The sequence below is a fragment of the Monomorium pharaonis genome, chromosome 1 (assembly GCF_013373865.1).
Source record: "Monomorium pharaonis isolate MP-MQ-018 chromosome 1, ASM1337386v2, whole genome shotgun sequence".
Taxonomy (NCBI): Eukaryota; Metazoa; Arthropoda; class Insecta; order Hymenoptera; family Formicidae; genus Monomorium; species Monomorium pharaonis.
Genome location: NC_050467.1, coordinates 8,567,622 through 8,639,710, shown reverse-complemented (window position 1 = coordinate 8,639,710; position 72,089 = coordinate 8,567,622). Strand labels below are relative to the sequence as shown.

At 35.4% G+C, this 72,089-nt stretch overlaps 3 protein-coding genes and 2 long non-coding RNA genes across 13 annotated transcripts in view; 1 reads left to right on the top strand and 4 right to left on the bottom strand.

The window, feature by feature from the left end:
• Positions 1-36,699, top strand: part of LOC105831246 (protein phosphatase 1L) — a 264,636-nt gene extending 227,937 nt beyond the window's left edge. For all 8 annotated transcript variants that reach the window (XM_012671246.3, XM_028192039.2, XM_036292225.1 and 5 more), the window contains one exon: positions 36,305-36,699. In XM_012671246.3, the coding sequence (XP_012526700.1) occupies positions 36,305-36,392 (88 nt within the window). In that variant the 3' untranslated portion in view covers positions 36,393-36,699. The remainder of the gene's footprint in view (positions 1-36,304) is intronic.
• On the bottom strand, positions 21,372-23,355 carry LOC118647406. Its single transcript, XR_004964684.1, has 3 exons — positions 22,665-23,355; positions 21,679-21,838; positions 21,372-21,560 (listed from the first exon to the last, which is right to left on the bottom strand). It is a non-coding gene; the product is annotated as an uncharacterized LOC118647406 (long non-coding RNA).
• Positions 23,851-26,729, bottom strand: LOC118647398. The gene is made up of 5 exons (XM_036292232.1): positions 25,529-26,729; positions 24,941-25,292; positions 24,656-24,777; positions 24,372-24,564; positions 23,851-24,296 (listed from the first exon to the last, which is right to left on the bottom strand). Exons 2-5 carry the CDS (start codon positions 25,290-25,292, stop codon positions 24,232-24,234), a joined length of 732 nt encoding a protein of 243 aa, XP_036148125.1. The 5' UTR covers positions 25,529-26,729; the 3' UTR covers positions 23,851-24,231.
• A 16,844-nt stretch (positions 36,700-53,543) lies between the features above and the next one.
• On the bottom strand, positions 53,544-56,100 carry LOC118648874. Its single transcript, XR_004965471.1, has 3 exons — positions 55,220-56,100; positions 54,854-54,939; positions 53,544-54,597 (listed from the first exon to the last, which is right to left on the bottom strand). It is a non-coding gene; the product is annotated as an uncharacterized LOC118648874 (long non-coding RNA).
• A 5,074-nt stretch (positions 56,101-61,174) lies between these two features.
• LOC105831763 lies at positions 61,175-68,864 on the bottom strand. Of its 2 annotated transcripts, XM_036287065.1 has the most exons (5): positions 68,801-68,864; positions 68,418-68,561; positions 67,085-67,312; positions 65,446-66,882; positions 61,175-61,549 (listed from the first exon to the last, which is right to left on the bottom strand). In XM_036287065.1, the coding sequence occupies exons 2-4, from the start codon at positions 68,554-68,556 to the stop codon at positions 65,786-65,788; spliced, it is 1,464 nt and encodes a 487-aa protein (XP_036142958.1). In that variant the 5' UTR covers positions 68,557-68,561; positions 68,801-68,864; the 3' UTR covers positions 61,175-61,549; positions 65,446-65,785. The 2 variants fall into 2 exon arrangements, with proteins under 2 accessions (XP_036142958.1, XP_012527595.1); XM_012672141.3 differs by lacking the exon at positions 68,801-68,864 and having other exon boundaries at positions 68,418-68,600.
• Positions 68,865-72,089: the final 3,225 nt, after the last annotated feature.

Genomic DNA, 72,089 nt, shown 5'->3' with positions numbered 1-72,089 from the left:
TAGCTAACTCTCTGCAGAAATTTTTAGATAGAGACAAACATGTTGAATTTATCAACAAATACATCCTTAATCAGTTTAAGGATTGTAAAAAATTTCTACGAGAAAATGTCTTGATTACGAAAGCAGATAAAGGACAAGTGATTGTTATTTTAGACAAGAATAAATATACCGAAAAAATGAGACACATACTTAAAGATGAATCGAATTACGAAAAAGTAAATAAAGATCTGATTAAAAAGTTAACTTTAAAAATGAATCAATTAGTAAAAACTTAACGTGACAAAGACATTATCGACGAACAGACGTATAAATCTCTAAACTGTACTAACGGAAATCTCCCACGGATTGCCAAAGATACACAAAGAAGGTTTTCCACTACGCATTATAATCTTAGCTATAGATAGCTCGGTATATAATATCGCGCGTTACTTACATGACATTTTACAACAGTCCATGTTCACATGTGAATAATAGCTGGACCTTTTGTTACGTTAATAAAGAATGTTAGTATAGACAACGCGAGCAATTATTAGTTTCACTTGATGTCACATTATTATTCAATAACATACCAAAAGAACTAGTTATAAACGCTATCGAGAAACGATGAGTTGAGATTGCGCGGTTCAATAAATTAGAATTACCGCAATTTTTACATACCGTGGAATTGGTGGTAAGTTCCACAAGTTTCAAATTTGATGGGGAATTTTACAAATTTTTGGCAGCCCTATGATACCTCCATTATCGCCAATCTTGGCGGATATCGTTATGGATGACCTTGAGATCAGCTGTTTAGAAAAGTTCAAATTTAACATTCCGTTTTTTTAATAGATATATTGATGATGTCATCACTGTTTTGCCTAAGAATGAAATTAATAATGTGTTGTCCATTTTCAATAGTTATCATTTGCGTATTAAGTTTACATACGAAATGGAAAAAAATGAACGTATTGCGTTCTTGGATACTTGGATTATCAGGGAAAATAAAAAATTAATAACAAATTGGTATTGTAAGCCTGGACGTTTTCTGAACGTTACGTAAATTTTTATTCGAGTCACTCGTTACGTTATAAAACGAACACCATAATAAATGTTGTTGACAGAACGATTCTGTTATCAGATTAACAATTCCACAATGTGAATTTATCCTTGGTGAAGAGTATTCTTCTAAAAAACAATTGCTTCCCTGACGGGTTAATTGATAAGTTTGTTAATAGACGCAAAAAAGAATTAATGAATTATACTACTATCGAGATAAATAATGTGACGACTGAGGGCAAGGGTTTTGACGTTAGAAGATGTATATCCTTACGAGTCCCATTTGCCCACGTCAATATTGGCCACGGTCCCGATTAACCATTTGGGGCGGATTGGCCACGTTAATAATGGCCACGCGTAATATTGTCTACGTTGTCACGTTCTGATTTTATGTCCGTTTTGGGTCAATACATTTAAGTAATTTACCCGGGGATGGACAAGTTTGTGAGAAATATTAATCTTCACCGAAAAGATAGCGAATTTTATAAGTTTGATATCTAGGATCTTTTTTCTTTATATTTTTGAAATGAGGAAAGTTAATTTTAAAATCAATGTTATGATAAGTTTATATTTGTTTAGTTCTTTAGGCTTTTGGGAAAGTTGAATCAAGAGTTTATCTAATTCATAAATAAATTTCAGTGGATCACGATTAAAGATTATCGCTTGATTAATTTGATATCTTAGTTTTTTAATTCTTACACGCCTACCACCCTTTTTGGGCATTTAACATTAGAGTTATGTTTAAATTAATAACACTCAGTTGCCACACCTGAGGAAGAGTCAGGATTCAGGTCTGTTGCCACACAAATGTCAGCGACAGGGCCCGAAAGATCTGCCTCGATGCTCTCGGCAGCGACAGAGTTTGAATTGAATCTGTTGCCACTCAAAGGCAGCGACAGAGTTTAGTTTTGACCTGTTGCCACTCAAAGGCAGCGACAGAGATTGAAAGGAAAACTAAATGAACTTGAGAAGTATTTAACTAAATTACCTTTAATTCCAAAATCTACTTCGAAACAACAAACTGAGCCTGAATTCTAGGATTGGTCCGCTAAGGACTTCGATTTAAAATCGCTCAAGTTAAGGGGATCCGGGAGTGACAGAGTTACCGACATTTTTTTGGGAACTTGGATTTTCGAATTGGAGTAACAGAATGCAAAATCCTTTTACAGGATTAAAGTACGCACAAAAATGAAGGGGGCGACGTACGATTTGTTCTGATAAATAAAAAAAAATTGTTATTTATTAGTCACCTAACGACAATATTAGCTTCATACAAAAAAACTATATAGTTTATATGTATAAAATAATCACGTCGCCCCCTAGAAAAAACTCTCAGGAATAATATCGTGCAATTAGAAATAAGATTAGAATCCTAGAAAAAAAGATTCGCATTCCGCAAATTGGAAAATGAAAAAACGAAAATTTGGGTTATGTACACGTAAAAAGTCGATAAGTAGAGCAATATGAGAAAAATTTTTTTCGTTTTCAATATAAAATCCAATTTATAGATTAATATTAATATGTGTACTTTAATTCTGGAAAAGGATTTCTAAATCTATACAAGAAATACATATAAAATCTCATTAATGATGTGCACGAATGACTCTACCTTATCGACCTCGATCAAATTTCAAAGGCACTCCTGGATCCCCTTAAAGATCCCAGACTAATTGAATAACTGTCGCACTAACCCGAGTAGTATCGCAATTGACTTAGACTTTTACAAGGCTTACTAAAGACTTAAGACTTAAGATTCAAGACTAAAGACTAACGCTGAGCATTTAGTTCGTTTATTTATACTTAATTTCCCTCTACTTAAGCCGCATTTTTTCCCCTACGCAAACTTATTTTCTTGTGGAGAAGGAAGGTTTTGTCTCAGGGTGTAACCCTATGCTCAATCGATTTTGATTCCGATATCGACTTGCACTTGATAATGCCAGCAACCGAATAAGAAATCAATACTGAAGAAATTAATGCTCATGTATTCTATTATTTAAATTTAGTTTTAAGGTAATTATTACAATTTAGTTTAAATGTTCCCGCGTACGTTACACTTTCCCCCTTAAGTCATACGTAGTACTTTATTACTACGTATGAGCTTTATCTTTAAAACATGATATTCATAATAAATAATAATAATAATAATAATAATAACTTTGGTCGGAAGATTTATATGTATCGCTTGTTTGTTAGTGAATTTCGATATATCGCATGGTGTCTCGTTGCTAGGAAACATTTTATCATTTAAAGTTAATTGTAAAACGGCTTCATGTTATCTTTTTCTTTAATTTATCTACTAATTTTTATTAATTTAATGTTGATTCGAATTATTTTAATTATTAGAGCAAGATTAATGAATTGATTATCTAGTTAGATGTTTTGTATACGTTCGCTTAATCTCTCTTCGTATGGAGAGACGAACACTGAGAGAGAGTCAGAAGGAGAAAGAAAGAGACACGCTTCCTAGTTATTACATCGTGCGACATGGAGGGGCGATTGGACTCTTCGCGTAGGAGGAAGGTATTCTCCCGAGGTGCAATCTAACACCTTGTTCGGTATGCTATTTCTTATCTTTGCCCGCTTAATACTTTAGGCTTTTTTTTTTAAATGATTAATTTGTTTATGTACCTTCCCCCTTTTAGTCATACGTGGTATTTAAATTACCACGTATGAGTGTTTTACATTTATAAAGGATTAATAATAGTTACATTTGATATAAGTTTAATTATTTATATTTAAATATTCCAGATTATTATAATGTTATAAAAATTGATTATTTATATATAAATGTTGATTAATAATTAAAAGTAATGGTTAGTAATGATAATAATAATAATAATAATAATAATAATAATAATAATACTTGTTAATTAATTATCAAATTGTTCATATCCGTACGCTACTGCCTCATCTATTTCCTCTTTTTTGTTCATATATACCTTTATACATTCTTTACACTCTCTAGCTGGTTTAACATATATTAATTCTTTAGAACACTCGAAGCATTCCATTACAGATTCCCATGCATCCTCTTTTACTAATTGCGTTCTATAGCCGTGACAGTTCTCTCTTTTCAAACTGAATCCGAATCTTCCTGGATGGTAACAACGCAAACACAGTCGTCGCCATGGATGTTCTTCTTCTATGTAGCATCTTTCCTCAGTTCGCATACAGATACTCCTCAGAAAGTTTTTGTAAACATTTGGATAGTCGATGGGGCGCACTCCATCGATTTCCATTTTTATATTGATTGGTGGTCTCATCTTTAAGATTTATAATTTTTATTTATGTTAGATTTAATGTCTTAATGTTAGATTTTAAAATATATATTTTTACCTTTTTGCTTCTTCTTAAATATCAAATTAAAAACTTAATTGAGTTGTCTGTACGTTTCTATGGTCGATTTCGCACTGAAACTGTTCACAAGGGTTCTCTGCTTCTGTTCTCTTATCTATCAACACTTTAGTTTTCGTCTTTCTCTCTTCGTTCGCTAACAGTTGAGGTTTTAAATTTTATCGTAAATGATTATACTTGTTTGGTTTATATGTATATACTGATAATGATAATAATGATTTTATAACTACGTAATAATAACTAGTAGTATAATAATAATTATTAAGTATAGTTCATATTGTTCGAATTTTTCAAAACTTAATATATCCACCGATACCGCATCATTTATCTCTATTTTATTTTCAAGGAAAACTTCTATACATCTTCTACATTCGCCGGCTGGTTTTGTGTCCATTATTTGTCTTGGGCACCGAAAACATTGCGTAATTGTTTCAAAGCTTTCGTTTTCTGATAGTCTTGATTTAAATCCATGAGAGCGTTGACTCCGCAGATGCATTCTTAGTCTTGATGGTCTGTAGCATCTCAGGCATACACGTCTCCATGGGAATTCCTCTTCGACGAAGCACCTTTCCCTGGGTGTTATGCAGGTGCTTCTTAGTAAATGATGGTACCTTACCGGGTAATCAAATGGGTCTACTCCATCAATTTCTTGAATATCGGTGACAATTTTTGCAGGAACGGGTGGAGCCATCCTTGAAATTTAAAATTCACGTAATCTTTTGTTGTTTAAAATTGTTAATTGAATTTACCTTTTATATTAAATTATTTTCTCTATTTAAATTTTTAATGGCGTGTCTTATTGTGCGGTTGAACTTACACTGAATTATTTTGCGATCGTTTCTTTCCGATTCTCTTATCTATTGACATCTTATTCCTATCTGTTTAATTCGCGTGTCTTCTTTCGTTACAGGTAGAGGCTTAAATTCCATTTATTAATTCAATAAGTACAATAAGCGGTTATTTAAAAATGTATTGAATGATCTATTTGAAAATTAATCTTTTAGTAAATGTTATTTAAAAAAATTTTTCCACTTATTGTTCTTTTAAAAATTTTATAAATTATTTATAAATTATAACGATGGGTATAATTTTGATACTTCGTTGTGGATTATCTTTTCTTTTTCACTTTCAATATGATAACTTGCAATTTGTTTATGTTGAATGTTGTAAGTGTTTATTTTTGCGTTTTCTTTTTCAAGTTTAGGTGTTTGATCTTCTTTAAATTCTTCAGAGTTTTGATTTTCTTCCTTTGATTCTTCATTCTTGTTTCCTCTTGATTTTTCTTCATTTCCTATTTTGGCCAGATGTAATAATAAATTTGTCACTGAGTCCTATAATGCTCCAATAAGATGAATTGACCATCCATAGATTGTATGTAATGCATATCCATGAATGACAGTGTCTATGATAAGTTTAACTGTTCTGATAAAGAAGTATATTCCAATTACTCCTGCGTTTGCGTTTCCGACTGATAAAAATGTTCCCCAGATTTTCTTCCATGTACTTTCTGTTATTTTTTCTAAAGAATTTTCGTCCAAAAGGTGCGATAGTGATATTCCTTGAGATAACGTTGGTTCTCCTTTTACGCCGCGTGCCATTGTATTTAATATACTGTTCTTTTCCGCCGAAAACATAATGTGATCTCTTAAATTTTCAAGTTCATTATTAGTATAAATGCCGCTCACTGCCAGAGCTCCTGGATCATTATATTGCCATGTTGGTTTTGACATTGGTTTTAAAGTTTGTGGTGTCTTGCTGAATTCTATTGCTGGAGTTATTTGATACCATCCGTCATTTAGATAATATGTTGCTGGGATTACTCTATTGCAAGTAATCTGAGTTCCGGTTTTAAAGAGTATATGAGTTTTTGGGGCCCAAAAATATGTTTCATTTCCTCTTAATACTGGTAATTGTTGATAGCACTCTTTTGTTTCTCGAATTTTTACTTCCACTGGCGTACACTTAATTATGTGCACTACCTCTCCTGAGATTACTGCCATATATCCTGGTCCCTTCATAATTTGATATGCAAAATTATCCGGTGATTGTATTGCCAAGCTTAATGCATTTTTCATTATTTGTCGTTCCAAATTACAACTTTGTTTTAAAATGTCTGTGTATAATTGATTAATTTGTGTACGAATGTGTCTTTCAACATAAACAAATTTTGAATTTACATATGCAAAGATGTCTAAATTTTCTACTGAAATTTGGCGTTTATTTGTTACAATTTCTCCATTTTTAATTTCAAAGATTAAGAGTTTTGGGTATTCCGTTTTAACAAATGTATATCCACAAAGAAGTTCTTCGCCAGTTTGTTTTAATGCAAATATTATTTCTTGCGTTGACAAGGAATAAATTATTTCTAATTTTTCATCTACTTGACTGACCATTTTATTTGCTTTTCCTTCAAATAAAACGTCATAATGATTAAATTTACAATGATCATTTTTTATGGTTTCCCAAAATGTATATCTACCTTCAATATCTATGCAATTTCTATCCGAATATTGATAAATTGTTCCTGACTTTAAATGATTTTTATTTGCTTCAATATTTACTGATGCTTGATAGGAATTTAAAGTAATTGTTATTATTCCTTGTACGACTACATTTTGCCAAGTTCCATAAGGATCTGAATACTGTGTCCCATAACATAGTCCGTTTGAATTTTTGATTTCCGGATCCCGCGAAAGTTATTGGTCGCGAAGCTGTTTGATTTACTCTTAATCCATTAATAACCCAGCTAGCAAAATGACGCAAACTTTGCGCGAAGTTTGCCGCAAACTCAAGCAAACCTTTGCAACAAAATTACAACAAGGTGTGTCTGCATTAAGCTTAGCTTTTGCTGGCAAGGCTTGTTGTAAATAGTATGACGCATATTTTATGCAAATAACAGGGTAAAATTTACTAGTAAAGCATAACAACAAATTTGCAGCAAGAACAAGGCAAACCTTGCTGTACACAATATGATAGCAAATTTGTGGCAAGAATAGAGCAAACCTTGCTGTACATAGCATGATAGCAAATTTGTGGCAAAAACAAGGCAAACCTTGCTATGCACAATATAATAGCAAATTTGTGGCAAGAACAGGACAAATATTGTCAAAATTTGGATCAACAAAAATGATTATTAGACTGAAATATTAGACTGATTAGTCCAATATCAAATGTGAATGGTGCAATCGTACTTGGTTCTCTGTTCTCGATGAGCCCCTTTTATTAATCCAGTAGGTAAATCTTTTTCACGAGAAATGCGCCATCTCGAGATAGATAGTAAAGTCAGAAATAAAGTTTAAAACCCGATAATGCAACCCTATTATTTGCATAAAATGTGCGTCATACTATTTGCGACAAGCCTTGCCAACAAAAACTAAGCTGTTTACGGACACACCTTGTCGCAATTTTGTTGCGAAAGTATGCTCGGCAAGTTTTATTTTGTTCTTGCTACTAATTTGCCGTTATTCTGTGCTTAACAAAATTTCCTGTTTCTGCCATAAATTTATTGTCATGTCGTGTAGCAAGGTTTGCTCTGTTATTTGCTTAAATTTTGCATTTTATCGTGTCGGAACAAATCTTGTAATTTCTATACGTAATATTTATGTACAAGTCTTTCTCTGTTATTTGCAGCATCGTGTGATGAAAATTTTTGCCGTAAATTTGCTCGAAACTTTTAGAAAACAAAGCAACAGACAATTACTTGTCATAAAATTGTTGTCAAAATTGAAACAATCCTTGCTGTAAAGCTTTCACGATATGTGATTTTAACAGGCCTGGCTAGCTGGGAATATAGTTTACGTTTATTACAAGTGTTCCTGTGTTATGCATTCCTTTACATTGATCTAAAGTAGTTTCTAAAATATATTCTGCCTGCGCATTTGATACTGTTGAAATATGTGAATTCATTCCGTAATAATAAATTGTTCTTGAAATTACAATTTTACATTGTATAATGTTTGTTGTTTCGAATTTTGACAATTGTAACAATTGAATTTTCGTTTCTTGTACATGGGGTTTGATTACAGGAATTTCACAATCTTCTAGATCCAATAATGAAATTGTTGTCACGTTGAGGTTGGTCGTTGCGCAGTCATATCCAATAATTCCTTTGGCTCCTTGAATGTTGCAAATCCAAATGATTGTTAACCAAATTATTATCTTCATGTTCAGGCCTATAAGATTAAGGATTTATTTAATTTTTCGCAATTTATTTGGATGAACAATTTTAAATTTTCCCTTATTTTGAATTTTAATATTTCCGTTAGGTAAAATATCTATTACAAAATGTGGTCCTGAATATTGATCTCCTAATTTTCCTTTTTTAGGTTCTCTTAAAAGGAAAACCTCGTCATTTATTTGAAAGGTTTGAGGATTAATTTTCCTATCATAATAATGTTTTGTTTTTATTTTTGATTCAATTAAACATTTTCTTGCTAATTCTTGCAAATCATGTATATTTGTTATTAATTGAGATAAATAATAATCATATTGTTCTTTTCTTATATCTTCTATTATTTCACTGGATGGTTGTCTGGCTATTTTGCCAAATACCAACTCATAAGGAGTATATCCAGTCGATTCATGAGTACTTGTATTATATGAAAATGTTGCATATTCTAGTAGTTCATCCCATTCTGTAAATTTATTTACGTATTGCTTTAAATATTCTATTAATATTAAATGTGACCTTTCTAAAGCTCCGTTAGCTTGTGGATAAAAGGCCGTTGTTTTAAGTTGTTTTATTTTGAATTGTTTTGCAAATCTTTTCATTAAATTACTCGTTGAAAATTTCTTCCTTGGTCTGTTAAAATTGTTTTAGGGGCTCCGAAAATACATATAAAATATTTTAAAATTGCATCAGCAACTTTAATTGCAGTAATTGATTTAAGAGGTATTGCAAGAGAAAATTTTGTTAAATGATCTTGTATTGTTAAAATATATAAATTTCCTTTTGAAGTTTCTGGTAATGGTCCTACTATATCTGTTGAAATTTTTTCAAAAGAAGAATAAGGAGTATTTGTTATTATCATTGGCTGTTTAGTTTTAATTCTTACTAATTTTTTGATTTGACATTGTAAACATTGATTAATATAATTTCTAATATCATCTTTAATATTATTCCAATAAAAATTTTGTCTTATTCGATTATAAGTTTTAGTTATTCCCTTATGACCTCCTATTTTGGATGAACGTGCTTCTTCAATAATGTCTTTCCTATCATTAATTTCTGGTACTTTAACTAAGCCATGACAAATTATTATTTTGATTGGAATTCCGAGAATTGATTCCCGTATAAAACTTAAGATTTCGTCCCATAAGAAATTATCTAACTCTTTTGTTTTGGCTATATTTACTATTTTGATTGAGTTTTCTTTAATTACTTGACGAAGTTTATTTGTAAATTCTAATAAAATTTCTTTTGTTATCCTTTCTTTATTATTTTCTTTACAAATAAAAATTAAATGTATTTTGTTTCCCTTTTTAAAAATTTCAAAATCACCTACTTTCTTTTCTTTTATTTTAGGTATTAAACTTTGTTTTTGAAGTTGTTTTGAGCCCTCATCACAAGGTTTTCCATCCGCGGTTAAAAAGTATAAATAATTTTCTTTTCTCATGTAAATTTGATCACGACTGTTTATTATACTATGTCTCTGTCCACGCGTTATTATTTGTCTTTCAATATTATCTGTCCCCTCGTCCAAATTGATTTCATTATATGTTTCATCGATGTCTTTATCACTAAGGTCGTCGTCACTGTCTTCGTCACGGTCACTGACTTCGTCGTTGTTATCTTCTTCTATTCCTTCTTCTTCTCTTTCGTTAATTTCCCCACTCTAAATTTTTTCATCCTCGTCTCCTGTTAAATTGTTTATTATTTGTAAAAGATTAGGTGGTATTATTATTTGTGAAGTGTTAAAATTATTGTTGCTACAGTTTCTTAAAGGTATTGTTTCTGTTTCTAGTGTTTCTTGAATTTCATTCTCAATGTTTTCTGTTTCTGAATGAGTATTATTTGTTTCTGAATGAGTGTTATTTGTTTCTATGATCGGTAAGGTGTTGTTTGTTTGATTTGTTGGATAATTATGTATTTGTGCTTGAATTGTGTGTTTAATTGAAGATGGCTCTTCTAACTCCCTGCGAGTAAAAGGTACACTTTCTCCTTGTGATTTTTCAAATTTCCTAGTTTGTATTCTTGAAACAATTGGTTCCGGTTCTTCTACCATAATTCCCCTTCTTGGTGAAGCTGGTAAAGGTTTAGGATTTACATTTCTTTGTCTTGCTTCATCATCTTCTGGACATTCTTCTATTAAGTCATAAAAAGGATTTATTGGATATATTTTTGTCGTGGGGTTTCTAGATAAAGCGTCAGCATTTTCATTAATTTTTCCAGGCTTATAAATTATTTCATAATTGTATTCTGCCAATTTTATTCTCCATCTTGCTAAACGCGAGGTTGGGTCTTTAATTTTATTAATCCAAATTAACGGTTTATGATCTGTTACTAATTGAAACTTTTTTCCATAAAGATAAGGTCTAAAATGTTGCACAGCGTATACTATTGCTAAAAGTTCCTTTTCTATTGTTGAATAATTCTTCTCGGCGTCATTTAATACTCGCGAGGCGTAACTAATCGGTTGATCTTTCCCTATCTATCCTTGACTTAAAATTGCTCCGATTACAGTTCCGGATTCATCGGTTGTTAAAAGAAAAGGTTTTGTAAAATCTGGATATTGTAATATTGGTTCCTGACAAAGTGCATTTCTTAGTATATCAAAACTTTCTTTTTCTTTTTCTCCCCAAATAAAAGCAGAATCCTTTTTTAATAAATTAGTTAAAGGTTTGGCTATTTTTGAAAATCCTTTAATAAATCTACGATAGTATCCCGCTAAACCCAGAAATTGTTTAACATTTTTTGGAGTTTTAGGAATTGGAAAATTTTGCACTGCTTCTATCTTTTTAGGATCTGGTCGGACTCCATTTTCTCCTATTACATGTCCTAAATAAGTTACTTCCTTTCTCAAAAATTCACATTTATCTGGTTGTAATTTTAAATTTGCTTCACGTAATCGAGACATTAATTTTTCAAATTTAATTGCATGTTCTGTTAATGAACTTGAATATAATACTATGTCGTCTAGATATACAAACATTTCATTTCCTTGAATTCCTGTTAAAACTAAATCCATTAATCTTTGAAAAGTTGCAGGAGCATTTTTAAGTCCAAAAGGCATGCTATCAAATTCGTAATGACCATGGGGGGTTGTAAATGCTGTTTTATGACTATCTTCCGGATGCATTTTAATCTGATGAAAACCTGATGCAAGGTCAAATATCGAAAAATATTTCGCGCCTCCCAGCTGATCTAATATCTCCGTTATGTTTGGTAGTGGGTACGCGTCACCTACTGTCTTATCATTTAGGTCACGGAAATCTAATACCATTCTCCATCTCTTATTCCCCTTTGAGTCTGCCTTCTTGGGCACTATCCATACAGGCGTATTATACGGTGACTTCGATGGCTTAATTATATTTTGTTCCAATAAGTCATTAACTTGTTTATTAATTTCATCTTTATCAACAACTGGATATCTATATTGTCGCGTATTAATTGGAATGTCATTAATTGTTGGAATTCTATGTTTTAGGACATTTGTATGTTCAAGTTTTTCTTCAGGTAAATGGAAACGATCTGCGTACTTTTCTATTAAATCTTCAACATGCTCTCTCTCTTCTGAATTTAAATGTTCTAGTCTTAGCGCATTAATTATTTTCTCCTTTCTGCTTTCTGATTTAATATTAAAACAAGGTTTTGAATTAGAATTCGATTTTAAATTTGAATTACCTAAGTAATTCGAGTTTGTATCAGAGTTTGAATTCGATTTTGGATTTGAATTACCTAAGTAATTCGAGTTTATATTTGAATTAGGAATTTGATCGATTTCAAACTCATATATTTTAACTTCAGGAATATAAACTTTTTCTTCTTCTTCATTTGTATTAATAACTCGTAAGTATGCTTTATTATCTTTAACTGAGACTCCGTTTCGCTCTGTGTCCGTTTGTTACTGTGTCCGTTTGTTACTGTGTCCGTTTGTTACTGTGTCCGTTTGTTACTGTGTCCGTTTGTTACTGTGTCCGTTTATTACTGTGTCCGTTTGTTACTGTGTCCGTTTCACTCAGCCTGCTGTGTCCGTTTATTACTGTGCGCATCTGGGACGCTCCCGCTTGTATACCTGCGCGACACTGACTCACTTTCTATCCTATAACTTCTGAAATACGAGTTTGACTTTAAAATTTCACGAATATATTCTTGAGTAGTTTTACTATTGATTAAGGCAACAAAAATTTTTTCGAAAATTTTGACCTCAAATCAGAATCTCCCCTTATTTTTTACTTACCTTGTAACGAAAAATAGAATGTTACTCGTGCGGATCGGGTATTTCCAACGAGTGCGTTTACTCCTCGCATTTGTTGGAAATAGTCGAGTTTCTGCACTTGTAACACAAATGTCTATTTCAAATCTGAAGAATTTTTTTATCATAGGCTGACAAAATACCGGTGTATCTCCTTAACGTAATTTATGTTTATAATAGACCATTACAAGATTTTGAAAATATTATAGACGATGTGGAAAATAGTATAAACCATGTCTTGTCTTACTGGACAGATGAAGAAGAAGAATTCTCAAACTCTAAGCAATTATTATCAGAAGATGTTTAGAAATCATAATCGTATGTTTAATCGTTTAAAAAATTTTAAAGAATCTAGAAAAATATATAAATAAAAAACCTTAAAAATGTAGAAGTTTCAGTAAATATTATTAAAAAATAAAATTTTTTAAGAAAATTCTTTGAAGACATTATTAACTTTTTTTTTTAAATGATATTCATAAGTGATCTCGTATAAGATATTCTTCAAAAGAGCCCTTTATGATGTCTTTATACTAGATTAATGAGATTTGGCGACACCATTGAAAACTATAATTATCGTGATATCGATTGAATTATCTGACGACACATTAAGCTTGAAGAAATCCTCACCTTTTTATTGTGACTTAATTAAAGATTATACTGTAGAAATACATATTAAAAATTATGCATAGGAACAAGTAACTTATATAACATATATTATAAGGCTATGTGATATTCATTGCCAATATTAAAATTCTATATTATACACGCGGACCGAATGCCTTATCTGAAATTGCGTTCTGATTTTTATATTGATTATACTGTAGAAATATATATTAAAAATTGTGCATAGGAACAAGTAACTTATATAACTTATATATTATAAGGCTATGTAATATTCACTGCCAATTAGTGATGTAACAAATGTTCGCATTCGCATTCGCGAATATTCGCTGATTTCAAAGTATTCGCATTCGCATTCGCATTCGCAGAAAATATGTGAATGTTTTGCGAATATTACTTTAGTAAAAGTTGGTCTCTTTAGAGGAAAAAATAAAATAAAATAATGTAAAAAAACTAGACAATTGAATAATTTTCTTTTATTAAAATTGGCCATCCTTAGGGATTTACATTGTAAACGACGTAAACAATGACTGCGTTTCGGCAAAACACTGCTACTGTAGCGCTACGGTCTTACGCGCGAGCCAACTGGCTGCACCAAACCGATAGGTTCGTGCAAGTCAATATTCGCATTCGCATTCGCATTCGCATTCGCATTCGCATTCGCGAATATCTAAAATCGCACATTTGTTACATCACTACTGCCAATATTAAAATTCTATATTATACACGCGAACAGAAATGCCTTATCTGAAATTGCGTTCTGATTTTTATATAGTATTCATTACATACACTATAGAAATCCAGGAATATAACTAATTTTAGATAGCCAGGTATTTCTGGCCGCAAATGTACTTTCTGAACGTTCAAGGAGTCAAATTATAGTAATCTCTTAGATATCATTTATACGATGTCTTTTTTCCTCTAAAATCTCCTCTAAAATTAGATTTATTGTCATCATTATTTTTAAAATGGCATTGTTGAATATCTAACTCTCAAACCTGAGTATTAAAGAACTCTTAATAATGATATTTTGTTTGCTGAGGTATATTAAAAAAAATTAAATCTCTACAATCATCACAACTTTGATATGGTGTGGAAACTTAAGCAACCAGTAGTGATTATTGTTATAGACATAGCAATAATCAATTCATTTTTTTAGGTACCATAATGATACATTTAGACTAAAAGTTAATTTTTGCTTTATGGATCGAGTTTTTTCTTACATAATGACTATTTTTTACATTCCTAATAATCATATTCACTTTTTCTAAATACAACACTTGGTTTAATTATAATTGACAATCTTTCCATTCGTGATCGCTAGTGATTCAGTGTTGTATTAAATATCGCGATTTTGATAATTTAGTACCGTTTTTGATATGGATCTTTTACTACCCATAATTAAGCAATCATTTTTGTAATGTCGCTAGTCAAGAATTTCAACGGGATGATAAATCCTCACTGACGAATAGCCTTATCTTTTTGTGACGATTTTAATGAAACTTATTATACTTGTAGAGCAGGTAAAAATAATAGACATATTTTATATATCGGCTGCGATTTTAAATGTGAAAACTATCCTTCATATTTATGAGTATAAATAATTAATTCGTTACATTTAAGTTTACAGTATAGAATTATTTTTTAATTTTGAAGATGATAAAACTTTAAAACAATCTGACTTTCGAACGCGAATAAACTCGTCGGCGGTCCAGAATCGAAAGAGGTTCGAGCGAGAGGAAAAAAGATTGACTACAACGATCGGCTTTCTTTTTGAAAGAAAAACGAATACGATATTTTATTTTGTAATACGGAGTTCTTATTATACAATTAACGCAAATATTTAGACGTATACAATTTTACTGATGGAAAACACGTTGATATTTGATACAAAAAGCACTAATCGCGGTATAACAAATAATATGCAGAATATGCGAACGCGGTATGCGGGATTACGCCGGGGCGACCGCGGCCGTGGCGTTGATTTGTGAGGCGCGAAAATGCGTGACGCGATATTAAAGAAAGGAGGGTGGTTGCGGTGTGATTGTCGAGAACTCTTGGCGAAAGCTAAGACACTTGACCTTTTTTCCAACTGTCTGTTGCTAGTCAGGATTTCGAAGGTAAGGAATCGGCTTGCCAAGAACATTTGGGTAGGGACTAAGACACTTGACGCCCTTAATTGGTGCCGCTGCAGGAGCGGATGGCGGTCGGCAGCCGAGAACGCTCGATAGAGGCGAAGACACTTCGCCCCGGTGCTGAAGCCGGTTTCTCATAGATCAGAAAAACGGAACAGTTGTTTAGAGTGGAGTGAGCTTTCTTGACCGGATTCGCCTTTTTATATATATCCATTTTCAGCTAAATTCGTAGTTTCTCGGGATCTAGAGTCTCGGGACCAGAAGTCTCGCGAGTGGTCCCTCACCGGCTAGGATTCGTACGGCGCGTGCGCGCTGTCTTAACTTGTGCGAGGTCTCGGTATGGTGCGGGATTTTAGCCTCAACTACAATGCTGCGTTTCGTTCGTGATAAAATTTATGAAACACCAAGCGTCTTTGTTGGACGGCTGTCAAATATCCGCGACGGCTAGTGATCGGGACAATACGGCTAGGGGGGTTGTATTGTTACAACTTTTTGTGTTACTGGAAGCAAATTTAATGCAAAAATTATAAAGTTTAAGATTTATTCTAGAATTTTAAAATACTGAATTTAACATGGCGATTTGATAAATTAAAATATTTTTAATAAAATATTATTAAGGAGCATATAAACCAACGCAAGGTATTCATGCTAAATTATTTACAAGATAATTACATACATGTTTCAAACTTGTTATTGAATTATATTCAATGTCGTTAGAAATTTTTGTTGTTGCAATAATTTTATATTAATTTAGGGATTACATGAAATGTTCCGAATCTTTCATGTATGAGAGTGTCTTATAAGATCCTCAGTACAATATGGAATTTCTTTTGTTGTAATTGATAGAAATATGTGTTAGTGAATGTCTCATAGAAACTATTCTAAACATCCTATAATCAGAACGTTCAACAATTGTATTGCTACTACAAACCTGAGATGTAACGTGCAGAGTGAAATATTCATATGCCATTCTTTGCCGAATCTAAGAATTAATAACATGAAAATGGCAAGAGTTTATTCTAATTTGCGCTCCCAGCTTCACATTTTTTAAGACAATACTATATCAGATTATTTTAGTCAGGTGATTTATTTTTCTTGCAAATATCCACTTTTGTACCATAAATATTTAAAGAAATTTATAACTAAAAATTTGTTAAGGCTATAATGTATAATATAATATTCTTGTATTAGTTCAAGTTCAGATAAAATAACAACAAATCATGTAAAAACATGGTTTATAAATGATATACTACTGTGATAAAAAACAAGGTAAATTTGTTTATAAAATGAAAAATCTTTATTTATTCTTCCAAATCAATGTTATCGCCTTCAAAGTACTCCCCGTCCGACAGAATGCACTTATGCCAACGTTTTTTCCAATCCTTGAAACTGTCAGAGAAATCTTGAGGCGAATAGCTTCACGCAAACGACGTATAACACTCAAATAATATTCCTTGTTAACTGTTTGACCTGGCGGAAGAAATTCATAATGCACAACACCGCGATAATCGAAGAAAACTGTCAACATGACCTTGATTTTTGAGCGACTTTGGCGCGGTTTTTTTGTTCTTGGTTCACTTTTTGCACGATATTCACTCGATTGGTCGATTATTTCCGAGTCGTATGCATAGATTCAAGTCTTATCTCCCGTAATGATGCGTTTCATGACGTCCTGGTAGTCAAAAATCATTATTTTACAGATGTCAACGCGACGTTTTTTTTTTCCAAAAAATTGAGTGTTTTTTAAATCAATTTGGACCAACAGGACGAGATTTGACGCGTTTCCCGTAGGAAAAAATTATGCAAAAATTACTGCACAAATAATTGCATATTTTTGTGCATAAATTTCTGCATTTTTTACAGATTTTTGTACAAAGTTTTTGCCTTCAGAATTTTTCTGTAGAAAATTTTGCAGAATTTTATGTAATTTTTTCTGAATGCAAAAAGCTTCAGAAAACATTCATAAAATTATGCAAAATATTCTGTAGAAAAATTCTGAAGGCAAAAACTTTGTATAAAAATTTGTAAACTGCGAAAATTTATGCACAAAAATATGCAATTTTTTGTGTAGTAATTTTTTGCATAATTTTTTTCTACGGGTTGAGGCATAAAACATCTTAAAATGGTTTAGGTTGATCCAAATGAAATGCCCGCAGCATCAGCAAGGTCTTTAATTGTCAATAGACGATTTTCGAGCACCAAATCTTTGATTTCCTTGACATAGCTTTCATCGGTAGATGTTAATAGTCGTTCGGGCGCTGTTCGTCTTGAACTCGTTTCTCGGCTTTCTTTCAAGTCTTTGTACCACGTGTAAACATTTTTTTGTGACATAGCCTTATCAAAGGCCTTCTGCAACACCCTCAACGTTTCCGCGGCAGAATATTCATTCCGCAAACAAAATTCAATGCAAATTCTTTGATCAACAAAATCAGACATAGTAAAAATCGAAAAACTCACTTTTGTATGTTTACAAAAACACGTGTAGCTCTGCAGCAATTGAATATATTGACATGAAACTCTGCACAGATGTCAAAGACAGTACTACCAACCCACAAAAAAATAATTTCATGATTTTATAGTACACACTAAGTTTAAATAAAAAATTCCCCGTATTTTTTTATCATAGTAATATCTACTTAATTGCTAATAATAGTATACATAGAATCAGAATTTAAGAACATAAAATAATAAAAAACAATGAAATTGAAACAATGGAAAAAATTATTTAAAAATATAAAAATTTTTAAAAATCCTATAGAAATAACAAGAAAGAATTAATTTCTTAATATCTTCGGTTTCAGGATTTGAAAGAATCTTATTAAACATTTTTTATGTGTGTGTTATGTAATGAAGGAAAGTCGGTTTGTTAACCACAAGTGCAAAGAGTAGACGCATGAGCTGTAAGTCAGTGCGTACGTACATCTGTACGAGTGCAAAAGACTCACGTCCGTGTTGTATACTATATTTTTTGTTATCTGTGCGTTAATTTGTGATCCCGTTCCTGATAGCACAGGACGTCCCCCAGACAGCACATGTAGATTATGAGAACGATAGTAGGATATTGCGAAAGTATATTGCAATATTCGTATAATATTGGAAATACGTCTGTGATATGCCGAGTATATACTTATAATGTACTATGTCCGCATTGCCTTATCCCATAGAATTTCGCTGGCAGTTTGTAAAAATATACCGAATATATCTCAAGAATGTTATACGTATGTCTAAAGTATATCTTCAGTATATTCACAATATGTCTACAGTATGTTCGCATTATATGGGCTCATGCATAATGAGAGAAATAAGGAACACGGAATTAAACATATGGCATTAGCAAGAAGAAAGAAGAAGAGGAATTAATCATTTCGCACATCAGGAAGCTATCGTGAGAAATGAAATATAATATCTGTTGAATACGCTGGCCCTTATGGAAAAAAACACTCTAATTTTGAGTATTACACTCAAAATTGAGTGTTAATACTCGATTTTGGGAGTTTACTTTCAAATTTAGGTGTATACGCTCAAATCTTAAGTATTTACACTAAAGATTTATACTCGAACATTGAGTGTGTACACCTAATGATTGAGTGTTCATACCAAAGTTTGGATTTAAATACTGAATATTTGAAATATACTCTAAACATTTGGATATGACACTCAATAAATGAGTGAAGTATACTTTCAACATAAAGTGTGAACACTGAAACGTTGGGGATGTACACTCAACATCTATCGGTTGAAGGAAAACACTTAATATTGAGTGTGCACTCTCAAACATTGGATTAGAAAATGTTAAATAAAAATAAAAGAAAGTTCAACCGAGATTAAAATTAATCTGCATTGGTAGAAATGGACATAAAACGAATATCTAAAATAAACATTCAACTATAGAGTATTCAGCTGGCTTTGAGTATTACTTTTAACTTGGATGTTTGTCATCTAATTGAGTGTTAATTTCAATGTTATTCTTAAATTTAGGATTAACATTGAAATTAACACTCAGTTAGATGGCGAACGTTCAAGTTAAGAGTAATAACACTCTAATTAAAAGTAAATTAAAGAGCGAACACTCAAGTTTAGTGTTTACACTGAATTGAATGTTTACCCCTTGTCCCAAATTATATTCAACTTAAGTATTTTTTAAGTGTTATTTTTAGTGTTTTTTCTGTAAGGGGGGGTAGGTTGGGAAATTATGCTCAGATAATTGTAGGTTATAACTATAAATTGTAGGTTAACCTAAATAATATATATATGTGTATTCCCATATAGACAAAAAGATGTCTTTTAGATTTCTAAAAGACATCTTGCGATTTCTTGCGATATCTTGCATTTTTTACGAAAAGATATCTTTTCGCGATCTAAAAGATGTCTTGTGCAACAGTTTGAGATATCTTTTAGATATCTGGCGATGTCTAAAAGACATCTTATAGACACTTAAAGATGTCATAAAGACATCTTAAAGACATCTAAAAGACATCTTGAAGAAATCTAATAGACATCTTGAAGAAATCTAAAAGACATCTTAAACAATACTTAAAGATATCTAAAAGATTTCTTTTAGAAATCTGAAAGACCTATATAAGATATCTTATAAATGTCTTTTATATATCTTGAAGACCAGTTTTAGAATTCCTTTTAGATATCTATATTTTTATATATTTATTAATATTACAAATAAATTTTAAAACACATTTTAAATTATAATTTAGCATACATTCTGAAAAATATAAAATTTTACTTTGGTAACAATGCACATACAACATTTTAATTTTAAACATACGCATACAACATTTTAATTTTAAATATACGCATACATTTTTATTTTAAACATACGCATACAACATTTTAATTTTAAACATACGCATACAACATTTTAATTTTAAACATACGCATACAACATTTTAATTTTAATGTTACAATGGTAAACAATAGCATTTACAGTTGTTTATATTTCACATTGGATTACTTGACCAATGGTGCTGAGATCATCTGCTCTCAAGGACAGATTTAGCATTGTTTGACATTCTCGATCAAGCTTCGAGTAATGGATGCTGGTACTGTCCCCGGAAAAAGTTTGACCAGTGCATACTCTCCCCTAGAAAATACTGTCGTGCGGACTCTATCTTCTTCCGAGGACAGTCCCAGCACCCATTGCTCGAAGCTCGAACGAGAACATCGAACAATGCGGACTCTGCCCTCAAAAGTAGATAGTCCCAGCACCCATTGATCGAAGATTAATCTTCTTTAAGGGACAGTACCAGCATCCATTACTTGCAGCTTGATCGAGAATGTCGAACAATGCCAAATCTGTCGAACACAAATAAACTTACTCTGGATCCTCATGCAGACAACGGCGTTTTGACACCGAGCGCTAATTGGTGAAAAATGGGTGATGGCGGTAATATTTACCACCACCACCCGTTTTTCACCAATTAGCGCTCGGTGTCAAAGCACCGGTGTCTGCATGAGGATCCAGCCTTAGGCTTATAGCAGTAATAGCGGATCTATCGCTTAAATTAAGGCACTATAAAAGTGAGTATTCTCACGTCCGCTATTTTCCTTCTAACTAGCAGGAAAAATTAGGTATGTTTTGTATATATATATATATACGTCAATAATCTTTGGAAGCACCAAACTTTATGCGACAATGAAACGAAGACACGATATTTATGATCTTGAGACTGTAAAGATTATTGCAATGTATTATATATATAAAACATTATGCTAGTTACTTGCTAGTTTAAAGAAAAATGGCGGACGTGAGATACCTACTTTTTTAGTGTTCTACTTAAATATTTGCGATATGTATGTATGTATGTATGTATATATGTATATATACATACATACGTACATACATACATACACATATTCTATGATGCAGATTTTTTAAATCTATATTTCATCTTGTCACCTGCGTGTTGCAACCAATTTTTGATATGTTTTATGATTTCTGCTATTGTATATTTTGTGGATCCTTTTCCCCTTGCACGGCTCACAGCTCCTACAAATAGAAACATATATTTTTATTAATACACAAATATAATTTGAAAGACTGACTTCCGTTTGTACAAACATATTAGTACTATCTATTATCTATAATTATAAAAACTTACACTTACCAATTATTATATTAGCAAAAGAGGAATTCTCGATCGCTAACGTGTTTTTTGCACCCGTCCAAGACAATTTATGGCCAACCTCAAATGTTATACAGGTTGTGAGTATATTTGAAACCATTTTTTGAGCAGTGTGTCCACCAATGTTCTTTATCCTCTTGTCCTGCAAAAATTGTATATAGAATATTACTATTTATTACCTATTTATTATTCATTAGTTACGTATACTATTATAATGTATATATGAATCAATGAAATTTAAAGCGTATAGTATGCAATATGTAAAGTACAAGTATGGAGTCTTGTTTAAGACTCATTCATATTTACACTTTATATATTGCATGCTATACACGGTGTAGTCTATGGAGTCTATATGTTAAGAATTTAGAGTGCCCCCCCCACACACATACTTTTAAAATAATGTATCTTTCAGAAATCTCAGAATCGCAATGTATATAATATGTCAAAATATACATTTATTAGGTTAATAAAAAGATAATATTCGGTAAATATTGAAGTTTTGTTAATAAGACACTGTGTTTGTAAAACATTACTATAATAATTTCATGTGTGCAGTCCTTACAACACACATTTGTTGCAATTTAGTAAGTATAAACACATTTTCAATGACTATTTCAAAAATAGTAAAAGTTGCCATTACTTTTGCATATAAACCTAATAAATATCTTTATGTAAACTTTACATTGTAAAGTATAGCTACACTTTCGATCGTATAATTTTAATTTAAAAAATACATGTATATATAATACAAGATAAGTAAAAAAGTAAAAAAAATAAAGTAAAAAATAATTTAGTTATGCAGCAAAAGCATTCTTTTCATGTATAAATTATAGAACGTTATTTTTATTGTTTAGTTAAAAACTGCATTTATAGTTAATATTATTCCCACATATCACTCAGAAGCAAATTCACGCGCAGAGCTATTCATCATTAATTATTAAATTACATATAAATGAAAAATTACTTACAAAGCATTTACGAATTTATTCATTACCCAGATAGCACAAGGACATCCAGTGTATGTTCAGTGGATATCCGCTTCTGGACATTTGGACATCCATTAAGAGTCCAAATAAGGTCCGTCGGACATTTGATGGACGTCCATAGGATATACGTTTGGCACAACTTTGTACGTTCATAGAAAGTCCTTTAATGGACATCCATGGGATATAAGTTTGTCACAATTTCGGACATTCATAGAAAGTCCGAAATAAACCAAATTTTGGACCTATTATGGTTTGATTATTTCTTTTGGGCCTTTTTCAATTAAAGAGCTTGCTGTAATAGTGGGTTAATCCAAATTTTGTAAAAATCATCGACATAAAGCATGGACTGCGCATTTCCTGCAAAAAGCTCTTGAAAAGTGTCCGGCAGAAAAACAAAGAGGAAACATGGTCCGGGTCAATTTCTTTCTCTGTCTAGCGCCTATTATGCTACTGGTTAGACAGAGCCCTAATTTACACCGAGCACTTGGTACGCGTATCAAGTAATGAATTTAAGCTGATCAGCCAATGATTAAACACATTCACTAGTTATTTACTATTTGATACGCGTACCAAGTGCTCGGTGTAAAAATCAGAGACAACGCTTGACTCAGACCAATTGCTGTATCTCTCTTTTGGTCGGAAAAAGAAACGAAAAAGAAACCGAAAAAAAAAAGAAAAAGAAACGAAAATAAAAAAGAAACAATAATATATTATAACAAACATTTAAAAAAATACCAATAATTAATAATGTTAATAATAAATAAAAAAATAATACATATTATTTCATATTACATATTTCATATTCTATCTAAAAGTAGAACAATTAAAATAAACCTTTTAAAAATTAAAAATAATATAATTTATTATTATTTATAAATTAATGTTAATTAGAAATATTGTAAATAATACATATATATATATATATATAATTTACAATATTTCTTTTAGATTACATAATAAAAATAATAAAGATAAATTATATAAAAGTAAGATCCAAGTGCGGACATAAATCAGATATTGAGCATAGGACGTTCTGAATAGAACATCCGTTTTAATTCCAATAATGGATATCCTATGAATGTCCATTTTATGTCCATGGACATGTGGACCTGAATTGGACTTAACATGGACGTCCTTGGAACATCCAGTGCTATTTGGGTTATTTTTCAACATATCATTAAATTGGACGTATTCTTCTATGGTTACCAAGGGAAATTCAGGCATTAAACCATAAGAAATTTCTTCATTTCCACCATTCGGGAATTTATCTCTTAAAATTGCAAGTATTTCTTGGACTTTTGCTCTGTTCTTTGCAGTTTCGCGTTTAAAATCTTCGGAAAGAGAATCAATTTTCTTCTGTAAAAAAACTAAAACAAAGACAAACATTCAAGTAGTAAATACAAAGTTAAAGTTTACAATAAAATAATTCTCTATAAGTGATAAATTAATATATTATACATTACATATTATAAAACTATAATACTAATATATACAACTAAAAAAATTATATTTTGATATATTCTCTAATAACATACTTCAAACGAAAATTTTACTTACTTAAAGTTGCAAAAATAGTTGCATTATTTATGTCATCGTCCGTACTAATAACATAACCTGTAATACAAAAATATATTAAAAAATTTATTTATTAAAAAAGTTTTTATACTGTCTATAATACAAAATACTTACCTTTATCATTGTTTGAATTTTCAGGCACAGAAGAATAAATTACGTCCACTTCTTCTCCTTCTCCTTCTTCTTCTTCTCCTTCTCCTTCACTTTTACTGTGATAAACTTGAATAGAAAATGGATGCTCCTTTAAAACTGGTGGAATTTTGGAAGTAGATGGCACATTTCTAGTTATATAGGATTCATTCCTTTTCTAAATAATAAAAAATTGATACAAAAGTATATATAATATGTTCTAAATTCTACAGTGTATCTTCATGTACAAATAAATAATTAATATTCACCAGGTTTTTCGTTTTAGTTTCTAAATTTATTATGGGTGATCCGTTTTTATTAGACATGTCACTTTCGTTTTGTTCTTTGTAATTATGTGGAGGAGTAGGAATTCTTTTATATTTCTTGCTCGCTGTAACATTAAAAATATTATTTTTAATAAATGTATAACGTAAATATTAATTTATTTACTATTTTTACTTGTTGCTTTCTAACATATTTGATTAAATATTTTATTATTAACAATAACAGTATTATGTATATAATATTTACTATATATGATGTTTTGTACTTACGGTGTTTAATCTTATTATCATCTGTATCGTCATAAAATTTCTTCTTAATTATTTGCCGTTTTAAAGGCAATATTTGCTCCAAATTATTCAAAGCAGCTAATTGAACATCATCCGAAGATGATATATTAGTGCAAGACTTTTCTACTTCTCGAGCTTTATCATATGTATCATAAGGTCCCAAAAGTGTACGGTAACTTGACGTTTTCCAATCACTACCAGGATTAATTTTTTTCTTTATTGCTTTTGTCATATTACATGTAGATGGTGGATGTTTGAATGTATTGTCAGAAATGTTCAACCAACAATGAGGAACAATTTGACAGTATTTGTCCCAAAATATAACGTAATACATCTAAAACAATAAACATCAATTAAATAGTAACTGTTTAAATAATAATAAATAAAAGCAGCAATTTATATATAATTGTTTTAAAGAAGTTTTATTGTAATTAAACTTTTTATTAATAATATTTTATTTGATTAAATTATTAAATAAGTTATTAAAATTTCTTTCTACAAATTTTCAATTCATGTGATATCGTTAATATAATATTTGAGCAATTCCCAAAATGTTTTTAAAAAACTCACTTTAGTCAGTAGTGTGTAAAATTGGTATCATACAATATATTTGTTTGTAAGGTAAACGTATTGCTTTGGCACTTATTTGGCTGACTGGATATATTCCTACATCAGACCATTCATCTCCGACATGGATTCCTAAATGTCGTGAATCACATGGATATGAAGAAATATTGCTTGAATTTTTAAATATTTTTCCCAGTATAACTGTTTCTCCATTCTTTTTGCCAATATATTTAATCTTAAGAACATTTTTATTTATATAACAATAAGAATCCGCTTCTTTTTCGGAAGACAGTGTAAAGTTTTTAAACGTTGCTTCTCGATGAGACTGTTCACATCCAAACTGTAATTCTTCGTTTTTGGGTTTTTTAAGAATGGGATATTCTTCAAGTTCATACCTCATATTTATTTTACTTTTTGATTTTTCAGTCAATCGTCTGTGCAATTGCTGCAATGGTTGTGCACTTTTTCTGAGCATTTTTTTCATTTCTTGAAAATAATTTTCAAATGGAAAGGCGCTGAACATATCCAGACATTCATAATTCTTAACATCTTCGTGCAAATGAATCAAGTTATGTACATTGTACGTTACGTACTTTTCAGAATATAAAATTTTAAATGTTTGTACAAAATATACTAATAATTCATGCGCATATGCATTATTGTTCTTATAATCGATAGGATTGCAAAGAATAGAAATTGCACAGTGTAGAGCATAAAAATTTCTCAAGTAATTAATTGGTAAATATGACCACATAGTTATTAAACCTGTATATAAGAGATCTAAATTCAATCTAAATTCCGTCGCTTTCCAGCGATCTAATTCATCTAAACCTCTCGGTTTTCTAAAAAATTCAATGGGTATGTGTGATACTAACGTTTTCAAGTCTGCAGATAATTGATCTATTTCAGATGCACGCAATTTAATGTTTTTTACTCCTCGGATCCATAAATTCAAAAGTTTTTTCATGACACCGAGACAAACAAGGTGCATATAATCCAAGGGAAATTGAGTAATCATTTTCAATCCTATACTTTCGAAAGGTGAATTATTCAAATGATGATCTTCATTATGTCGTAGTAAAAACTTTTCATCCGTGCGTAATGGAGCACTTTCATTAAGAAATAACATTCGATTATCTCTCCATTCACCTTCTTCTTCACATTTATCGCAACCATAATATCCTGTATGTATCCGTTTAAAGTATAATATGTTAATTACCATTGTAAAGTAAAGTTTTATATTCTCCAGAATATAATATATTAAATTATTATTTAAAATGTGTTTTGTTTGTAAATATTAATTAATAAATATATATAAAAAATTTATTATATAAAAAGATAAATAATAAATATAAAAAAATATTATTTATAATATAAGTTATCAAAAAGGAATTCTAAAACTGGTCTTAAAGATATATATAAAAGACGTCTAAAAGATATCTTTTAAAAGAGATCATTTAGATATCTTTGGCATGTCTAATTCAAAAATTTTTAAGACATCTTTTAAAATGTCTTTTAAATGTCTTTTAGATGTCTTTTAGAAATTCTATGAAGATATCTTAACAAAATCTTTTCAGATGTCTTTTAGATATCTTTTAGAAATGTCTTGAAGACATCTTGAGCAAGATGTCTTCGACTTCTACAAGATATTATTGTTTACTGGGTTATTATAGTTTACGTTACTATATTATATCTTATGTGCATACCAGAGTTATCTGGGCGTAATTCCTGAGAAAACCACGTTGTCCGTGAGTTCGTGTTCGCACGTTCACACCCTGCATTTTACCACGTGTCTGCGTCACACGGCAGATGAAAATGCGTAACGTTACAGATCACAGATAGTGTTAACATGATTCACTTTCGATATTACGCGGATATTTTGGAAATATGTGATAGATATACATGAGATATATCATAGGATATTCTACGGACGTTTTGAGTATATTAGATATAATCTCAGTACATTCAGTAAGAGTTGCGAAGTTCAGTTGCTATATTTTAAGTTTATTTTGAGGATATACCAAAATGACATTTTACTGAGACGTTATATGAATGTTTTACGTATATTCGGTACGATCACAGTACATTCCGTATGAGAGTAGAATATTCGCACGATATCTGGTGCTGTCTGGGTCCTCAGAATCATCCTGAATATGTCCCGGGATGTCCTGGGATTTTGTCAGGATATAATAGTTGTATTATTGTAAATATTTTATATAAATATTTTATGTATAAATTGGACTTCTAAAGTAAGTTTAGAATGTTAGGGTTTGTATTCTGTAATAGTATTAATTATGAATTAAAATTTTACTTACGTCTTGAGGACATCCTTGGAATGTTCTGAGGATATATGTATTCTAGCTAAAAATGCTATTCTTAAAATATTGTATAAAGAGTTTCATTAACTACAGAATGTCTGAAGATAAACTTAAATATGATAACTGTATAAATACCAGACATTTTAGATAGCACAGAATGTTCTGAGAATATGATATCCTGAAAGTCCTTAGGACATCTTAAGTCAGTCCTCAGGACATCCTATGACAATTCTCAGGACATTCTAAAATAGTCCTTAGGACATCATACAAAAAATCCTCAGGACATCCCATGAAAGTCCTTAAGACATCTTAAGACAGTATTCAGGAACATCCTAGATGTATATTAATTTTTGAAAAAGACGATAAAATATAGCAAGTGAGCAATCTTTGAATACCGTATTTCTAGAATGCATTGTAAAATCAAATGTGTAAAATGTACCTCGTTCATGTATGTATAATTTGTTTCTCTGTGTAAAACTAACAATAAAATTCCACACAGCATCAAATCCCAGACAGCACGTGTAGATTATGAGAACGATAATAGGATATTGCGAAAGTATATTGCAATATTCGTATAATATTAGAGATACGTCTGTGATATGGCGAGTATATACTAATAACGTACTATGTCCGCGTTGCCTTATCCCATAGAATTTTGCTGGCAGTTTATGAGAATATACCGAATATATCTTAAGAATGTTATACGTATGTCTAAAGTATATCTTCAGTATATTTACAATATGTCTACAGTATGTTCACATTATATGGGCTCATGCATAATGAGAGGAATAAGGAACAAGGAATTAAACATACAGAATTAGCAAGAAGAAATAAGAAGAGGAATTAATCATTTCGCACATCAGGAAGCTATCGCAAAAAATGAAGCGTAATATCTGTTGAATACGCTGGGGTGCTTTGGGAAATTATGTTCAGATAATTGTAGGTTATAACCTAAATAATATATGTATATATACAATATATATATATATTATTATAGTTTACGTTACTATATTATATCTTATGTACATACCAGAGTTATCTGGGCGTAATTCCTGAGAAAACCACGTTGTCCGTGAGTTCGTGTTCGCATGTTCACACCCTACACTTCACCACGTGTCTGCATCACACGGCAGACGAAAATGCGTAACGTTACAGATCATAGATAGCGTTGACATGATTCACTTTCGATATTACGCGGATATTTTGGAAATATGTGATAGATATACATGAGATATATCATAGGATATTTTACGGATGTTTTGAGTATATTAGATATAATCTCAGTATATTCAGTAGGAGTTGCGAAGTTCAGTCGCTATATTCTAAGTTTATCTTGAGGATATATCAAAATGACATTCTACTGAGACGTTATATGAATGTTTTACGTATATTCGGTATGATCACAGTACATTACGTATGAGAGTATAATATTCGTACGATATCTGGTGCTGTCTGGGATCAACTGTTAGTCGACTATCGGCAAAAGTAGTCTAAAGTCAACTTCAAAGTCAGATTGAATGTCTACACTTATTGAAACAATGTGGCATATTAACAATACTAAAAAATTATAAAAGATGACATTAAAAATTTTTATTTTATTTTATACAAACGGAGCAAAAACAGGTTTTTTAATAAGTTATTCCACATGCTATTTCGCGCGCATATGTAAAAATGAGTAAAAAAAACTGTAACTTTATAATTATTTATAAAAATATAAGTTAACTATATATGTTTCATCCTTCTGACAACATCTATTGTAATGATCTATAACAAATATGTATGCATAAACAAGTACTCATGGATTATCACGAAGCATTAGGATGCGTATGTCTTCGAAGTCGAGCAACGTCGACGATCCCTTACGGAAAAAACACTCCAATTTTGAGAGTTTACACTTAAAATTGAGTGTTAATACTCGATTTTGGGAGTTTACTCCCAAATTTAGATGTATACGCTCAAATCTTGAGTATTTACACTAAAGATTGAGTGTTTGTACTCGAACATTGAGTGTGTACACCCAATGATTGAATACTAAAGTTTGGATTTAAATACTGAATATTTAAAAGTATTACTCTCAACATTTGGATATAACACACAATAAATTAGTGTATACTTCCAACATAAAGTGTGAACACTGAAACGTTGGGGATGTACACTCAACATCTATCGGTTGAAGGTATACACTTAATATTGAGTGTGCACTCTCAAACATTGGATTAGAAAATATTAAATAAAAACAAAAGCAAAAAAAGTAAGTTCAACCGAGATTAAAATTAATCTTTGATAGAAATGGACATAAAATAAATATCTAAAATAAATATTCAACTAGAGTGTTTAGCTGGCTTTAAGTATTAATTTGAGTATTACTTTCAACTTGGATGTTTGCCATCTAATTGAGTGTTAATTTCAGTGTGATTCTTAAATTTAGGATTACATTGAAATTAACACTAAATTAGATGGCGAGCATTCAAGTTGAGAGTAATAACACTCTAATTAAAAGTAAATTAAAGAGCGAACATTCAAGTTGAGTATTTACACTGAATTGAGTGTTTAACCCTTGTCCCAAATTATACTCAACTTGAGTATTTTTTTAAGTGTTATTTTTAGTGTTTTTTCCGTAAGGGATGGTTGACACTTGGATGGGTGACCGTTTTCTCGGGTACAGAGATTAAACATACAATACTTTAACAGATACCACTGTGGCTTGGCTGAAACAAGTATAGTTTTCTTCCTCTTACAAAATTACCGTAGAAATAATTAGAACTTTTTATTTTTTCTTAAAATTTATTTTAATTCTCAAAAACTCTTAAAAATACATAGAAATATTCAAAAATTTTCTAAATTAATCAGAATTTTTTACTTTTTAAATTTTTCTGAAAAACGTTTCAATTCTTATAAAAAATCGGAATATTTAACAGAAATCCTAAAAAAAAATCTAAAAAATTCTGATAAAAAGTGGTCATTGTTTGCTATTCCTGAGGATGTCCTGAGGAAATCCCATGGTATCCTCAGGACGTCTGGTGGACTGTCCTTAGGAGATCCTGAGGACTAAAAAGTGGCGTTCGTTTGTTATTCATCTGGATGTCCTAAGGACATCCCGGGATAAAATCAGGACGTCCTCAGGATATTCACGAAGTCCGTCTTGGACGCCTGAGGACTACCTGAGGACGTGTGCTATCTGAGTTGAGTGTCTTGGGTTTTCGCAAATTGTTAGCCAAAGTTAGTTGTTAGCCAAAGTTAGATTAGTGAAAACGATGAAGCGTCGGTTAATTCTATGAGTTACTATATACGTGTCGCAAGATAACGCGCATGCAAGTGCTAAAATAATAGAGAGCGTCTCAGATGCGCACAGTAATAAACGGACACAGCAGGCTGAGTGAAACGGACACAGTAACAAACGGACACAGTGTGAAATGGACACAGACCAAATGCGCACAGACCAAATGCGCACAGATCAAATGCACACAGACCAAATGCGCACAGACCAAATGGACACAGTAACAAACGGACACAATGCGAAACGGACACAGACCAAATGCGCACAGACCAAACGGACACAATAATAAACGGACACAGTAACAAACGGATACAGACCAAATGCACACAAATCAAATGCGCACGGACCAAATGCGCACGAACTTACCACATGGGTTGCGACTTTTCAGGGCACCCCTACCGACGGGGTGGGTGCGGGAGGGGGGGAAGCCTTCCCCCGTGCGTGCGTGCGTGCGTGCGTGTGCAAAGCATTCTCTGCACAACATGGGTTTGCGATTGTGTCCGTTTTGCACTGTGCGCATTTGGTTTGTGTCCATTTCGCACTGTGTCCGTTTGGTCTGAGTCCGTTTCAGCTTGCTGTGTTCGTTTATTACTGTGCGCATCTGGGACTCATTCAAATAATAAAACGTGTTGAAAAAGTCAAGCTGATATGTTTTTTGCCATGATTCACGCCATCTATTAGAGGATAAGAACTGTGCAACAATGTTAAAGTGTTGTAATCGACAACTTTATCCAAAAAAAGTGACATGAAAGGGACTACTTTTGCTACACAAAAAAGTATTTTACGTTTTTCTTGAAACTACTGAAGCGAAAAAATTTTTTGAACTTTATGATTTGCTAGTCTTTCAAATGACAAAATTTAGACATATTATGAGCGATTCTAAAGAAGGACAAAAAGGATTATAATCTTTTTATGAGAAGATATCACTTTTGTTATTTATATTTAAGTGAAGAATGGTTAATATTAACATAAACCGAAAAAACTGATTTGAAACTAAGAAAGATTCCGTTTATCTTTTTTGATTAAGAAAATTACAGAAAAATATTAGACAAAGATATTAAAACTAAAGAAATAATTAGGAATGCATTATATATTTTTTTAATATAATGAAAAATAACAGATTGTTTTATATTTAAATGTAATACAAAAAAATTTGATGGCCATTTTCTACTTGCATAAAAAATTATTTTAATAAGAAGTAAAAATGTACTAAGAATAAAAATGCATTAATAGAAATGAATGATAATAATAATAATAATAATAATAACAATAATAATAAATAGAATACATTAATAGAATAATAGATATATAGAAATAATAACATAATATGCATTTTATATAAGTATTTTAATATTCAAGGTAATTTAAGTTTACATATACTAAATATAAAATCTTAATAAAATTTTGCCTGAATTATCTCGAATTCTTATGTACAAAATAATAACAAACTAAATAAACTATGAAAGTATATTATTTAATAAAATATATGTTTATAAATTACACTAGTCAGAGAAATTAAGGGATTTTTTTTAAATCCCAAATTTTTAGGTGATTTTCAAAAGGCTGTAACTTGGAGAAAAATGGTCGTAGAGAAAAATTAAAAAAAAAATTAAAGCTTCAAGCTTCTAGTTTTCAGATCTTGAGTTCGAAATTTTTTAATATCAGCAGTTTTTGAGTAATCAATAAGAAAACGATCGGAAAAAATTTTTCCAAATTTTTTCTTGCCTTTAAAAAGGTCCATGGACTTCCATAAATTTCTTCCAGTGATCCCATCATAAAGCTCTTTTAGATAATTTAATTCTTTTTAATTTCACTTTTTTTTTTAGCCCTGTACGATGATTTTTCGCTGAATTATCGTCATTTAAAACAAAAAAGTCATTTTTAACTTTGCAAATAATGGATAGACTAAGGATATTGACGGTAACTTTTCAACCTCAAAATATCCCAAAGAAACTCTAAAATTTTCAAAGCGCTGCGATTTTTTTTTCATTGTGCTCGGAATAATTGAACTTGTCGTTTTGCCAAAAATCAATTTAAGGATGACTTTTTCACTTTTTATTCATTTTTTTATGTTGAAAATGTTTTTTTTTAGCAATAATCGATATTTTCTTTATCAGAAAATGTTAATTATTGTTTAAAAAAAATTTTTTTTTCTCAAATTCATTTTTAATCATATTCATAATGCTCCACATTTGTAAAAAAAATTTGTTTGATTTTTTTTGATCGCTGTAACTGCTTTAGTTTTAAACGTCAATTTAAAAATTAATTGAAAAAAGTTGATATACAGTAGAAGCTCCGCAGCCACGGTCTCGGGGGTTTGCGTCGTGGCATTGAATGAAATTGTGGCACTGCGAAGTAACCCTACTCTATCGACAGAGTGGGAGAGAGTGGCGTGCACGACGTGAGCAGGCTGCGCGGCGCTGATGCGCGGTAGTGCGGTAGGACGCGTAGTGGGGGAATAGATTTCCCCTTCGATGAGACAATGAGGCATTGAGAGGAAACGCAATAAATCGGAGAGTGGCAATGCGGAGCTTCTACTGTACCCCCAATGGATCGCTGTATTTCATCTTGAATTTTTACTGAGTTCTTCAGAGTCCAAATCGTTTTCACAAGCTTTCATTAAAACAAAAACAGTTTTTTTTTTTAAACTAATCCAAAACTCCTTTCGGGATATTCGAATCCTTCTTTGATGTTAAAAAAAATTTTTTCTTCGATATGCCGCGGCGATATTTATCTGCAACTGATGTTGCTCGCGTTGTTACTCTTCTTCAAGAGGGTAATAATCAAGTTCAAGTTGCAGCTACTATGGGAGTGAGCCAATCGGTTGTTAGTCGTGCTTCTACGCGATTTAACGAGACCCAAAGCTACGAGCGATGTCCGGGTCAAGGTAGACGACGGATCACTACCGAGCGCGATGACCGGGCTATCGTTCAATGGGCTCGTCGAGAACCTACTGTGCATGCACGTACGATTGCTCATCAATTTTTAAATCGTCGACAACGTCCTTCTCAACAACACATTTCAGTCTCAACGGTTCGAAGTCGCTTTCGAGAGCAAGGACTACATGCTCGATGCCCAAACCGCTATGCTTCATCTAGACATCGTCGAGCCCGATTAGCCTACGCGCATTACTATCGGCATTGGGGTCGTAGACAGTGGGCCACTGTATTATTCACGGATGAATCCCGATTTTGTCTTCATGGCAATGACAGACGATCTCTCGTTTAGCGCCGCCGTGGGGAATGTAATTGTGATAATTGCACGCGGCCAGTCGCGGCTTTTAATGGCGGTTCAGTAATGGTATGGGCAGGCGTATCCATGAATAGCAGAACTCCTTTGGTAATCATTCCTGGAACCTTGACTGCCGAAACGTACGTCACTGAAATCCTGCAACCACACGTCCTGCCCATGCTTAGACGCATGGATAATCGTTTCATCCTCATGTAGGATAATGCTCGTCCTCATACCGCAAAGCGTACGAGAAATTTTCTTGACGCCAACAACGTGGTAACTCTCAACCACCCACCTATGAGTCCCGACTTAAACCCCATTAAGCATGTTTGGGACATGCTCGGGCGTCGATTGCGACGAGACTACCCGCGATTACAAAATCTCCGTCAATTGACTCAAGCGCTTTTGCAAACTTGGCGAGAAATTCCGCAACGAGACATCCAGCGGTGCATAAATATGCGAGACCGCTTAGAATCGGTGATTAGCAACAGAGGCGGCAATACGCGATTTTAAATTGTGATCTGCAGCATACACACACACACACATACACAATTTAAGGGTATTTAATGAGTTTGGAGTCGTTTAAATACTGCGGAAGTGACGAGCCGTAGAGTCTCATTACCTTAAAAAACACACGAACACACACACACACACACACACACACACACACACACACACACACACACAATACCGTAAATCCACCGTGCAACCTCCACGTGGTACGCTAATAACGCTAAATAACGCTAATGCCGGTGGTAAAAAAACAGTGCCGGGAAAAAATCAAACGAATTTTTTTTGACGATTGTAGAGTATTGTGGATACGGTTAAAAAAATTGAGAAAAATTTTTTTTAATTAAAAAAAATTTTTTTTTACAATAATTAACACTTTCTAGTAAAGAAAATACGGATTATTGCTAAAAAACACATTTTCAACATAAAACAATGAATAAAAAGTGAAAAAGTCATCCTTAAGTTGATTTTTAGCATAAACGACAAATACAATTATTCCGAGCACAACAAAAAAAAAAATCGCAGCGCTTTGACATTTTTAGGGTTTCTTTGGGATACTTTGAGGTTGAAAAGTTACCGTCAATATCCTTAGTCTATCCATTATTTGCAAAGTTATACCAAGTTATGCGAATGTCCCTATTCGCTGAATTATGCAATTTTTTACCTCTTTTTAATTAACTTTCTCGTACTAAAAAAAATTTTTTTAACAAAAACCAATAACTAGGTCTTGTAGAGAATACTTTGCAGTAGAGAATAGTTTTTAGAACCCTCTTTTCATTTTTTGTACGATCATTATTTCCCGAGTTATGGATTACGAAAGTCAATAATGACTTTTTTGCTTTGTATGACGATAACTCAGTGAAAAATCATCATACAGGCCTCAAAAAAGGTCACATTAAAGACAATTAAATTATCTAGAAGAGCTTTATGATGGGATCACTGAAAAAAATTTGGAAGTCCATGGACCTTTTTAAAGGCAAGAAAAAATTTGGAAAAATTTTTTCCGATGGTTTTCTTATTGATTACTCAAAAACTGCTGATGCTAAAAAATTTCAAACTCATGACCTGAAAACTAGAAGCTTGAAGCTTTAATTTGCTTTATTTTATTTTTCTCTACGACCATTTTTCTTCAAGTTACAGCCTTTTAAAAATCACCTAAAAATTTGGGATTTTTAAAAATATCCCTTAATTTCTGTGACTAGTGTATAAACACAACCTCCATATGTATATATAGTTTATTTAAAATATAAGCATATATAGTTTATTTAAAGTATAAATATTGATACATTTATAAAAACGTAATACATTTGTAATGACCTTTTTTCAAATTATTTTGTAATTAGATATTTTCTATGATTTTTTTTTAGTAAAAGTTTAACTTAAGTGTTAGGAATTAATTAAAGTTTTGCACATGTTACTAATGTTAGTCTTGGTATTTTGTAGAGGATCCGCGGACAATATCACCGTCGTCGTGATCAACTTGAAGGATCGCAAGTTCAGTATACCGGAAGCCAGGAGGAATCAGTTATGATCTTAAAAACAAAATTCATTGTTCGTTGTGAAGTTCCGAAAGTCTAGTCAGAAAATGATGTAACTTGATGCAATATAAGTAATAATTTATTGCCAAAAAATGCATGAATGTTTCTTCGTATTTATAATCTCCGTTGACACTAAAATTATTTATAGAATAAAATATTACTGAAAATGAGATATTATTTCTAGCTTCAGTTTATGATTACTTCAGTTTTAAATTCGATAAACCATATTAGCATGCAGTCTGTATAATGTTGATGTTATTTCTCATAACAAGGAAATAATAAAAATATGTAGCAGTTTTATAACATAGTTATCTTTATGTACATATAAAACAAGATACGTAAAATTAACATAACTAGGGAATAATATCTGTTATATTACATGTTATTTCCATATTAGATTATAGTCATAATCTGTATGTTTGCTTAAGACCGAGTTATCCAAATAGTGAATTTTAGTGGACTTGCAAATTCTTCACGGAGAGACGGATCTCATGAGCAACCACTAAACATAGATCGAAGAAACGGACGAACACGGAAATTTCTCGCAAAAGACTCTGCACATTTATGGCAAAACAAATAGCTTCGATTAAAAAGCTGAAATTGCATGAATATATGCTATAGTTTAGCTAGTACTGATTAAGTTTCTTTTAACAAAAATTCCGAAAACAGTCTAAAAAATACGATGACTTGAAGTTAGCGTTTTTGGAGCGTTTAAGTAATACTTATTTTCGAATACGTAGATTAAATTAGTATTATAAATGCATTAAAAAAGTGTGCGTGCGTGCATGCGTACGTGTGTGCATATGTACGCGCAACCCATTAACATTAATATTAATAAATATGAAGATTGGGAGGAAGAAGAAATTGAGGGCTGGATACGAAAGAGGAAGTCGGTAAAGAAAAATTCAAGAGGGTACTTAAAATGTTCAAGGATAGAAAAGCAGCGGGGAGAGATGAGATACCGAATGAGGTGTGGAAATGCGGGCAGGAGGGTGGCCGGATAGTTGGAGGGAGGGCATCATAGTATCCATAGTAAAGAAGAGAGAGGGAAAAGCAGTGGGAGATTACAGGGGGTATCCTTAATGCCCACTCTCTATAAAATTTATGCAGCAGTTTTGGTAGAGAAGGTGAGGGGACAAGTAGAGGGAGGGGGGATGGTACCTGAGAATCAGACGAGATTTAGAAAAGTTAGGGCAACAATTGATAATATTTACACACTAAACTTTTTGGTAATAGGCAGTTGGAAAAAAAGCAGGGTAAATTGGTGGCAATATATTATAGAGTTGAAAACGGCGTTTGATTCAATAGATAGGATGTTAATAAAAGCAATGAGCGAGAGGGGAGTAAGAAAAGGATTGATAGGGAGAGTGGAAGAAGTACTTAAGGAAACGAGAAGCAGATTAAATATGGAAGAGAAAATAAGTGGGAATTTTTGGACAACAAGAGGGGTAAGACAAGAGTGCCCGTTCAGTCCGCTGTTATTCAATTTTGTTAACAAATCTGGAGGAGGAGATGGGAAAGATAAAGTGGGGGGATAGGATTGAGGGGGAAAAAATATACTCATTGGAATATGCAGATGATCTAGTATTATTGGCGGAAGGGGAGGGAGAGATGAGAAGTATGTTGAGGAGTATGTTGGGGAGATTGGAAGAGTACTTGGAGAGGAAGGGTTTAGAGTTAAATGCGGAAAAAATGAAGGTGTTAAGATTTAAGAAAGGGGGAAGTAGAATGAACAGAGCAGAGTAAAAAATGGAAGGGAAAAGTGATAGAGGTGAAGGAGTACAAATACTTAGGTTACGTGTTGTAGAGGAATGAAAGGCAGAATGCTCAGGTAAAGATAGAATTAGGAAAGCGGCGGCGGTGATGGGGCAGGTATGGGGAATAGGGAATATGAGATTTGAAAGGGAATGGGGAAGGCCGTTATGACTCTTTGATAGACTAGTGTGGACAGTTATGGAGTAGAGATCTGGGAATCGAAAGAAAGGGAGGGATTGAAGAGGTTAGAAGAGAGGTTTAAAACGGGTGGATGGAAGGACGAGTTATATGGTAAGGGAGAAACTGCAGAGAGAAGCTAAGAAGTAGGTCAGTGGTCCGGGCGTAGAGATTTGAGAGATTAGAGAGGAGTGAGGCCTGATTGCGCACATAAATAATCGGACACAGTAGTATTTCCCAAACGGACATAGTCCTAATCGGACACAATTCCTATAGGACACAGACTTTATTGGACACAACAGCGATCGGACACATAGCGTTTAAATCGGGCACAGAATTAATTGCACACGGACCCGATTACGCACCGACCAGTTTGCATACGGACCCAATTACACACGAACTCGATTGCGCACCGATCCGTTTACACACGGACCTGATTGCACACGATACGATTCCGCATTGTAGAATAATTCAAACACAATGCTAGGCCACTATTGAGATGTTTTGAATTAAAATTACAATTTTCAACTCATCCAAATGAGTGGCGCTTACTTGGACACGGTTTAAATGGACACGGTGCATTTGCACACGGTGGTTTTGGACACGATATCTTGAGCACCATTCATTTGCACGCCGTTCATTTGGACATGGTGCTTTTGGACACTGTTCGTTTGCATACCGTTTAGTTGCACATCGCTCAGTTGCACACCGCTCACTTCCACACCGTTCAGTTAGACACGAATAGAAATGGATACATACACGCGTGCGCACACACACGGGGCGTGTAAGGCCTTCGGCCTGCCCTCCGGCACCCATACCAACGGTAGGGTACCCTCGGCATAGTTATTTCTTACTGTGTCCAAGTGAACGATGTACAAATGAACGATGTGTAACTGAACGGTGCGTAAAATATCGTGTCCAAAAGCACCGTGTGCAAATGCACCACTCCCGAAACAAGCTAGGGTAGGGTTACGGTAAAGTTCAGTTCGTTTCCATCGCAAAAAGGCTTAACTCAACCCAACTCTGACTCGATTTGAACCCTCGGTGGAAACTTGTAACAAGCCGTTATTCGCGACCGGGATAAGCCAGTAAAAACATATAAGGCCGTTACCCTCTACCTCGTGTAGGCACCCCGCTCCTTACTTTTCTGCCCCTCTCGTCACCCTGTGGAGGGTATAAAAACCTTCCACCGATCGAGAGAAGGCAGATCTTCCCGATCAGCGGAGTGAGCTGATCGTACCTCCGGGTGGATTGAGCTTGACCTCCTAGAGCACGGATTGAGTGCGAGCCTAACCTCGAATTCCCGTCGACACGCATTGAGTGTCTCCCGAGTCGCGAAGTGAGCGACGCCACACCAGCACGTTCCTCATCCCGGCCACGTGGTGAGTGGTCCCGCACCACCGCTGGGGACCCCGGAGTGAGGGGATAACCGGCACCGCGAAGATCATCCTCGCGGGATGATCACCGACCGCGCGAACAGCTGATACCGGTAAACAGCTGACTCCGCCGAGACACGCGCTTCGCCGTCTACCGCACCGCGCAGCCACGCACCGCCGTAACCAATCACAATGCCGAGGCCGATCAACGGCCAGTAGTAGCGACGCACCGTACCGCGCCGTCGCGACCGTAACGAACGACCAATCTCGGCACCGCCATCATCGACACGAGCGCCGCCTCGCACCGCGCAGCAGCAACTGTACTGCCACGAGCGCCGCGATTTCCGAGACTGGCCGCGACCGCCAATCACAGCGCCGACCGACTGACACACTAGCCATGCTCCACCGCGGCCAATCAGAGCGCCGTACGCGCCCGCGCCTCGCAACCACCTAGATAACTCGCTCCTCGCAATACGAGGCAACACATGTATATATTAGAGTAGGGCACTGTATTATATTAGCATAGGACATTCTCATTAGTTATGATAAATTACATATTAACCGAACATATACCTCGTCTCTTTACTCACTGAGTCCACCGCCCAGACCCTGAATCCCGCGGCTATCCGCGCTAACAATTCGAATCACAATTCACGGTTACAAACTTAATTATTGGCCGGTATTCGTAGTGCGCACAGGACAATTAGACACGTTGCAATTGCCCAGCAGTGCTATTAGACACGAAATATTGCACACTGTTCAATTGCGCACCGTTCAATTGTGCACAGTTCGTTTGGACACAGTTCGATTAGATACCATTCGATTGAACACCGTTCGATTGGACATCGTTCGATTGGACACAGTTCGAATGGACAACGTTCGATTAAACACAGTTCGATTCGACATTGGACACAGTTCGATTGGACACCGTTCGATTGCACATCATTTGATTGCGTACTGTTCAATTGTGCACCGTTCAATTGCACACCATTTAAGCCGCAAACCCATGTGGTGCATTAAATGCTTTACACACACACACGGGAGGGTGCAAGGGGGCCTTCGGCCCCCTCCCGCACCAACTCCGTCCAAGTCGTTAACCTATGTACACATTGCAAATGCAGCCATAATATGAATATTTAATATTGACTGAACGGTGCGCAATCGAACAGTGCGCAATCGAACAGTGTCCAATTCAACGGTGTCCAATCGAACGGTGTTCAATCGAAAGATGTCCAATCAAACGGTGTTCAATTTAACGGTGCGCAATGTTTTGTGTCTAATAGCATGGTGGGCAATTGCAACGTGTCCAATTGTACTATGCGCCACTGAACCTCTCCGGATACATATCATACAGAATGGCATATTTAGATTTACGATAGTCTAAATCCAAATCATTGTATGAATAAAATTCATAGTGTAGATTTACGTTGATCAAATTATAGTCATCAAAGATTGTTGCATCTTGAGACATGATATTTTTTCGATCAGTTTGCAGTGCAAAAATAACGAAGCGTGGTTTTTTGAGTTGAGATGCAGTTTTAACAGCCCCTGAATGTTTTGTCGTACTCTGCAACAGAAGTACTCCTATTGATCTCAGGAGCAAATACTCATATTTAGATATTGCCCACTCTACAAAGCTTGCAGCAAAGATAACTTGTTGACGTCATTTAACGCTGTAACTACCTGCCTATGGCTGCGGAGTAGCTCACGAGCGGTTCGAGCAAGGGGGAAAAGGAAAAGAACAGTTTTACGCGGTTTCTCAACAATTAATGTAGCAAGCCTTTATTCTACTAGAGACGAAACGGACGAATAATTACAATTAGGTTGGACGCGGACGATATAGGTAACACGCAGTTTTACAATTTTGTATATAAGAAACTGTACAAGGTAGGCAACTCTTTCACCAACTCTTCGAGTGTGACAGCAATAAGAACAAGGCGACTTTGCCGTTGAAGGCATCTTTGGGTGCTGCCTAATCTTTCCACCAGAGGAACTTCCTTATTTTAAACACGCAGATGCTATCTTACCTTGGAGCAACCAAAGATGTAACCTTGAAACCCCGTGGAAAACCTTGACTGCATTAAATTTACAAAGTAATAAAAATAATATAAATTCAATGGAACTAGTTGAGTTGCCAGCAATTAAAGTAATTGATAGATTATAAGGGCCATTTTACAATAGTCGTAAGTCGCCAGTTGCTTCCTATGACAATCAATGATCATCGAGCTCCATACGTAAAGCTCAATGTTCATGGGCGATCGCAAAAGGCAACTGGCGACTTGCGACTATTGTAGAATGGCTCTTAGGATGACCAATCTGACAATATTTATTTATCTAATTAGTAACACAACGTTTTGGCCAGATGATTTCTGACCATTATCAAGTGTATTTAAAATTACATAAAACCATACGAGTGATTTAATTGTTACATGACGTTTAGATCTAGTTTAACATAATTAAATTATTTGTAAAATTAAATACCTCGCTAAATTATGCTCAATACATGAGTGTTTATGGATGTTAACGAAGGAATGTCACGAAGGAAAGAAACCGTTGAGTGTTGTTATCGGAGACGTGTTAGACAGCACGTCTGTGCTCCACAATCTTTGTCAACAGACTAAAGAGATCTCCGAAATTTGTAAATCAAGTTTAAAAAAACTAAATAAGTTAGTTCAAAAGTAACTAGTCATAAGAAATTAAACTATATTAATAATCCTGTCGGCCGGAAAATGTAGGTTTCCTATACCAGTTACTTATTAGTTGGTGACCATCTCTGATTATTGAAATTAAGGAAGTTCAATGAGTTGTTTACTTCAATTTCGTACGTAAATTTTAGTCTCGGATGGTAGCTGTTGAACGTGTCTAACATGTGATTGATGTGTTTATTAGTAATTCACTAATAAACAACTCGTTGAACTTCCTTAACGTTTCAATAATCAGAGATGGCCACCAACTAATAAGTAACTGGTATAGGAAACCTACATTTTCCGGCCGATACATTAATTATTTCTTGACACATCCTAAAGTTATAAAATCAATAGAGTCACTAATTTAGTAGACCAGGCCATTTTATTATCCAATGAACGTTTCCACAAACCGAACATCGAAATTGTTAAAAAACTTTTATTGAATAATTGTTACCCGATAAAGTTCATTAACAAACACATCAGCGGACGGTTAAATAAATTGTTGGGAGATCGTGAGAATGTGGGCTACTTCAACGATAAACTGGTGAACAATAAACTAAATAATGCGAAAACAATTGTTATACTGTATGTGGAACATGTGAGCGATGATTTGAGCCGCATACTGAAAAAAATTGTAAATGTACGGTAGACCGTACTAAAAAAATTAGACCGCATAATTAAGAGAGACAAGGATAGTATTAATGATGTCAATGCAACGGAACTCGTCTACAAAATAAATTGTGATTGTGACGCATCTTATATAGGCCAGACTAAGCGCCACTTGAAAACGCGAATTAAAGAACATCAACAAAATATAAAAAAATCATCAACGCACCATAACGACTATCCTTACGCCACGAATTTGATCGGTCGAAACCTAAAATCTTATATATTGAAAAATACATAAGAAAGAGATCGCGGAAACGTTTTTTATAAAAAAGACTAAGAACAACATTAATTTACAAAAAGACACGGACAACCTTAATGGATTATATGACAGAATTATTAATATAGTTTAACTTCTTATGACTAGTTACTTTCGAACTAACTTATTTAGTGTTTTTAAACTTGACTTACAAATTTCGGAGATCTCTTCATTCTGTTGACAAAGGTTGCGGAGCACAGACGTGCTGTCTAACACGTCTCCGATAACAACACTCAACGATTTCTTTCCTTTGTGACATTCCTTCGTTAACACTTATAAACACTCATGTATTGAGCATAATTTAGCGAGGTATTTAATTTTACAAATAATTTAATTATGTTAAATTATTATATAAAACTAGATCTAAACGTCATGTAACAATCAAATCACTCATATGGTTTTATGTAATTTTAGATACACTTGATAATGGCCAAAAATCGTCTGGCCGAAACCAAATGCGCACGGACCAGATGCACACAGACCAAATGCGCACGGACCAAATGCGCACAGTCGCAAACCTATGTGGTGCAGAGAATGCTTTGCACACACACACACACACACACACACACACACACACACACACACACACACGCACGCACGCACGCACACGCACGCACGCGCGCACGCACGCGCGCGCACACACACACACGAGGTGCAAGGGGGGGCTTCGCTCACCCCGTCGGTAGAGGTGCCTGAAAAGTCGCAACCCATGGTAAGTTTGTTGGTTACTGTGTCCGTTTGGTCTGTGCGCATTTAGTCCGTGCGCATTTGGTCCGTGTGCATCTGATCTGTGCGCATTTGGTCTGTGCGCATTTGGTCTGTGTTCGTTTATTACTGCGCGCAACTGATCAAACGAGCTGATCAAACGAGTAAATCCCAGATGCATACAGTGTAAAACGAACACAGCAAGCTGAATGAAACGAACACACCGTAGTGGCAATCAGACACAGTAACAAACGGACACATTGCAAAACGATCACAGTAAAAAACGGACACATTGCGAAACGGACACAGTGTCAATCAGAAAGAAATAAAATTGTGCAAATTTTTCAGAGATCAAAGAAAAGAGAATTGAGATGATTAACAAATAAGTGCGGTGATGCAACCTACATAACTCTCTATTTACGTAATCGGATAAATGTTAACCATATGTGTAAATAAATTTTGGTAATTATTCACTTTACTCACATCAGTGAATACTATTATGAAACTATGCTTATTCAGTGCGCGAAATGAACGAATCTGGAAAAATAATGGTGGTCTGCTCCACGAAGCGAAATATTACTTATTAAAGTTAACGTTATTTAGGTAGTTATTTAGGTTAGGAAATCTGTCATACCCTGCCCTGTCCTATGGGTGGTGGACATACACCATAGATATATAGATGGAGCATAAGCCCGCATTTGCCGTAAATTTTTGGTCCCAAGATAACTACCAAATTATCTAATAATTCCCGCCTCGCGATGCGCATTTGCGTATTTCTCAACAGACAGCCAATCAGGTGATGAGAATTCGCCGAAAAAAATCAATTGCGCATGCGTGAAGGAAGAATAATTGCCTCCTTACCTCGCTTATCTTGGCACGCAAAAGTTAGATAAGACTCTATCTATACAGGGTGTTTTATAAAGATTTATGCAATAAAATTTTTGTTTTATCTTTATATTCTTAATTAAAAATTAAATAACTAGGAAATTTATATTTTTAATAAAATTAATCCCCGTGATAGACTTAAATTACACAAAGAAAACTATAGTAAAAATTACTATGGTAAGTAGTAAACGTGGACCAAGGAGAAATTTACAATTATGAAAATTTTTGTTATGTTTTTCATCAAATTACGATAGTATTTACATCACTCATATGGTATAATTTTCTGAAATTTCTTCTTATAATTCGTGGTTATCGTAAATAATAAATTATACATAATTTTACTATAAAATTTTCTCCGTGTAGATTTACAAATATATGAATTTATAAAATGTTTGAAAACTTATAAACAATATTTATTTAATTCAAGAAACTTTTAGTATGTAATTTGTGTGTGTGTGTGTGTACATACACGAAAATGTTAAATATTATTTGTTTTATGTAAAGTAAGATGTTTATTATCGACAGAATATTCTTTGTAACAATTAAAGATAATTATTTAAAAAAATAAAATCAAAAGTGAATAATTGATTTTCTTCAAACTAGAATCATATTTTTCTACGTGTGCGTGTATAGTAATCAACATGAATAGTATAGCGATGTAAAATCGCGAACTAAAGAATAATCATTTTCCTGTCACAAAAAGAACAAAGTGATTATTCTTTAACTTGCGATTGTATGCACACACACACGCACGCACGCACGCACGCACGCACGCACGCACGCACGCACGCACGCACGCACGCACGCACGCACGCACGCATGCACACACATGGGAGGTGCAACGGGAACCTTTGGCCCCCACCTCGCCGAGTGCCCTAAACAGAAGGGTATAGAAATGTACGTGTAACAACTTTACGGTGTACAACTTTGCAGTGTACAACTTTGCGGTGTACAACTTTGCGGTATACAACTTTGCGGTGTACAACTTTGCGGTGTATAAAATTTCTGTGTCCGAATAAACCGTGTCCATTTGAACCGTGTGTATTATTTTGTTCATTTACAACGTGTTCATCTGCACTGTGTTCAATTGTACTGTGTCCAAGTAAGACACTCCCAAATTGGAGGGGAGCAAAATCTATTCGTTGGAATATGCGGATTATTTAATGTTACTGGCGAAACGGGAAGGCGAGGTAAAGTACGCTGGGAAGACTGAAAGAGTACCTAGAGGGGAAGGGATTAGAATTAAATGGGAAAAAAACAAAGGTACTGAGATTTAGGTAAGGGGGAGGTAAAATGAACAGAATAGAGTGGAGGTAGAAGGAAAAGGTGATAAAAGAGGTGAAAGAATACTAGTATTTAGGTTATGTGGTGCAGAAAAATGGGAGGCAGAATGCTCAGGTAAAAGATAGGATATGGAGAGCGGTGACGATGATGGGGCAAATATAGGAGATAGGGGAAAAGGATTTGGGAGACATTGGGGGAGGCGGATGTGGCTCTTTGACAGATTATTGTGGACAGCTATGGAGTGGAGATTTGAGGCTGAAAGAAAAGAGAGGAGGTAGAGAGACTTAAAAGAAGATATTTAAAATAAGTTTTAGGGATAGAGACGGGAGGACGCCAAAATAATTAATAAGGGGAGCTGCAAAAGGAGGAACTAAGAAGAGTAAGGCAATAATTCGGGCATGGAGCTTTGAGAGAATTTCCTTTCGGGAAGAATTTCCTTCGAGAGGGTTTCCTTACGGAAAAAAACTACAGCGGATTACAGAAAATTATATTACAGGAACTACATAAAAGTATTACACGAAATCACAGGCTAAAGTATTGTAATATTCTGTAATATTTTCATAATACACGCTCGGATTACAGAAAAATAACCTGTAATATCTGGCTTCCCAGCTAACCATTTGCTACCAAATTGTCAGCAGACTGCTAAAAATTTCTTGCGGAATCAGGCTGCCAAAACCATGGCCTACTGTGTCCTCGAGTGCGCCCCAATTGCAAGCAAAAATTGTTATCAAATCCTGATATCAAATTGGGTGCAACACCAGAGCAGACCTGTCACTAGCAATACAATGACAAATTCACGCAGCAAATTGAGAACAGATGTTGCAATGTAAACTCACAGCAGATTTGCGCCAAATATGCAACAAATCTGTATTCATAAATGATGATAGATTGGCGACAGATTTGTCGAATCTTTTCATTTTTTCTTTCATGACAGTTATAATTTTATTTGAGAATCGATGTAAGCAATCTCCTGGGAAGATTTATTAATTCAGGAGTAGGAACAGATTAAATAATTTACCCAACCCTCTCCTTAGCATCTAATATTTCCTATAAGGGGACCTCAATTGACCTATCTATTTTCTCCCTTTATATCGCAGGTATATCATCTATTCTAGGTGCAATTAATTTCATTAAATTTCTTTGTAGTTAAATCTCATTCCAAAAAAATGAAAATACTACCAGTTTTGTATCATAAAAGTATAATGTGGCGGTCCTCCGCCACATCGGACTCTTCCGCAGGCGCAGCGAAGAAAGATAATTTTTGCTTACCTTCGCGCTGCGAGTGGTCTTTATGTAGCGAGTTGACTGCATTTTACTCCCGAGAAAGTAAGCCGCCTATCGACGGTGCCGCACTTTTTATTGCCAATTTGACATTTCGACAGATCTGCTGCATTTCTGGTATCAATCTGTCGCGTACTTTGACACACAAATGTTGTTGCATTTCTACAGGCAATTTGCTGGCATTGTTTGCACTTTGGTGTTTGTCGTCAAGCTGTTATCAATTCAAATCATTACTTTCAATAAATCTGCTCGCAGTTCACTATTATTTTGTCATGTATTCTGATGACAGACGTTGCTAAATATTTGCTGAATATCTGCTAATAGTGTTTGCAATGACAAGATATGTTTCTCATTTGTCGCCTTTTTGGCAACATAATCTGTTGCCAACATTTGTCACAGCAGAAATGGTTATAGGGGTTGTAATATCTAGCCTGTAATATATTGCTTTTAATCTATTGCCAAGATTACAGGAAAATAATCTATAAAGTATAATTATACATAAAAAAATATATAATGTAAAATAACTGAAAAAATAATTTATTTAAAAATTACGTGCATCAAATTTGTACATTGTTCATGGCCGGTACATCCAATGTGGTTAAAAAGTGATACAATAAATCTAATAAGTTTCAAACAATATTTATGGAAATAATTTATATGATAAGACTCGCTATCTCAAATTTCATGGATTGCTGATGGCATTACATGTTTAATGCATTACACGCGTGTAGTAGTGTGTTACACATTTTGTAGCCTGTAGAAAAAATTATGCAAAAATTATTGCACAAAACAGAAATTCATGCACAAAAAATTGCATATTTTTGTGCATGAATTTCTGCAGTTTTTAGTAACTTTTACAGATTTTTGTACAAAGTTTTCACCTTCAGAATTTTTCTACAGAATATTTTGCAGAATTTTATGTAATGTTTTCTGGAGTTCTTTGCCTTCAGAAAAAATTACATAAAATTCTGCAAAATATTCTGTAGAAAAATTCTGAAAGCAAAAACTTTCTACAAAAATCTGTAAAAGCTGCAGAAATTCATGCATATATGCAATTTTTTGTGCAGTAATTTTTGCATAATTTTTTCTACGGAAGATTACACGTGTAGTATATTACACATCAAACATGTTGTTTTTTGTATCGACCCATAAGTCATTTTAAGGATAGAAGTCACCTACAAGTGAGATCTTGTCTTCATTGGCAAGCATCAACCTGCCAAACCATTCCTCCTCCCTCCTCATCTTCTTCATGTCCACATCTTTTTTCCGAAAAACTTACTTCTTTCTCTCTTCCACCCTTCTACTCCTTTCCAACATTTTTTAGCCAACTCTTATGAAAAGAAACTACAGCTAATATTACAGTTGTGTAGTCATTACAGGACTCTCTGTAGTTATCACAGAAAGGATCACAGTAATCTGTAATTATTATACACGCTGTTACTATAGTGCGTGAAATCCCTGTAATATGGAATACATGTCTAGCCCTACGAAATGTGTAATCCACTACACGTGTAATCCACTACATGTGTAATATACTACACGTGTGGTAAGTGACTTGTGTAATAGACTACAGGTGTAATCCACTACATGTGTAATGTACTACACGTGTAATCTACAAAATGTGTAATACACTACTATACGCGTGTAATGCATTGAACGTGTAATGCCATTAATCCATGAAATTTGAGACAGCGAGTCTTATCATGTAAATTATTTCCATCCATAAATATTAGTTGAAATTTAAATTTATTGTATCACTTTTTAATCACATTGGATGTACCGATCATGAACAATGCACAAATTTTATGCACGTAATTTTTAAATAAATGATTTTTTCCATTATTTTACATATATTTTTTTAATGTATAATTATACTCTACTGAGTATTTTCCTGTAATCCCGTTGTGATATTACAAGCTATTATCCTGTAATCTCGATAATATATTAAAAACAATGTATTACAGGCTAGATATTACAAGTTATTTTCCTGTAATCTGAGCGTGTAGTGTGAAAATATTACAGAATATTACAATACTTTAGCCTGTAATTTCGTGTGATACTTTTATGTAGTTCCTGTAATGTAATTTTCTGTAATTTGCTGTAATTTTTTTCCGTCAGGGCAATGTACAAAGTTAATCTTCAAATCGTACAATTTGCTTGAATCTTACTTTATATTAGTTTTTGAGATTGTTAAATTCGAATATAATTTTAGCATTGCAAAATTTAAAATAATAAATTTGTTTATATCGGAATACGTTTGTTTTGTCGAATGTAAATGATTAATTTCATACTGTGATTTCGCGTTTTAAAAAACAGTTTATTTGAAATTCATAGGGAAATAACAATCACAATTGCGAATCGAATAGTCTGAGGGACACATGTAAATTCGATAAAGAAATAAATGTTCAAAAGAAAAATTAAACACTCGCTATAGCAACGCCTAGGAGGACTCGGCCTCTGAGCCACTCTTACGCGATAAACTTATTATTATTCGAAGAAATTATTAATCGCCACACGAAATTATGAGAACATACAAATTGCGTCTGCACACGAGGAAAGCTACCACAGGAATGAATAATAGTAAAAAATATCTTAGCAACAGCGATCTTCATACTCTTTCGATAGTTTTTTATTAATTACAATTGACTGATAAATGGAAATATTTTGTTAATTAACGTTATCGATTCGCATGTTGCTATGTGGCCAGAAAATGAGTCGGATCACAGTCGTCGAGGATTCTCTTTTCGGAGTACGCAATGAAGTTAAAGTAATTGAAATATAATTTTCGTGTGGCTACTGAATAATCGATTCGGAGAGCGCATAGTCAAATAGTCATATATTTTACAAGTGTGTCTTTTTACACATATGATTAATATTCGCGCATATAGCGCGTGTCGTGCACGACTTCGCTTACGAACATTCTCCCCCTCGTTGGGAGGGAAACGAGCAACTGAACTTATAATTCGAAGCCAATGAATGCATTTAATCCTTTGTACTCGACGGCGCCTAAGGGATGCACCCTGAGTCGGTACGTGACAACGCTTGGAGGCCTTGGCCTTGAGTCACAACAGGAATCATGCGCTTCAGAAATATAAGTCGTTCGGTATAAATATCACGTAATATATCGGGTTTACATTATGTACGTGAACGCATATTGACATAGGTGTATGTTACATAAGCAGACGAACGTTAAGTATTATGTTAGACCTTATGTTAGATCATAACTGTATAAATAGCGTGAATCGGAATTTTACAGAAGTTTTTCGTGTGGTAACGGGCACAAGAGTTTCACAGTTCTTTGTATGTTTCCGCTCGCAGTTTTGACCGTGGCGACTCTATTTATTCCGTCCTTTACGGGATGGAATTCGATGATCGGACCAAGCAGCCATTGAGTGCAGGGAAGATTTCTATCCTTGACAAGGACGATGGTTCCCGTAGAAATGTTTGAGCCGTCCTCGACCCATTTTGAACGCTGTTGTAATTCTTTCAAATATTCAAGTCTCCATCGTGTCCAAAAATCCTGACTAACCTTGGTAATATGTTGCCAAGAAGAGAGATGGTTGCTTGGAACATCAGATAATTGATTTTCGGGCAGAAACGTAGTCGCTCGGCCGATTAAATAATATGCAGGTGTCAATGCCAGTAAGTCGTTCGGATCCAATGATAACGTAGTAATAGGTTGGGAATTTAAGATTCCTTCAATCTCAACGACAAAGTTGGTCAACTCCTCGAACGTGAAATTAAGTTATCTTCGACTACCCGTTTGAAATGGTACTAAAAAGTTTTACCGCGGCCTCCCACAATCCCCCAAAATGAGGGGCGTGTGGTATGAAATGCCATTCAATACGGTGATCGCTAGCAAATTTAATCACGTATTCTTTGTGAACATTAGAATTAAGCAGTGTAAACATTTCTCGTAATTTAATTATTATTCGCGCCGGTAAAATTAGTACCGTTGTCAGAAAAAAAATGCCTTGGATTACCCCGTCTTGCTATGAAACGTCGCAATGCTGCGATGAAACCGTCGGTGGTTAAGTCGCTTACAATTTCAAGAAGTATTGCCTTTATGAATAAACAGACAAAGACACAAACATAGATCTTTATGCGAGCTCGATTACGAAACTTTCTTTCCTTTATATGAAATGAACCGCAGAAGTCGATTCCCGTATTTATAAAGAAAGCCGCTTCACAGACTCGGGCTTGCGGGAGGTCGGCCATTTTATATTCAACTGGAATTGCGTTGAAACGAAAGCAGCGCGTGCAAGTACGTAAAATTTTTCTCACTTGATTGCGTCCGTCAAGCATCCAAAATTTTTGACGAATAATGTAAAGAGTCGTTTGGATTCCGGCATGAAAATGTTTTTCATGAATATCTATAATAATCTTATCGGTAATAGAATGACGGTTTGGTAATAAAATTGGGTGTTTTTGACCGAAAGATAATTTCGACATTTTGAGACGCCCACAACGAATTAAACCACTTTCATCAATAAATGGATTTAAATTATCAAATTTGTTTTTCTTAGATGTGACTTGATTTTTTATTCGCTTAAATTCGTTCGCAAAATTAATCATTTTTAAATTTTTAACACACGTATTTCAGTCTCTTCAATTCCTTTTGCGCATAACAAACCAGAGTATTCTTACGGTGTAAAAAACGAGTGAGGCCCGATTGCGCACATAAGCGATTGGACACAGCAGTATTTCCCGATGGACACAGACCCGATTGGACACGGACCTGATTGGGCACGGACTCAATTGGACACAGACCCGATTGGACACAGACCCGATTGCACACCGACCCGATTGCACACGGAAGCGATTGCGCACCGACCCGATTGCACACGACCCGTTTGCACACAGACCCGATTGCACACGGATCCGATTGCGCACCGACCCGTTTGCACACGGACCCGATTGCGCACCGACCCGATTGCACACGACCCGATTGCACACGACCCGTTAGCACACGGACCCGATTGGACACGGACTCGATTGGACACAGACCCGATTGGACACGGACTCGATTGGACACAGTCTCGATTGCACACCGTCCCGATTAAACACAGTCCCGATTGGACACGGATCCGATTGGACACAGACCCGATTGGACACGGACCCGATTGGACACAGACCCGATTGCACACGGACCTAATTGCACACCGACCCGATTGCACACAGACCCGATTACGCACCGTTTGCACACGGACCCGATTGCGCACCGACCCGATTGCACACGACCCGTTTGCACACGGACCCGATTGCACACCGACCCGATTGCGCACCGACCCGTTTGCACACAGACCCGATTGCACACGATACGATTCCGCATCGCAGAATAATGCAAAAATAACCTGTGTGGGGGGGATAGCACAGAAAATTTAAAATAAATTTTTATAAATATTTTACGTATTTATTTTTAAAAATCATTTTTTAAATTATATAATCGCTTTCATAAATTATTTAGAAATTATTATTAACAATATATAAAATATATTTTTAAAATGTACTAAAAAATATTCATGGTATATAAGCTCGAAATATTTTTGTATTTTTGTATAATTGCATAAATATTTATTTTTAATATTTTCATAAATATTTATTATAATTATTTTATACTTGGCAAACTCAGACATAAAAATACGTACAAAATATTTATTATAATATTTTTCTTTCTTATACATGTTTTATAATCACAAACCTATGTGGTGCAGAAAACGCTTTGTGCACACACACACGCGCACGCACGCACGTACGCACGCACGCACGCACGCACACACACACACACACACACACACACACACACACACACACACACACACACACACACGGGAAGGTGCAAGGGGGGCTTCGCCCCTCTCCCGCACCCACCCCGTCCAAGTCGCTAACCCATGTATTATCTGAAATGCGCAATCGGGTCGGTGCGCAATCGGGTCCGTGTGCAATCGGGTCCGTGTGCAATCGGATCCGTGTACAAACGGGTCGTGTGCAATCGCTTCCGTGTGCAAACGGGTCCGTGCGCAATTGAGTCCGTGTGCAATCGGGTCGGTGTGCAATCGGGTCCGTGTGCAATCGGATCTGTGTCCAATCGGATCTGTGTCTAATTGAGTCCGTGTCTAATCGGGTCCATGTCCAATCGGGTTTGTGTCCAATCGGGAAATACTACTGTGTCCAATTGCTTATGTGCGCAATCGGGACAGTCCCGTAAAAAACGAAGGCAATATACCACGATTCTTAGTAATTTCGTGTAAGACAAATACGCTTCTAAAATACTCGAATCACGAAAAATCGTTATTAAACATGTATTTTGATAAGTTCCGGAATTGCGATTTGTTGAGTAATTTCAATCGGTCAGTTATGTTCATGTTTAACTAACCACGAAGGCCCAGTCAACCACAAGTGAGGCCCGATTGCGCACATAAGCAATTGGACACAGATCCGATTGGACACGAACCCGATTGGACACGGACTCAATTGGACACAGACCCGATTGGACACAGATCCGATTGCACACCGACCCGATTACACACGGACCCGATTGCGCATCGACCCGTTTGTACACGGAAGCGATTGCACACGGACCCGATTGCGCACCGACCCGTTTGCACACGGACCCGATTGCGCACCGACTCGTTTGCACACGGACCCGATTGCGCACCGACCCGATTGCACACGACCTGATTGTACACGACAAATAATATTGCATTTTAAAAATAATTAATATGGTATGGAAAAAATGTTTGCCACATACGTTGATAAAAGAAGGCTTTAAATTAATATCTACAATTATATTCCATAATTGCACGTTTTTGGAATCCTTTTTCCATTATTATCAAGAAACATGGCTGAATAATTTTAAGCCCGATTCCTTCTGCGTATTTCAAGAAGTACACAGGACTAATAATATTTCTGAGAGACATAACCGAAAACTTCGGTTAAACCTGAAAAAACACACAACAATTGTTGAATTTTTAGGTATATTAAATGCCTCATTTTGCAAATGCAATATTATTGCATTTAAAATGCAATATTATTTACAGTTTACCTTTCTGAGCACCAGAAACGTATTCGGAGCTTCATGAGGCATCCACAATTTTGGGCACGAACAAAACGAAACAGCCTAAAAGAAAAAGAAAATAAAATATTAGAAATTTGGAGTCAAATTAAAAATAACAAAGATTTGGATCTTTTATTAATCTTATATCAATTATCCGAATTAGTAGGGAAATAACCATTATAAGTAAATAAATATTTTAATATTACTACTATTCTTTTTTTAATTATTGTTCCCAGACTTGTAACTTTTTTATTTATTATGGTCTTAATGGGTTTTCCATTTACAATAATTTATTTTACTTCAAATAGTGTAAATTTACTTATAAAATAATCCTTGACAAGCATTCTATTGCTACTCCAAATCCTCATTCTTGCAAAGACCAATGTGGATAACACGTTCTGCTTGCTGAAAGATAAAAGGTATACATCGATCAGCAGACTATATAACAGAGTGACAATGAACAATGAGCAGGTTTGTCGAAAGCGTTGATGACATATTAATGATAAACGCAACAGAATCTCTAGTGTAAACAATGTGAGTACATTGCTGGTACAAACAGCAGATATGCTTCGTAGTACAAACAATTTCGACAAGCCTACTCTCAGTTTGTTGTATCAATCTGTTGTTGCACTGTTAATGATAAATTTACTTAGTGCTACAATGTGATTTCAACTTTTTTGCTTACAATTTTGGTACACTCGAGAACGTAGTAGGCTTAGAATTTGGTAGTTTCACTCTGCAGGGGATTGTTCTCCGGCTGTCAACATTCTACAAGCAAATGATTGACTAAGAAACTGAAACAAAAAATTAATTCAAGAAATGAATTAGCTAGTTCCTCTATGATTACAAAAGCACATAGGATACACAATTTTTTATTCTATAAAGATATTAGCTACTTATCTGATATATTTGTCTATTCTCCTTTATTTCTTTCCAGCTTTTTTCTTTATTCTTCTATTAATTTCATTTCCTTGAAATCTGAATAATTCCAAGGCGAAGAACGAAAATTCAATCATGCATTGGTGTTTATAAAGGCACATTAAAGAAATTGGAAATTAATATAATATAATATAATATAATATAAATACAATATAATGTAATATAATACATATAATAATATATAATACATTAATATATTATAAATATAATTTGTTCTCTCATATATAAATATATAAAACATTTGTTCACCTTGTTCATCTCTATGCACTATATTTTTAGTTATTTGTGTAATTTTTATTCATTTATTAAATCAAATGTCATAAATCATTTATATAATATTTATTGTTTCACATATACGCGCGCATACGTCAAAACCGACTCTGCAAACCTTGGATTTACTACTTTAACAGTGTTACTAACCTGCAGAAATTGAAACGGTATGGCCTAGAGAATTTGGTTAGTACCAACATTTTCTCATCTAGTTTTCGGGAAAATGTCGTGTAACCATTTTCCGATCGTATATAGAGAACAGCGCCGTAGCCAACGTTACTAGCATCACAAAACTCGTGATGCTAGTAACGTTGGCTACGTGAATTTGAAGTTCATTATAGTCATTAACAAATAAATTTCGATGAGTGAGTCCCAGATGCGCACAGTAATAAACGGACACAGCAAGCTGAGTGAAACAGACACAGTAACAAACGGACACAGACCAAACGGATACAGTAATAAACGGACACAGTGCGAAACGGACACAGTAACAAACGGACACAGACCAAATGCGCACAGAGCGAAACGGACACAGTGCGAAACGGACACAGACCAAATGCGCACAGAGCGAAACGGACACAGTGCGAAACGGACACAGACCAAATGCGCACACTGCACATGCGCACGGACCAAATGCATACACGGAAAGTCGCAAACCCATGTGATGCAGTGAATGCTTTGCACGCACACACACACACACACACACACACACGAGGGGGTGCAAGGGGGGCCTTCGGCACCCACCCCGTCCAAGTCGCTAACCTATGTGGACTTTACTCTGCTTGCAATGTACATGGATTGCATTTGATCCGTGCGCACGTGCAGTGTGCGCATTTGGTCCGTGTGCATTTGGTCTGTGTCCGTTTCGCACTGTGTCCGTTTCGCTCTGTGCGCATTTGGTCTGTGTCCGTTTGTTACTGTGTCCGTTTTGCACTGTGTCCGTTTCGCTCTGTGCGCATTTGGTCTGTGTCCGTTTGTTATTGTGTCCGTTTGTTACTGTGTCCGTTTGGTCTGTGTCCGTTTGTTACTGTGTCCGTTTCACTCAGCCTGCTGTGTCCGTTTATTACTGTGCGCATCTGGGACGCTCCCATTTCGATTAACTGAGAATTGATTGATTATATCAAGTTGTCGCGCAAATTCTAACCATTCTGAGTACATGTTCTATGGGATGGACTCGTCCCAATGTAAACCAAATATCCTGCATAAATTTTTTAGTAAAAAGAATAACTGGATCTAACAGACCTAATGGATCAAAGATTTTAGCAATTTCGGATAATAATTTTCGTTTCGTTAATGTTTTCATGACTTTGATCGGTTGAGTGCAATAACAAATTTTGCCGTCGTGTACATTCCACGATATACCCAATGTTTTTAGCGAGGCATCTAATTTAAATACGAAATTCGCATGTTGAATACTAGCATCTAAATTTTTTATTATCTGCAAATCGTTTTAAGCCCATTGCCTAATGGAGAAACCGCCTCTCGCAAGTAAGGCGATGATCTCATCTCGTATATCCCAAATTTCGTTAATGGAATCGGCGCCGGTTAACAGATCGTCAACGTATAAACGATTTTTTATAACTTTAGCCGCTTTAGGGAAAGAAATGTGCTCGTTATCTGCGAGTTTTTTAATAGTGCGTATGGCAAGAAAAGGTGACGAAGACATTCCAAAGGTAAGAGTGTTAAGTTGAAACGTTTCTATTTCGTCTTTCCTACGCCAAAGTACCCGCTGGTAACATCAATCTTCTTCATGCAATAAAACTTGGCAATACTTTTTTTCGATATTCGCGGTCATAACATATCTATAAGAGTGACAAAATCGATATAAGTGAGTAAACAATTTATCTTGAATTGTAGGTTTGACCATTAATATGTCATTTAAAGAAAAACCTGTGCTCGTAGCGGCCGAAGCATCAAACACTATTCGAACCTTGGTTGTATGACTGGAATTTTTAATTACCGGGTGATGTGGCAAATAATAACCGGTATTATCGGCATTCGTTACAAGCGACATATGATTCAACTTTAAATATTCTTCAAATACTCGAGTGTATTGGATCGGCCTTGAGAAATGTATCTGCATTAAGTCGGCGTTCCAGAGATAGCAATCGTTTGAACGCCCTAACCCGAGAATCTCCCAATTTTCGATTATCTTTTCGAAAAGCAGACGAACTATGTAACGTCCATGAATATCACGAGAAACGGATTTTACAAAATGTGACTCACAATCGATTTCCTCTTCTGAATTCGGTTTATTCAGGCTAACTTCTTCGAATTCCCAAAATTTTTCCAAATGTTTTTCCAAATTAGTTAAATGACAAATTGATAATTTAGATTGTTTTTGTACTAGTGTATTACCAGCGACAATCCAACCCAAACGTGACTTTTGAAGAAATAAATCATTGTCTTCACGTAATAAATTAATTTGCCCTACAGAAAACATCGATAATATTGCACCTGATCCGATTAACAAGTCTATTGGACGCGGCAGATGGAATTCTGGGTCAGCTAAACGAATATTCGCGGGTATTTTAATTTTATCGCATGGAAATACTTCGGAAGGAATCAAATCAGCGATACAAAGAATAGTAAGACATGTCAAATTTTTATGAAACCCGTCATGAATGGATTGAATGATTATTTGTACAATTCCCTTTGATATTGTATTTAAGGAGTTTATCGATCCGACCGATAGCGAATGTGTAATTATCGGTAAATCTAAAAGTTCAAATAAAATGTTCTGAAATAAAATTTGCTGAAGCACATGTAAGAGAGCATGGCATTTGACAAAGTTAAATTTGCGGTCTTTTACATAGACTAACGCGCTCGTTAATAATTGTGATGTCGTCAAAACAGATAACATGGATAAATTTATTTTGCTATCAGTCAGTTTCTGCAATTAATCATTTTTCGCGACATTCGTAGACGTCGTCTCGGAATTAGAAGCATTCGCATATTTTTCAGAATGTAATAATGTATTATGACGTTTCTGGCAAACAACTCGAAAATTTGCATGGTTTGTTTCGGTGTGAACGCATGCAATTATAACACAACTTAGCGGTTTTTACCAAATCAATACGTTTATTTACTGGCATTTGTTTAAATGCATCACATAAATAAAGTGGATGCTTTTTAATTTTACACGCTACGCAAGATCCCGAAGTATTTGGCATGAACGCTCGATTGGAAAGAGTTTTCTGCTTCTTTTTAACCGGAGAATTAGTATTGTCTTTCTCATCCAAAATCTTTAATCTTTCGCGTTTCGACGCGCACACAGCAGTTTTATATAAAAATTCGTACATTTAATCGATAGTAGGGAAATCATCTTTATCGAGCGTCGTTTCCCATTTATCGCTCGTGCATTTAGGTAATTTGTTTTCAAGCAAATGGACAAAAATCTCGAAACCAACATGCACACCCAACTCTTCTAATGAAGCGACGTGTTGTTGCGTCTCGTCTGCGCGCTTCATTAGACCGGCAGTATCCTCTCTTTCCAAACGAGGTAAATTAATTAATAAGGACAAATAACGCGACACGAGAATCCGTTTTATTTCATACGATCGTTCCAACAATTCCCACACTCTGGAATAATTTACTCCATCTATTAAAAAAATCTTTACTTCATTGGCCGCCTCCCCGATCAAGGCCGATTTTAAATAATGTAATTTATCTATTTCGGATAACTCACTTTGCGTGTCTATCATATTTTTAAAGGCATTTTTTAAAGACAACCAATGCTCATATTGACCGTCAAATGTAGGCAGCAAAGTATCCAGCAATTTAGGTCAACGTTTATTTGTCTGCGCGGTCGAACCGATATCGCTATATGACGTACTGCCAGATACACTAACTACAGGTGCAGCAACATCGCTTGGATTTAATAGATTATCAATTTTACCGGCTAACGAATAAAATCGATCTTGAATATTCGTAAACTCGTCTGAATGATTTCCATCAGAATCGATTAATATGAATTCATCATTGAAATCTTCAAAGGCGTGAAATAAAGTTGTCAAACGTGCAATACGTAATTTTAACGCGGCATTATCTAATTTGCCTTGATCAAATATATTAGTGAGATTGGTAATTTGAGATTTCAATAATGTTCGTTTCTGAACGAGGAGTTTAACCCTGTCCGACATAATGAAATGAGCAAATAGTAATAATTTTAAGGTTTGAAAGACTCACTTTTGTTGGCGGTTTTTAACTGAAAGTTTGCCTGCACGAGCAAATAATGCGTTCTCAATCCTTTTAGGGAACAGCCACCAGAGTTTAGAGAACAGTCACCAGAATTGATGAGCGAAATCCGGATTTGGACGTTGAAAAAATCTCTTAATGCTAAATGTCTTTAATCACAGTTCACTGAGACCGGATGGATAGGCGAATCTCGCACCTCACAGGAGGCATCAAAATGTTTTGTCGAATGTGAATGATTAATTTCACACTGTGATTTCGCGTTTTAAGAAACAGTTTATTTGAAATTCATAGGGAAATTACAATCACAATTGCGAATCGAATAGTCTGAGGGACACATGTAAATTCGATAAAGAAATAAACGTTCAAAAGAAGAATTAAACACTCGCGATGACAACGCTTAGGAGGACTCGGCCTCTGAGCCACTCTTACGCGAAACTTATTATTATTCGAAGAAATTATCAATCGTCACACGAAATTATGAGAACGTACAAATTGCGTTTGCACACGAGGAAAGCTACCACAGGAATGAATAATAGTAAAAAATATCTTAGCAACCGCGCTCCTCATACTCTTTCGATAGTTTTTTATTAATTACAATTGACTGATAAATGAAAATATTTTGTTAATTAACGTTATCGATCCGCATGTTGCTATGTGGCCGAAAAATGAGTCGGATCACAGTCGTCGAGGATTCTCTTTTCGGAGTACGCAATGAAGTTAAAGTAATTGAAATATAATTTTCGTGTGGCGACTGATTAATCAATTCGGAGAGCGCATTGTCGAATAGTCATGTATTTTACAAGTGTGGCTTTTCGCACATATGAGTAATATTCGCGCATGTAGCGCGTGTCGTGCACGACTTCGCTTACGAACAACATTTGACTTATTTTGTAGAGAAGAAATACTAGGTTATTTTTTCTAAAATTAATTGTATATAAGAACAAACTAAAAGTAATTTTTTTTGCTTATGTTACAGATATGTCTACCCTGAAAAAAAGATTAAAATATGGTATTATGTTACACAAAGTTTTAACACTCTGTTGTCCCAGGGTCCAGCAGACCCATTTTTTTCTTCGTTCGATAACTCCGACATATTGTGTCCAACTTCCAAATTTTTATCTTTCTACTAATGAGATATTAATTCGACACTAATTATATAATGTTGAATTTTTTTTAATCAATGTTTTTTTATATAGTTGACGGAAGGATATGTGCAAGCAACAATAGAACCACGTACTAAAAAGACTTTTATTATATATAACACACGTTAACATACGGTTGCTCGAGTTATAGTTTCACAATAAGAAAACAAAGAAAGTTCTAGAGAAGTTCGTCCTCACTCTAAGGATGACGCCGCTCAAGTGCGCGCTAGCACGCGCGTGGCCTGCGCATAAGCGCAGCGCAAAGGGCGGGGGAGTAGGGCCAAGCACGCAGCAGAAAACGCGTTGTGGGCGCGTATTTCAAAACAGCATTAATCCAACACTCCCTCCCGACCACAATGTCGTTTTGTTAACTTCAAAAACAGAGATTACTAAGATTGCAAACATACTAAAGTAAGTAGAAAGGTATCATTCGCTATACTCGACATTCGTAAATCATTTAGATTCTCCTGGAACAAAGCAAAACATACATATGAGATAATCATGAACCATGAGCGTCTATGAATGTTTTTTTTTTAAAGTAAATCAGTCCATTTGTTCAAAATTCGTCCAGTCAGCCGTCTGTGAAATTCAAAGGATAAGGGTTTAGTAAGAATGTCTGCGATCTGATCTTTAGACGCTATCCACTTGACAGTCACAAGATTTTCATTCACGCATTATTTAACATAGTGCTCGCGAATCTCGGTCATATGTCTCAATTTAGTTCCGCCCCGTTTTGGCACATGCCTCCGCAGCCTTATTATCGCACTAAAGGTGCATCGGGGCAAACGATTTGTTTAACATTCGTTTTAGAGAATTATGCAAGGCCACTATCTCCTGACAAGCTTCGCTCATCGCGACATACTCTGCCTGACAGGTAGACAGCGCCACATACGGTTGCTTATGCGTCCTCCAAGCAATTGCATCTCCAAAAAATTTTACAACGAATCCGCAAGTTGTTAAACTTCCTCTACAGTCCGCGAAGCTTGCATCCGAAAAAGCTTCAAAGTCATTTCTTTTGGCCAAGAAATTTAAACTTTTATTTTTAGTTCCATTTACATATATATCTAAATACTCGTTTTACAGCTTTCCAATCGTCCATAGTCGGATTTATTTGGTGTCTACTGAGTACGTTCACAGCATACGAAATGTCCGGTCGTGTTGCGTTAGCTAGATAGAGTAGAGAACCAACAGCCTCTCTGTAAGGGATATTTTCTGGCACACTCGTCTCAGCCAGATATTCCTCATGATCAGACTCTTCTCTTAGCTTGCGTTCCCGATTGGCTACCTGATTTGTCACCATTGGCGTCCGTTGAGGGTGCATTCCTTCAAATTTAAAACGTTTTAACATTTTCTCGATGTATGTTTCTTGACTCAAGGTCATTGTCCTTTTATTTCTATCTCGACTGATGTCGATGCCAAGAAATATTTTTGGTTCGCCCATGTCGGTCATTTCAAAATCATTCATTAATTTTGTCTTAACTTCTAGCAACTTTCTTTTACAGTTACCTGCTATCAACATATCGTCCACATAGAGCAGAAGGATAAGAAAGTTCGTACCTTCTCTCCACACAAAAAGGCAAGGTTCATTATCGTCCGCTTTTAAACCTGTTCTTTCAACAGCCTTTGTAAACCGTTTATTCCATCTCTTTGGGCTGATACGTAGTCCGTAAAGAGCTCGTTCGATTTTACAAACCTTCGTTTCTCTGAACTTCAATGAATAATTGGCTCCCTCCGGAATTTCCATACAGATCTCTTCGTTTATGGTTCCATTCAGAAAAGCTGTTTTGACGTCAAGTTGGCACACGTCAAGATCATACTTGTTAATGATGGCTATCATTAAACGCACTGTCGAGAGTCGCAAAACAGGTGCATATGTTTCAGACAGATCATATTGATTTTTGTCTTTGAACCCTCTGATGACCAGTCGCGCTTTGTATCTCGTTTTTCCATCAATCTCAGACTTCCGTTTTAATACCCATCTAGAATCGATTATGTTCGATTTTCTTCCTTTACCAGCTGTTTCAGATCTATCGACTATCTTCCATACTTAATTCCTTTTCATTGAATCTAATTCTTCATCGATTGCTTCTTGCCATTTATGTTTTTCATCCGTGAGCATAGCTTCTTTGTATGTGGTTGGGTCCCTATTGATTTCAGTCAAAAGTGCATAATACACTTCGTCATCGAGTCCGTTAATTTCGAGATCATTCTGATTAACTGTCCCAGGGGAAGCACTGGATGCATTTTTCGCTGCAACAGACAAATCTGATAAATCAGTGTCAGCGTCAGTTCTTTGAACAGTCAGTTCCTCCGCTTCGTCATTTATTGCTCTTTTGATTTTCTTGGGTCTTCCTCTTTTTCGTTTATTTTCTCCCTCCGGTTTTGAAAGTTCCTGTGGATTGTCATCTTGTTCATCCTCAAACACCGCAAACCATTTATTTTTGTCCACTTCGTCAAATACATTTTCCCAGTCCTTGATATTATTTTTACCATATTTATCTCCGTAGACCAATTTCTCGTTAAACCTTACGTCACGACTTTCGTAGAATTTTCCTTCTTCCGGTTTCAAGAAAATGTAGCCTGATGTCTTATAGCCAACCAGCACTACCCTCCGTCCTTCGTACTTGAATTTAGGTCGTTTTTCTCTGTATTTTAATATATGCTAAACATCCAAAGCGTTTTAGCTGATCAATATTAAAGTTATAGTTCGGTGCAAATTTACGTAACGGAGCAGTCATCTCATTTGACTTGTGCGGAGTCCTGTTATATGCGTAAACCGCAGCACCCAACGCCAGGTCCCACATATTTTCCGGAAGCTTTGAATCATACATATAAGTTCGTACTTTCTTCTGAATGGTCTGGTTAAACCGCTCAGCTACACCATTATGTTCAGGCGTATCAGGGCAAGCGAGCTGATGCTCTGCTCCCAAACGATTCAAGACATCCACTGTGTATCCTCCGGTGTATTCCGTACCTTGGTCAGTGCGTAAGTAGCACACCTTCGCATCAAAACCTAAAAGATTCCTGCAGCTTCTTACAAATGATTCCAGACAGAGACCAGTGTCGCTCTTGGCCTTCATAGGATAAGCCATAGCCAGGGGAGAGTAGTCATCAACGAAGACCGAAATGTACTTATATCCTTTAGGATAGGCAGCCGGACTGATCATACCCATAACATCCGAATGTATGATTTGAATAGGTCTTGTCGCTCGCTGTCTGGTTGTTTTAAAGGGCAGTTTATTAAATTTCGAAATCATACACACTTCGCAGTCCGATATAGAGGCGTCGAAAATCGCGCTTTGCAAAGCTTTATTTTCCGGAAATTGCTTCTGTAATGCCTTTAAATAATCTATAGACGCATGGCCCATCCGCACATGCCAAAGCATCGCCATATTATTTTTCGTGAAGATCTTATACCTATTGCTGAAGGGCTCTTCATCTCCAGACAATTCTATCTGCGGTAGTTTATCCACGTCATTCAGTTTTCTGTCCGCAATAGTTGTCTCAAAATTTAGACCCTGCAGCACGAGTATTTCAACCGTTAAGTTTTCATTCGTTTCGGTTTGATCGTACGTACGTTTTGTAGACGTTCGCTCGAGAATTTTTGCATCCAAAATCTCGAGTGTTGTTTCAGAGTCATTCGTCGCAGTCGTTTTAACTTCGCGTTCGAGATCTTTTACATCCGTAATCTCGAGTACTGCTTCTGAATTTTTCGTCGCATTCGTTTCAATTTCGCGTGCAACATTATTAGAATTCTTTCGGGCTGTGACACTACGAGTCACATATCTCAGAAATTCGTTATCTTTAGTTGTTGTTAGATAAGCAATGATTCGGTTATCCGTTACGCGACCGGAGCCATCAGAATTTACACGGTCTTTGTCGATCTGAAGCTCAACAATCCAATAAGGTCGTTTATAAATTCCGGAAATAAATAAATCGTTAGAGATGGGATCAAAAATATCAATACGCTCCCTATCCAGATAAATTCCAAGACCCATATCCGCGAATTTTCTCAACGAAAGCAAGTTTTCAGATAAATTTTCCGCGCAGATAACGTCTTTCAATTCGATAGTACTTCCGTCGTCCGTAAGTATCTGTATATCCCCGACTCCCTCCGGTTTTAAATTTGCGGCGGGGTTATTATTCGCGCATCTAATTTCACCCAAGTCCGACTCGTCAAATGTTTTAAAGATCAATCGCGAATTAGTAAGATGCTCTGTGGCACCGGAATCTGCTAGAAATTTAGCGAACACTTTAGACTCGTCACTCATACTATCAGCTTCCCCTATTTTATTATCGTCCGTAACAAAATTAACCGAGGGAGGAGATACAGCATGATGAGCATCAGCAAATAATTGCTTACCTTTATCATTCGTCTGGTTGTCGGAATTCGATTGAGATTTAACGTTATTTTTAGTCCCACGACCTTTATTACTTTGTTTATTGTTAGGTTTTTGTCGTTTCGCATCCGTATTATCAGCCGAATCATTGTTCTTACGTTTAAAATTTCTATGCGTACGCGCAGCAGTTTTACCGCCACGAAAAGATTTAGATGATTTGCCGAGACCATACCGTCCTCTGGCTAGGCGCTTCGGACACTCGCGAGCCACGTGTGTAACAAACTCGCCACACTCGTAGCACCTCCGAAGGCCTGTGCCCTTTCTCGGACAATCAGTTGAAACATGGTCGAAGTCGTCACATTCTTAACACTTCTTCCTCAGTTTTCGAGGTCTGGCATTCATCGCACTTGTCGTGTTTGTCGCGTTCGTTGTCGATGAAGCAGTTGTTGCCGTTCGGTTTGCCTCAAACTGAATAAAGTAGGACTTTAATTGCTCGTACGTTAGTCCTTTACCTGTCGTACTTTGAGTCAGAAACTCAACCGACTGAACCTGAGAGATAGCTGACATAATCGAGTTATAAAATGCGTCACGTTTTTCAACATCTGACAGAGGGACGATACCGGACAAGTTCTCATAATTGCGCACGACATCCTCAAATCTGTCCCAAAATTCCGCATCCTTTTCCTTATTGGGATTGTAAGTCATATTGTATAACTGTTTGTGTATAGTCACCGACGTTAAATTGGTTTCACACCGTTTCAATTCTTTAATTTTATTAAGCAACTCTACGGGATTTTTAATATTAATTACTTTCAAATGGTATCGCGAATCTAAATGATTTATTAGAATGTCTCGAACTTTAAACTTTTGCTTTTCTCTAAGTTCATTAGTCAGTTCCTTAGACAATTGTACATTTGAATCTATCACGTATAACAAATTATGAGATCTAAGTTCAGACGTAAAATAATCCATGAAGTGTTCAAACTTCATGCGTTCTGTTAATTTGTAATCTCGTTTTATCCCGGAATCTCTATTGACTATTTCGAATTTAATCGTCTCATTCCGCGGACGTTCGTTGATCATATTCGTAATAGTATTGCTTCCGTTAAGCACTCCTAAATTTAAAAGCTCCTTTCTAACCGCCTCTGACATATTAGCGTTCCTGTCTTCAGGCGCAATCTGAGGTTCCTCAGCCAGTTCCGACTCATCAGTACAACTCATGCCATCCATCTCTTCGACACATCTAATTCTGTTAATTACAGCATCCATATCATCCCTTATCGTTTTTATTTCCGTTGCAATTTTATTCAATTCGGACTCCGTTTTTGTTTTCATTTTATTAGCATTCTCTTCTGACCTCTGTATCATCCTGGTCATTTGCTCGTTCATCTTCTCAAAGATCTTAGTTAGATCAGTGAGATAATCTTCGGTTATAGATATTTGACATTTGCGTGTATCGTCTGTAAGAATCGCGTATGTGAATAAATAAAGGGAAGAATGCCAAATAAATAAAATACAAAAAGGAATAACACCCGTTTCTCAACATCCTCTATGTACAACCCGCAGACCATTCTGCCAGGGTCGTTTGAATCAACTGTTTACATACCTCCGCCATTCGTTTATTTAGTACATCCGCTAAAAGACTTAAGGTAGACACCTTACCTAAGTCATGATCTTTCGTTTGGGTTGCAACCTCCGTAAACGTCCTCTCATTCGTTTGATCATTCGACTTTTTATTACATCCGACATTCGTTGGTCCAGTTGATTCGTTCGATTCGACCTGCTGGTTTTGGGGACCTGGTAGTATGGTCAATGTCTCACCTATGCTATTAGCTAGGTCTAAGACCTTGGAGACGACCCTATGCTCTTCATTTGTTATTTCAGCCGAATCTGCAGATGAATGAACAATTTACCATTTGTCCCGCGATTTAATAGATAACGGGAGTATCCCGTTTGGACACGTAACGATTGGACACCGCTCAATTGGACACGCACGATTGGACACCACACGATTGGACACCGCACGATTGGACACCGCATTATTGGACACCGCACGATTGGATACCGCATTATTGGACACTGCACGATTGGACACCGCACGATTAGACACCGCATGATTGGACACCGCATTATTGGACACCGCACGATTGGACACCGCATTATTGGACACCGCATTATTGGACACCGTACAATTGGACACACACACACATTTACGTGTGTGTATGCAGATTTCTAATACAGTTTGCATGGGTTAGCGACTTGGACGGGGTGGGTGCGGGAGGGGGGGCCAAAGGCCCCCCTTGCACCCCCCCCCCGTGTGTGTGCGTGCGAGCGAGCATTTTCTGCACCACATAGGTTTGAAACTTTCCACGCAAAACGAGATGCTCCTAAAAATACGTATATAGATATTTAAAATTCAATTTTTTTTCTGGCAAATCGAAGCTTTTTTCTGCCAGATATTTCTAAGGTTAGATAATCTGTCATATGATATATAAATGTTATTTACTAGAAGACTGCGGTGTCCAATAATGCAGTGTCCAATCGTGCGGTGTTTAATAATGCGGTGTCCAATCGTGCGGTGTCCAATAATGCGGTGTCCAATCGTGCGGTGTTCAATAATGCGGTGTCCAATCGTGCGGTGTCCAATCGTGCGGTGTCCAATCGTGCGTGTCCAATCGAGCGGTGTCCAATCGTTACGTGTCCAAAAGGAGGTCACCCATGGATAACCACAAATCAAACTCCCGATCCAACTGACCGAACACAAGTCATGTCAGACAGAAGCGGACGAAAGCGTTGGTGTCCGAACACAAGATCACCTCCGCATCCATCCTCATATATGCAATGACCGAGCGCACAGCGATGATCACAACAAATATGAACCAGCAAGGTACTGGTGTCTTTTAACAAATTTCGAAATTTAATTGTATTATATTATTATCGGCCTTAATGTGAATATTCATTAACATTCGTAATCATCCGAATAAAATTTACACACCTATTTTGTATTCAGTTCCATCATCCGCTCTGAATACAATGTCATCATTCGTTTTCCGGATAATCATCCTCTGTTCTGGGTGCTTTTCTTGCAATCTTAATTCTACCTTCCAATACTTGCAGAAAAGCAGGAACGTCATTTCGTCTACGTAGACAGGTTAAACATTTGTTAATATTATTTTATCCAACATCCGTGAATTTACATTCATTATTTAATTCGTGGATTAAAATAAAACATCCGCAAAGATTATCTTTTATTGCAGTTTAGAATGCGTTCTTTTTCGAACATCCGTAAAGTGAACCTTCGTATAGAACGCACCGTGATCCGTAAAAGAAAGAAAATGGGTCATTGGGAAAAACATATGTACTCAGATATGCACGTACACACTTATCAGGCATTGCCGTCCAAGTTGCAAAGGGCCCGCGCCTCCCCTCCACTACGCTCGCGGCGTACGAAGGATTGCTGATACAACTCGGCTACGGGCACCACGTACAGACATGCAGAAGAGGCATCGTCCATCTCTCTTCTCCCCACCCGCAAGGCCTCGTCACACCAACATGCACGCCGGACCCCTACTGCCATGCCTTCCCATGCGCACACCAAGTATGCTTCTCCCCACCCCTTCGAATTTTCGAGAACATGGCGCGCAACGATTTTATTTTCTATCATCCAAGACAGGCAAACCTGATTTCTTAACGAGCCTCCGTTACACTCGACGAGGTAATTAACAAATTATTATCGCGCAGTTATACCTTCCGTTCACTCTGCGCGACAAAGAACGCACATGTGTGCTAATTGCCCATCTTATCTCGTTTTGACAAACGTTCGGTTTCGTCACCTTCTGCCATTCTATTGCTCGTGCGAATGTTCTAATGCCAACAGACTTCCGTAATGCACGTTGATAAAGCAACACAGCACTCGTACAGATGAAACGCGAGATGCAATATTACAATAAAGCAAAAGCACGTGATTCTATTTCGCGCAGTGGAAGCGTGCTGGGCCCATAACCTGACGGAAGGATATGTGCAAGCAACAATAGAACCACGTACTAAAAAGACTTTTATTATATATAACACACGTTAACATACGGTTGCTCGAGTTATAGTTTCACAATAAAAAAAACAAAGAAAGTTCTAGAGAAGTTCGTCCTCACTCTAAGGATGACGCCGCTCAAGTGCGCGCTAGCACGCGCGTGGCCTGCGCATAAGCGCAGCGCAAAGGGCGGGGGAGTAGGGCCAAGCACGCAGCAGAAAACGCGTTGTGGGCGCGTATTTCAAAACAGCATTAATCCAACAATAGTTTTAAGTGTTGTTTTTTTTATATAGAGTTTTAAGTGTTGTTGATTATATTTGTGTTGTCTAAATGTCAAAATTAAAAATAGTGGATTTAATATAACGAAATTAGAGACTTGGTTAGGAGAAGCGCTGGTGTGTGGACGTATGGTGTAGCGTGAGCGGATAATAAGGTGATTTAGAGCGGTTGTAAGCGAGTTAAAAAGGTATTATTGAGAAGAATAGGTAGAGTGGGATTAATTTTCGGCGAGTAATTGGAGGGAAGGTAAGAGAAGTAGGATTTAGGTATAATAGCAAGGAAAAGAGACACAAAGTAGGTAGGAGGTTAGTTTAGAAGGTTAGAAGCTTCGAGAACAAGCGCGGGAGGATGTTGAGAGAGGGAAGGGAGAGAAGTGCAAGAGGAAGTAGGAATGGGATAGAAGAGGGGCAAAGAAAGTTAACGTTAGAAGGAGGCAAACAAGAAAAGAAGGTAGGTTTTAAAGAGAAAGTGGAGATAAGAGAAATAGGGGGAATAGAGGAATTGGAAAGAGGTTAGAGCTTTAGTAACAGAATTTAAGAATTTTAAAGAAGACGTCAGAAAAGAGTTAGCAGAAATGAAGGCGGAGGGGGAAAAATATGAAAATAGGGCAAATGAGTTAGAGAGGAAATTATTAGAGGTAGAAGGATCGGTGCTAGAAAGATTTACAGTGAGTAGAGAAGAGAGAGAGATAGAGAGAACGGAAGGGAGCGGTAGTGAATGGAGCATAGGGACGATTAACGTCAGTAAAGGAAGCAAAGGTAGAGCGAGCAGAGCGAGCTCCAGAAGTAGATTAGAAATAGATAGCGAAGCATTTAGTGATAGAGAAGTAGGAAAATTAAAGAGGTTAGTAGCTGACAAGAATAAAGAAGAAAGAAAGAATAATATAATAATTAGAGGCATAAGAAGAGAGGAGTTAGAAAAAGTAACAAAGGCTTGGATAGAGGAGATGATTAAGGAGAAATTAGATTTAGAAGTTAGAGTTACTAGGTATTGGTTAAGCGGGAAAGTCGTAATAGGATGTTTAGAAAACGAGGTAATGAAAAAAGAAGTAATGTATAATAAAAGAAAATTAAAGGGAAAACGTTTCTTTATAGAGCACGATTTAACATGGTTAGAGAGGAATGCACAAAAAGAAATAGCCAGACGGGTGAGGTTAGAAAGAGAAAAAGGTAGGGCGGTTAAAATAGGGATGGGAAGGGTTAAAGTCGGAGGGATATGGAAAAGATGGGAGGAAATAGAGAAAGAGGAGGGAGGAGGTAGCGATAGGGGGGACGGACAGGATAGGAGAGAGGGAGAGGAAGTACTCAGGGAAGTAGGAGTAGGAGAGATGGATAAAGAAAATTTTGCCTAAGCCAAGAAGGGGAGGTTAGGACTAAAGAGAGGGGGAAGGAGAAGGGATTAGATTATGATTTAATTTTTTAGAATATAGCAGGACTAGGTAGACAGGATAGAGATTTCTGGAAATACGTTAAAGGTTTTGATTTTATTAGCTTAAATGAAACATGGGTAGAGGAGAGAAATTGGAACAGATTGAAAGGTACCTTGTCAAAGTCTCACACCTGGGAGTGTAGTTTTGCAATAAGGGATAATAAGAAAGGAAGGGTTAAGGGTGGCTTCATAGTAGGAATAAAGAAGGGAGGAGGAATTAAAGGTTGGGAGTTAATTGAAAGGAGTGGAGAGGGATGGATTTTGACAAGACTAAGAGGAGTAAAGAACGGAAAGGATTTACTAGTGGTATCAGTTTACAATCAGGGCAGGTGGGGAAATATTAAAGAATCAATCAGGGAATAGTAGAGGAAAACAGAAGGGAACACATAATTATAGGAGGGGATTTTAATATAAGGATAGGAGAGAAAGGAATAGTGGAGGAAGAGGTAGGAATAGGAAGAAAGAGCAAAGATAAAACAATAGGTAACAACGGTCGAGATTTAGTAGATTTCGTCAAGGAAATAGGCAGTAGGATTTTAAATGGAACGTCAAGCGGTGATAGAGAGAGAAAATATACGTACATAGGAACGAGATGTAACACTGTTATTGATTATGTAATTGCGAACGATTTTTGTATAGATAAGGTTAAGGAATTTAGAGTAGAGGAAAGAACGGACTCGGATCACATGCCCTTGTCAGTGAGATTGAAGACCGGAAGGAGGGAAGACACTGAAGAGGAGGAAGAGAGGAAAGAAGAATTAAAATAAGGTGGGACGAAGAAGCGAAAGATATATACAAGGAATAAACGGAATGGGCGGATTGGATCAAAAATGTAGGAAGCCTGTCGATAGAAGCAATCTGGAAGAACTTGAAAGAAATGATCCAAGAAGCGATGGTAAAAAGGGAAGTCAAATGGAAAAGGAAGGAAATAGG

Bases quoted from the DNA above. Each gene is read 5' to 3' on its own strand.
- LOC118647398 (XM_036292232.1), bottom strand. From the start codon at position 25,292: ATGTATTACGTTATATTTTGGGACAAATACTGTCAAATTGTTCCTCAT. The intron at 24,778-24,940 runs GTAAGTACAAAA...TTAATGTTACAG, and splicing joins TGATAATAAGATTAAACACC to CGAGCAAGAAATATAAAAGA. The intron at 24,297-24,371 runs GTAAGTATTTTG...TTTGTATTACAG, and splicing joins AAATTCAAACAATGATAAAG to GTTATGTTATTAGTACGGAC.
- LOC105831763 (XM_036287065.1), bottom strand. From the start codon at position 68,556: ATGACGTTCCTGCTTTTCTGCAAGTATTGGAAGGTAGAATTAAGATTG. The intron at 67,313-68,417 runs GTGTGTAAATTT...ATTCATCTGCAG, and splicing joins TGGAACTGAATACAAAATAG to ATTCGGCTGAAATAACAAAT. The intron at 66,883-67,084 runs GTAAGGTGTCTA...CGATTCTTACAG, and splicing joins AACGAAAGATCATGACTTAG to ACGATACACGCAAATGTCAA.